The 72,089-nt window shown below is 35.5% G+C and overlaps 2 protein-coding genes and 1 pseudogene across 2 annotated transcripts; 2 read left to right on the top strand and 1 right to left on the bottom strand.

Annotated features, from left to right (window-relative positions):
• The first annotated feature begins 16,802 nt into the window (after positions 1-16,802).
• Positions 16,803-45,690, top strand: LOC132067094 (AT-hook motif nuclear-localized protein 10-like; annotated as a pseudogene).
• Positions 45,691-57,394: 11,704 nt separating this feature from the next.
• Positions 57,395-57,769, top strand: LOC132067086 (auxin-responsive protein SAUR77-like). The gene has a single exon (XM_059460222.1). The coding sequence runs from the start codon at positions 57,395-57,397 to the stop codon at positions 57,767-57,769; it is 375 nt and encodes a 124-aa protein (XP_059316205.1).
• Positions 57,770-66,153: 8,384 nt separating this feature from the next.
• Positions 66,154-69,135, bottom strand: LOC132058805 (AT-hook motif nuclear-localized protein 23-like). The gene is made up of 3 exons (XM_059451165.1): positions 68,697-69,135; positions 67,723-68,043; positions 66,154-66,921 (listed from the first exon to the last, which is right to left on the bottom strand). The coding sequence occupies exons 1-3, from the start codon at positions 68,848-68,850 to the stop codon at positions 66,584-66,586; spliced, it is 813 nt and encodes a 270-aa protein (XP_059307148.1). The 5' UTR covers positions 68,851-69,135; the 3' UTR covers positions 66,154-66,583.
• Positions 69,136-72,089: the final 2,954 nt, after the last annotated feature.

The raw sequence follows: 72,089 nt of genomic DNA, 5'->3' as shown, positions 1-72,089 counted from the left end.
TGCAGGACATAAAGCTCTTACAACAGAAACGGTGGAGGAAAATGTGAAACTCACCAAGCAGGAGGATCAAGTGACTCAGGTGGAGTCAACTAATGAAAAAGCTCATACAGTAGTACCTGAAGATGAACCATACAGTATAGCTACTAGAAGGGACAAATGAACTCCGACGCCTAATCCAAAAAATTATCCTCAGCCTTCGCAAGCTAATCTTGTGGCATATGCATTAGCTACTGCTGAGGAGGAAATAAAGGATCTGGAACCCTCAAGCTATACAGAAGCTACTATGTGTGGTGAAGCTGATCAATAGTGTTTAGCCATGACCGAAGAGATGGAGTCTCTGTACAAGAACCAGACATGGGATTTGGTGAGTCTACTTAAGGGGAAGAGAACTGTTGGTTGGAAATGGGTCTTCAAAAAAAAAAAAAAGGCATTCCGGGTGTAGAAATTGCTAGCTACAAAGCAAGATTGGTTGCTAAGGGCTTTTGTCAGAAGGACGGAATCGACTACAATGAGATTTTCTCACTGGTCGTGAAACATAGCTCAATTCGTTTGTTACTAGCTTTGGTTGTCCATTATGACTTGAAGCTTTATCAGCTTGATGTTAAGATTGCATTCTCACATGGTGAACTTGAAGAGGTGATCTTCATGAATCAGCCCGAGGGTTTCCTTATTGAAGGAAAAGAAGACCAGGTTTGTCAATTGAAGAAATCTTTGTATGGTTTGAAACAGTCACCACGACAGTGGTATAAGATATTTGATGTGTTCATGATTACTAAAGGTTTCTCGAAAAGTGCATTTGATAGCTGCGTGTATCACATAATGGTATCTGGTAATTCAAATATTTATTTACTGTTATATGTTGATGATATGCTTATTGCTGCTAATACTATGACAGAGATAAATGATTTGAAGAAACTGCTAAGTAAGGAGTTTATGAAACATTTAGGTGAAGCTAAGAAAATCCTTGGAATGGAGATTCACAGGAAGAACGGTGAGGTACATCTCTCACAGAAAAAGTATATTGAGAAGGTAGTTCAGAGTTTTGGCATGAATAAATGTAAACCCGTTACTTTACCGTTAGCACAACATTTCAGACTTTCTTCTTTGATGGCACTGCAATCAAAGGAAGAGGTGGAGTACATGTCAAAATTTTCTTATTCTAGTGCAGTTGGTAGCATTATGTATGCTATGTTTTGCACTCGGCCTGATATTGCTGAAGCAGTGAGTGTGGTAAGTCGATTAATGTCTAATCGGGGTAAGACACATTGGGAAGAAATTAAGTGGATATTGAGATATCTTAACGGTTCTTTGAATGTTGGTCTAACCTTTTGTAGGATGAGAAATGAAAGCTTCTCGGTCCTTGGTTATGTGGATTCTGATTTTGCAGGTGATCTTGATAGAAGGAGATGAACAACGGGCTATATCTTTACTCTTACTGCTAGTGCCATAAGTTGGAAGGCAACTCTCCAGTCTATAGTTGCTTTGTCCATAACAGAAGCTGAATATATGGCAGCAACAGAAGCAGTAAAGGAGGCTATGTGGTTGAAAGGTTTGGTGTCAGAATTGAGTAGGATTCAACATGAACCAACTCTAAAATGTGATAGCCAGAGTGCTATTCACTTGATAAAAAATCCAAGATTTCATGATCGCACCAAACACATTGATATAAGATTTTATTTTATTCGTGATGTTGTTGAACAAGGCACAGTTAAGGTCTTGAAAGTTGACACAAAGGAAAACGCAGCAGATATGTTGACCAAGGTGATTCCTCTTGTCAAGTTCAGTTATTGTATGAATTTGGCAGGAGTTCACATCAACTGATGTGTCAGGATGGAGAACGGCCGGGCAAGGTAGAGCTACTAGTATGTACAAGGTTTCGGTTAGTTTCTCTTGTTTCCTACATGGAGTTAGCTCACATAGGCTTAGAGACATTGGACTGAATGACGTTCATATGGAAGCTCGAAATTCATCTCAAGGTGGAGATTGTGAAGTTGAGAAGATATTCAAGTCAATTCCTACTCAAAAGCGGAAAGAAATAAAAGGAAACTTTTTTCTTTGTTGGTTTTCGAGTGTTATTGGGATTTAGATCCTTTCTAGAAAAGGATTAGATCTAGTAGTATAAATACATGCTAGCTAGGATTTAATAAGTAGGACAGAACATAGAACCTAAGAGTATTCAATCTTGTAACTTAATTTCTCCCTTGATATTAATAAAAGTGTCGGCCGTTCTCTATGCACTAGGATCACATTGATCCGAACCACGTTAATTATTGTGTTTTCATCGTTTCTGCGCTAACAGTATATAAGTTAAATCCTTCACAAATTAGAGGCTTTTACATAATTAAAGCAATAATAAAGATAGATATACCTAAAGCTTCTTGCTATTTCTTAATCTTTATGCTAAGAGTGTATAGAAGTCAAATCCTTCCCAAAGTAGAAGTTATATACACAAGTGAAGCAATAATGAAGACATATATACTTAAGGCTTCTAGTTGTTTCTTAGGGGTCGTTTGGTTGCTAGCTAGAGTAATGTAAGTATTAGTAATGCTTAGTTATTAACATAGATTCTCGCATAACTTATACGTGTATCAAATATAAACTGGTAGCCAAACAACATAAATAACTCACCTCCTAACCAGCAAACAAACGACCCCTTAACTATATAAGTTAAATTTTCCCCAAATTAGAAGCTAGATACATAATTAAAGGTAATAAAGAACACACACACACAAACATATACACACCTAAAGCTTCTTGCTGCTGCTTCTTTCCGGAGCCCGGGGACCTACGACAGGCCTTCTTAGAAGGGTTTTCCGACGAAGCACCATTATCACCACCAACAGTAGCAGAATCTATATGGCCCACAATTGAATAAATTTGAGTAAGTGGAGTAGCAGAAAGACCCAAAACAATATTACCATCATTAGCAGAATACTTTCTTGGCCAGCCTCTTTTTTTTTTTTTTTTATACATAATTAAGGCATTAACGAAGATATATATACCTTAAGCTTCTGGCTTCGTCTAAATTCTTTACATTATTTTTTTGGTGTCCTGTACACCTTAACCTCAACTAATTCCACGGGATACATGCTGCCTCCCACAGGTACCAATTAACTCAAAAATCACCCTGTTTTTGTCTCCCCATGGATTCTTAATTCTTCACATTGTTAGTGTATATAAATTAAGTTCTTTACTTTATCAATGTATATAAGTTATCCTTCTCAAATTAGAAGCTAGATACATTTTGAAGCAATAATGAAGACATATATATATATATACCTGAAGCTTCTTGTTGCTGCTTCTTTCCCGTGCCCGATGGCCTACCACGGCGCTTCTTCGACGGGTTTTGTGAAGAAGCAATACCATTATCACCAGCAGCACCAGCAACACCAGCACTAGCACCACCACTATCACTACCACCAACAGCGGAATCTGTATGACCCACAACTGAAGAAATTTGAATTAGTTGAGTTGGATTAAGGCCTAAACCAATGTATCGTCATTAGTAGAGTATTTTTTTTTAAGCTGGCTCAAGGCTTAATGGAGCAGATAAGCCAGAGTAATCAAGATTTGTTGGGTTTTGCCCAGATTGTGTTTGGCTAATCTTTTTTAAAAAGTGCTTTTGAGCATCAAATAACATAAAATGACAAGTATAAATGAACGTTTACTATTACCACTAGTTTGTAGAGATAAATTATTTAAACTATCTATTATGAATTTTTTTTTACTTTTATTTAATTATAATAAAAAATATACATTAAAATTTTCAATCAATTTAGTACATAGATAAATCAAAGAAAATATTAAATATTGATATAATATCAACACAGTGATTTAAATATACTAAAAAACAATAATCAAACACCTCAATTTTTTTTTTTTTTTTAAATAATCCCCCAAAAAAGTGTTTTTGGCAACAAAACCGCTTGGCCAAATAGGCTCTTATACATTCAGCTTTCTTTCCATCAACTTTTCTTTTCTTTCCCTTTTCACCGGTCGGGGGTGGAGGGGAAGGAAAAAATTTCTTCCTTTTTCTTTTTTTGGTTGATAAAGAGAATGGGAGAAATATATAAGTTCACCGGTTAAGAGTAAGGATTAGATCTCAAGAATCTAGAAAGAAAGAAAGAAACAGAGAACCATTCCATATAATTCTTTTCTTTCTTTCTTTCATAGAGGTTCTGTAAAATCATGAGATTTAAGACACGGGACTCATGTAAAACAACCTCAGGAAAAAAAATCAACTACAACCTAATTAAAATTGGATAGTCAGTACCTTCAGGATAAGACTTCGCTTTTCGAGCGCGGTTGGGCTTTACAGGAGATAAAGAAGGTGCCTCAAGGGCAAGTACCCATGTGCGATCGTTAATACTCTCTTCCATTACTTTTTTTTTTTCAACAAGGGCTGATTTATGTTTCAACAGGGTTGAATTATTTAAGATTCACCAAAAGAAAAGTGTTGTGACAGTATCGAGGCGTTATCGAGTGGAATGGATATATAAGAATTAAAAGCTTTCCGAATAATCTCTCTTTTTCCGTTCAAGCAAGAATAGTTTGGCTACAATTTAGTTGTTAAGATGCTTAGGAAAATCAACGCGAGTTTCTACAATTCGGGAAAAACATTGAAAAGTATTAAATGGTCCCACTTATGTTTGACCAATTATGGTCATTTATTTATTTATATATTTGACAAAGTAGGTAATAACTGGAGTTAACACGTGATACAAGAGATTATCAACATCCAAAAATAGAACTAATTACTTTTCAACTCCCATTGGCCAAATTAAGGATAGTAATTCATTCTTCATTCATCAGTCATTCAATTAACTTTGCCTCAATCACAAATTAGTTGAGATTATTTGTAAAGCTTTTAATTTACATGAAGAACTACTAAGTTTAGTCCAAATTTAAAATAAAAAAGTATCTGAGGAAGAATCATGAGTTTTCTATTTCCAATGTTCCTATAAATTGAAAGCAACTCGCATTACACTACATAAACGGGCGAAACGGAAAAGTAAAAACTAATAAAAAAAACCTTGACTTAATAATGAAATGTTATATTATCCTTTGTCTATTTTCCCATTATTTTGTTGGCAAGAACAGTGTGCAGATGATGGAGACGAATTTGCCTTAATTTTTTTTGTAGGTTGCTAAACAATTGCGTAAAATTTTAAAAATTGATCGTCTATACAATTAGGGAGAGAAAACGACATAAATGGTTCTTTATGTTTGAGGGTAGGTTCAAAATTGTCCCTTAAATATGCACTTAACAGTTTTGGTCTTTTAAGTTTGCCACACGTTAGCAAACCTAGTCCCTTAGAGAGTAGGTTCAAAGCAGTCCCTTAAGTATGCACTTAACAGTCTTGGTCTTTTAAGTTTGCCACACGTTAGCAAAAATGGTCCCATATGTTTGAGGGTAGGTTCAAAGTAGTCCTTTAAGTATGCACTTAACAGTTTTGGTTCTTTAAGTTTGCCAAAATTTAACACTTTTAGTCTCCGAAAAAATATTTATCAAACTCTATTTGCTAGATTAGAAGGGAACTATGAAGAAAAAAAAAAAAGGAAATTAGCGAGATCTCACATTTAAAGGTACGCACTACTAAGATACTGATAAGTTGGTATTTAAGCTTAGACATTTGCTATGTTTGATTGAGAAAATAGTGCATTTAATATGGTTTACTTTCATTTTACAGGTTTTATGTGATTTGAAAATGATCGAGAAGAAGCTAAGTGAAAATGAGGCAAAAAGGAGCCAAATTGAAGAAAATGACAAAAGTGGCTTGAGGCGCAAAATTGGCCAGATCTGCAATTTCGAATTTGTGTGGTTATTTTGGTCATATTTTGACATGGAAAAATTGGGATCTATAAGAGCAAGACTTGAGGAAAATATCTATCATCTTTGGCCATTCATACAAGTCTTGGAGAGCTAGGATTCTTACACTCATACTTGGGGAATGAAGATTTGAAGACTTTGATGAGAATTTCTTAATCCTTTACTCATTTCTTCTTTTCCCTGCTATGTTTTGAATATCTGAGTGTGTAGCATTTTATTCCATCACTTGAAACTTGTTTATAGAAATATACATTGTTAAAGTTTGGATTAGAACTCTTGTTATGCTTATGTATTGAATGATTTTTATTTCTAACGAAGTGGGTTTTAGTTTCTTTAATTAATCTTGTTCCTTAATGTTTCTTAAGGGATTAGCTAATCCTAGGACTCGCCCATTTACTTCGCTTTGAGCTCGGAAGAGAAAAATTGAGTTTGGGAAAGATTAATTAACAAAAAATTTGGGGCTTTAAACCTCATCTAATAACTTGAGCTAGGAACAGGAAAGTTAACTTGAGATTCAATTGGTAGTGCTTAATATCACACTCTAAAGCTTGAAAAAGTTTAGAGTGAAATTCATTGATTTGGTTGGAAGACTTTCAATGAGATTTTAGAAACCATTATCTATTAACATAAACTCGCTCTTAGTTGTAAAATCGTAAAATACATTGGATTGCTACTTGAGAGTAATTTCCCTTATATCCATGCTTGTGGTCATTGATCTTACTTGCTTTCTAAGTTAGTTTTATCTTTGTTAGTTTTTAAATAAAAAAAATCAAATATTGAACAAGTGTAGGCTTAGCTTAGTTGGTGATAAATCCTTTACTTTCTTAATCGCCTTTATACTTCTCTGTGGGATTCGACCCTGACTCATAGTTGGGTAAATTATATTGCGACGACCTTGTACACTTTCTATTTAAGGAGTGGATTTGGACGTTATCAGATACCTCGGGACAAAACGGACGGACTTATGGGAAAGAACCGAGGAAAAATCGACAGATTTGATAATGTTAGTAAAGAAATAGTGTCTCAGAACACAAAAATCGACAAACTCCATCGATTAAAACCGGGGGATTTCATCGGCTAGGTAAAGTACAAAAATCTTGATTTTTATTGTAAAATCAGTATGAAAATAATTACTTCCGTTGTAGTGAATTTTTTTTTTATAAAAAAGAAATAGTTTTCACGTATTTTTGCTCGAAAATAACTGATGGAAGTCCATGGTTTTCGTAAAAAAAAAATAATAATAATAACATAAGAAATTAAATAGAATCATTGGCTTCCGATAGTGTCCCTTGGTTTTCATCCATCAATTTTTTTGCTTGTTTTTAGTAGTGAATTTTTTTGTAATTTCTGCAATTTCTAAATTCTGGTGCAGCTTTTTGAGGTGTGATTTCTGTTCTTTTTTTTTTTTAATATCTTTTTAGTGTTTAGTGTAATTTTTTGTGTTACATATTTTAGAATTTGGTGGGATTTGGTGTTTATAATTAAATCATATTTTTCATAATTCCTGTCAAATCTAACGTACAAATTTTGTCGAATAAATGCGTTAACTTTCGGCAAACTTAAAGGACCAAAATGTTTAAATGCGTACTGAAGGACTATTTTGAACCTACCCTCAAACATAAGAGACCATTTATATTAATTTGTGACAAATTTAAAGGACCAAAACTATTAAGTACATACTTAAAGGAATTATTTTGAACCTACCCTCAAACATACGGAACCATTTATGTCGTTTCTTCAATTGAGGAACCTAACCAGTTATAACAATACACAAATGGAGAAAAAATAAACATGATCTCATTATTAAATTTAGATCTAAATGCAACTCATTTAGGTGGCGGACTCGTACCAACACTTCCAAATGTTGAAGAATTTGCAACTTATATCGCTCACTATAGAAAAATCATCAAGTAACAAAAATGAAGATACACATTTTTTTTAAAAAAAATTTCCTACTACCATAATATTATTTAAAAGACATCTGTGTATAAGCAATATCAATTAATTCGCATTCAACTAAGTCATGATGAGTATGTACATTAATTTTATTGTTTCATGGGAGTTTATGTGTATTAGCTTGGAATTAAGAAATAATAATAATACCTAAGAACCTCAACTACTGGCAGGGTCAGTACTCTCGCCGATGTTTTAGGCTTGGATATATGGATCAAAGAATTCACTTAGTCCTAAAACTTAAGAGAGAATTTGATTAAAATATCCATAATTTCCTTTTCTAGTCCTTCCTAATAAGCCTAACATCATTTCTTCCATTAAATGGAAATACTTTCCCTCTTCCTGCAGCTAATAATAACACTGCTTTGCAGAGCAAACTTGATTCGACATCTTACCAATAATGGGATTTGTTGCATTACACTTCAAGCTATTTTTTTGGTATTTCAAACTGCTATGCTTGTCCTATCTTATGATTTAATTTATCCAATGGTTTAACACACTTCAATAATACTAGTTTTAGGCTATGTACGTAGCACGTGTCAATAAATTAAGAATTTTATACAAAAAGAACAAAAAATATATATAATAGCAATGGACATTAAAATATATGCAAAATTCATTTAAATGACAAAATTATATTACTACATTGACTTAGTTGTTGAATTACGTGTGATAATTATTTTAATTTTCCTTCTCTTTGCTTTAAACATGTAATTTTGAATTATAATTTCCATTAATGATCTTACATATCTAAGAAATTTGTTTTAATTTTTAACTTTCAAGAAATTAATTTTTTATATTTATATATAAAACCTTTGTAGTTTCGGTCGAAATTCTTTGATTGTTTAGATATTTATAACACTTTTAAGAATCACGTTATTAAATAAATAAATTTAGATAAATATGCAATCATGTCAATATTGTAAGAAAAATAAATAACTTGAGATATAAAAAGAAGAAGTAAAAGCTCAATATTGTTAGCAGAAGAGGAAACGATTCTCCTTCAAAATAAACGATTTGCTGCTCTATTGTCGAACAAACACTTTGAAAATTTAACGTTTTATGACTTATTTTCCATTTATTTAGTCCAAACATCGAGGACCCTCATTTGGAGACCTGCCGTGTATATTAGCCTTTGAATTCTGCGAGTTCGGATGAGCCGGCTCTGTTTGCCCCAAAATTTCACCGGTCCGTACCAAACGGGCTGGGGACCTGTGCGGATGGCTTACACGGGCAGGGCGCGGCTTATTTTTCCATTTATTTAGTCCAAACATCGAAGACCCTCATTTGGAGACCCATCATGTGTATTAGCCTTTGAATTCTGCGAGTTCGGATGAGCCGGCTCTGTTTGCCCCAAAATTTCACCGGTCCGTACCAAACGGGCTGGGGACCTGTGCGGATGGCTTACACGGGTTGGGCGCGGCTTATTTTTCCATTTATTTAGTCCAAACATTATGAATTGTATATTCTTAATTCTTTCTCTTATGTATGTTTCTTAATTCATCTGCTAGCACACATAAATTTTGTTCTTTTAATATATATTAGTATATGCGTTAATATTAAGAAGAATTAATCATAGTAAATTATTATCTTATCATATGAGAACATTAAGTCTAACTGTTGAGCAAAAATTTAGCTTTCATTTTTGTTCTATATAATATATTTAAGAATAAATTTTTTGTAACGACCCGCTTGGTCATTATGCGTGTTTTGACCATTCTACCCTTGCTAGTACTTTTCCGAGGTTAGAAATGAGCGGACCTAAATAATTTGGTTGTGTTGTATGTTGTGTATTGTGACTTATAAGTAATTCTGTGATGTGTTCTTGACTTGGTTTGTTGTTGGCTTGTGTTCATAGGGCCTTAGAATGATTTTGAGAGACTAAGTATAAAAAGTTGTGAAATTCCGAGCTCACTAGTCAAAAAGGCCTCGACGATGATTCTTCGTTGCAGCGAGATCATTGCAGTGAGAAAGGGGTTCGGGCGTAACGAAGGGTGGGGTTTTCCCGAGTTCGTTGCAGCGAAGCGCCTACTCGTTGCAGCGAAAGCATGGTCGCTGCAACGAAGACTACTGAAGTTTAATGACGAGTTTAAGTAGTTATTTCTTGCCCACACTTCTCATAATCCCCAAAACAGTTCCCAAGAGCATATAGGCGACTTTCTAAGGCTAGGCACTATTCTCCATCAAAGGTAAGCCTTAATCACTAACTTTCTTCGCTTAATGTTCATATTAGATTCTTGTTTCAATCGAAAAACCCTTAATGAGAATTGAAAGGTAGAACACAAGTACCAAGAAAACCCTAGAATATTAATGGGTTATTGTTTATTGTTGTTTAATATTGTTTAATCATCTAAGAGTAGAGATTATCACTTCATAACATGAGAACTGGATATTCAATAATGGAAATTGCTTGTAGAGACCTAGGGTTCCAATAAAAATGGGAACTTTGGCTAAAATCAGATTTGTAGGGTTATAGAACCCATAAATTGAGCTAATACTCCATTACTTACTTAGTATTATGATTTCTAGACTTTGAACATTCCGAGGCATTGCGAAAGGGAAAGGCTGTTGCGAAGTGATTCCATTGCTCAAATCTGCTTTGAGGTAGGCTACGGTTTACTTGAGTTAGACTTTGATTAGTTGATTGTATATGTCGTAAAATTTATGGAGAAAGCATGTCTAGGTCTTCGGACTTGGAGTTTGGTGATCATTGTTAGTTGTATGATTTAATCGTGTGAAGTGATTCTGTATTGTTGAGGCTGATAAACTTGAATTGTATTCTTGAGACTATTGAAAGGGAGGTGTTCATATATACCTTTCAGAGATGAATTGAGATAGCTACATATTATATTATTATTGAGCAGATTAATTGTGAGTCTTATTGTAGCTTGGGTTATTTGATTATAATTCATTGGTGTTGACTTGACACGTGTATTTGAGCTATTCTCGTGATGTGATTATGAGGCATTTATTGATGATGATTGAGAGGGGACATATACATCTCTTACGACACATTTGACAGGGAGTGACGATGTAGCCTGATTATGAGCTCGAACGAGTAGTACATGGACATCATGGGTCCCCTACAGGTCATGGCTATTTGGAGAAAACATTACCATTTAGCGTGTGTGTACAGAGTTGGAAACTTTATTGTTCATTTTACTACTTTCGGCTTGAGCATTGGTGTTTTATTGTTGATAATTGGTGATTGATTCTGAAATAGGATTATTTGAGGATATTTATTGTGATTCATGTTTGTTGTGCCTGTCTGCCTATTCCACTGATTTTATGTGTGCATGCATGACACTAATCTTAGTCAGCCTATGATACCTACTAGTACGCGTTGTTTGTACTGACCTACACTTGCTGCACTTTTTTGTGAGTGCAGATTTTGAGCCAGAGACATCTTCCAGACCTCGCATCTAGTTGAGGTTATTCGTTACCAAGATCAGAGAGTGAGCTCTTATCCGTGTCATGCCGCCTGAAGATATTTCTTTATTTCAGATGTCTATCTTTCATCCCAGACATTATGTTTATTTCTAGATAGTATCTCTTCTCTCTAGACATCGTTGGTTAGAGTCCTTGAACGGTGACTTTCAGATTTTGGGGATGTAATAGCTAGATTTCCGCACTTGCTATTTATTTATTTATTTTGTTGCCCGATATTTTATTCCAGCAATGTTTTATAATTGGTTTAAGTAATTGAAATTGGCTTGATAATGGGTTAAGGGATTGGTTCGTCCACCATAGGACTAGTGTGGGTGCCACTCACGTCTGTTGGGACGTGACAATTTTATGATACAACGACTTGAATAACATGATTCAGAACAAATACCAATAAATTTTTATTTGATTTTAAATACCTAAATATTAGAAAAATTATTAATTTACTGTTTGCTCTATGGTTGCGTTTTCTTTCTCTTTTATCTTATTAGTTATTTTTAGTTATATACTCTATTATTGAATGTAATTTCTAAATATATAGTTATATCTATATTTACTTATATCATAATAAATTATACTCATAGCAGAGGAAGCAACATGGGAAGATTATCAATTTATAAAGTCACAGTTTCCAGGTTTTGATGATACTTGAAGACAAGGCTGATTTTTTAGAAGGATGGAATGTCACAAATGCAGTTGTGACTTGTTAATTAAAGAGTTCTAGAAAGTCTATTCTAGTCCCTTTTCATTTAAGTAGCAATTTTCGTTAATGTCAATTGGGCCCCAGAAGTTATCTTTTGTGTATTTAAATTTAAGTCCCTCAATCTGCTATGAGGAGGACACGTGTTTTGATCTTATTAGCTTGGCAGGTATTCATATACCCGTTGTATTGATTTCAGTGCAATAATGAAATTAAGAAAATATCTTGTCTTTTCTCTTCTTTCTTCTTCCTTTCTCCTCCTTCCTCTAATTTCTTCGGTAACAAGACAATGCCTTGTTACAAGTAAGGGTGGGCGTTTGGTTCTTCGGTTCGGTTTTATCAAACTTCGGTTTGGCTATTTCGGTTTCGGTTTCGATTTCTTAAAGGTGGACACCAAACACTGAACCAAACTAGTTCGGTTCGGTTCTTCCGGTTTCGGTTTTTTGAAGTTCGGTTCGGTTCAATTTCGGTTTTTTCAATTCGGATTTTTTGATATGATATTAGAAGCGATACCATTTACACTAATTCATATTCTCAAAAGCAATAAAACATAAAAACTGATAAATTGAAATCAAAATCAAACAAACAAGATATACAAGAACAAAAAACCATAACCATGATATAGGATTACTAGGTGTTATATACATACAGTAAGAATAACTAAGAAAACACATAAAGGACATACATTAATCCTAAAGACACATCCTAGTCACCTTCCTTTGTTAAGGATATTTGATTTTCTCAACTGAAGTGGAAAATTAGGGATACAAAAGCAAAAGAAGGCTTGTTACAATTGGGTTTTTTGGGGCTTAAACTTAATGAGCCTGGACTATTTTAATTTTTTTGGATAATGTATTAAATTTTGGTGGGCGTTCGGTTCTTCGGTGCGGTTTTATCAAACTTCGGTTCGGCTATATCGGTTTCGATTTTTTGAAGGTGGACACCGAACACCGAACCAAACTAGTTCGGTTCATTTTTTCGATTTCGGTTTCTTGAAGTTCGGTTCGGTTCGGTCCGGTTTTTCAGTTTTCGGTATTTATGCCCAGCCCTAGTTACAAGTGTCCCCGAACTTCGGCGATCAAATTAAAACTTTTCTTTCAAAATAGTTTCCTCTCAATTCAAGGAACTTAAATCCAGAAAACCCAGTCAAAAAGACACCAACTTGACCTTCAATTTCGTATTTTCTCAAAAATCCATCATAGGGTAAAAACTCCAATTTTCCAACACCTAACCACGAAATCAATTCTAAATAATATACGAAATTTATGGAGTACCATGAAATAAGGTTTAGATTCTTACCCCCAAAAAAATACGGGAAGAACACCTTGAAATCGCCTCAATCAGAGCTCTCAAACTTGTGAGAAAAGTCCTGAAACATATAACAAAAAACGCAGCAGCTGTCTGGCCCCAAATGAGAAATCCTTGCAAAATTCCAATAAATGATCACGAAGCTCACTTTCGACAATCCCAATAAAATCCTTGCAAAATTCCATCATAGATTGTCTTTTGAATCACCCAATTTGGCCTTAAAATGAGAAAGATTTGATGCTTTCAAGTTTTGAAGGAATGCTGAAATTTAAGGGTGAGCTTTAGGGACATAATTGGTATTTTAGGAATTGTTACACCAGAAAATTCAGAAATTACAAAATCTTAGTTTTAACGACCCGAAACTCATTCGGAACCTCCTGGACACAAACCATATATGCATTTCGATCATAAAACACGTTCCGGACCTACTCGCGCACTCTAAACACTGAAAAGAGGTCATCTTGACCCGATGTTTTCCGTGGTCAACTCCAAATTCTTAACTTAATTAGCTTCTCAATCAATGACTCAAATCACACCCGACTCCCTCGAGGCCCGAACCAATGACTCAACAAAGTCATAAATTACATTTCAAACCTAATATATAATGACCCGTTCGGTCGTTTTAGGTTTCTTACCCTGTTTTACCCATTTAATCTATTTGTACAAAAGCATAGCCATAGATCACACTAAAGAAATCCAAGATGAGAATTCTCAAAACGGAATATATAAACTTGCATACTACTCCCTTAGTTCCTCTGTCTCAATTTATGTGACACTCTTTCATTTTTAGTGAGTTCCAAAAAGAATGATACCTTTCTATATTTAATAACAATATAACTCTAAAATTCACTTTTTATGCTTAATGAGATCCTTTATAGCTGACCGTGATCTCTGTGTAGCCAAGGAAAGTAAGATTCTAATAGTCATGACCTTTACTTCGGTTGAAAGGGTCTCACCATAGTCTATTCCTTTGATTTGTGTGAATCCTCTTGCCACATTTCCAATCACATTTTTGCGGAATCCGAGCCGACTACAATAGGGCCACGGCTAAGATGGAGGAGATCCGGAATGGGAAACTCACTCACACAAATGTTTTTGGCTTATTTTGAACTTTAAAGTTTTCATTTCATTTTAAAACTCCGTGTCCAGACAAACGCCTTCACATAAATTGCGAAGGAGGGAGTATTAGTTATTGAAGTACTATTTTTATCGTGTTATCAATCATATAAAATCACTACTAATAATCATCTTAAAATAACCAACTAAAATCAATATTCAATGACAACTAAATATAAAACTTATACCTAATTGTATCAGAATTCTTTGACAATAACACACAAAACCTAAACTCATTTATGATTATCGTATAAGGTAACCTAATCATATTAATATTCTATAACACTTAATACCTAAACACATTTCTATCACCATCCCAACACAATCACAACAAAAACCAGACTGCATCTTTGATTCTTTTATGTCCTATGGATTCCCAAGAATCCCCACCAGTACACCACCCACCTACCAACTCCAATCTCTACCACCCCACTCCCACATAGCCACTCCACAATGGCACCACCACCACCCCCAACCCTACCACCCCATAACAAGAACAACAACCCTCAACATCCCCACAAACAACATATTCCAACAACAAAACCTTCAATTCCATTCAATTCAGTTTCTGGGCAAAACCCAAAACCCAATCTTGATTACTCTGACGGGTCATCTGCCCCATTAAGCATTGAGCCAGCTTTTTTTTTTTTTTTTAAAAAAAAAAAAAAAAAAAAAAGGCAGGCCAAGAAAGTATACTACTAATGATGGTAATACTGGTTTGGGCCTTTCTGCTAACTCAAACTTCTTCAGTTGTGGGCCATATAGACTCTGCTGCTACTGCTGGTAGTAGGACACCGGGCTCGGGAAAGAAGCAGCAGCAAGAAGCTTCAGGTATATATATGTCTTATTTATTGCTTCAATTATGTATCTAGATTTAGGTATATATGTGTTCATTATTGCTTTAATTATGTATCTAGCTTCTAATTTTGGAAAGGATTTAACTTATATACATTGATAACGTAAAGACTTTAACTTATATACACGGATAATGTAAAGAATTAAGAATCTCGGTGGAGACAAAAACACTAGTTGATTTCTCCCCGTCTGTCTAAGCCTCGGTGGACAGAGTTATCTGATACCTGATGCAGGTAGGAGATAGATAAAAAAAATAATGTAAAGAATTAAGCAAAAGAAGTGTATAACTTCATTATTTCTTTAATTATGTTTTCAGCTTCTACTTTGGAAAAGATTAAATTATGTACAGCAATAACGTAATGTACCTACACTAATAATGTAAAGAACTCCAAAAAAGGTAGAAGCTTTAGGTAGATATGTCTTCATTATTGTTTTAAGTATGTATCTAGCTTCTACTTTGGGAAGGATTTAAGTAATATACATTGATATCGTGAATGATTTACTTATTAACTTAATTATACACACGGGTAATGTAAAGAATTAAGTAACATCTAGAAGCTTTAGGTATATATATCTTCATTATTGCTTTAATTATGTATCTTGCTTCTAATTTGGGAAAGCATTTAACTTATATACATCAATAACATAAAGAGTTTTAATTTATGTACACCGATAATGTAACAACTGTTGGGTTTTGATATTGGTGAATGTGAAATGATGGGATGAAAATTAAAGTGAAGGGAATGTAAAAGGTCCTTTTTTGCTTTGGTTAAAGCATTTGTCCCACATAGGAAAAAGAGAGGAAAAGAGAGGTGTATATATTACATTACACCTTCTCTAGTTGCTAAAAGGGTTGAGGGGGCAAGGACCCCTCGCGCCGTCGTCGCTCGCTCGGCTTCGGCTTCGGCTTCGGCTTCGGCTTGATTGATTATCTTTTTGGACAAACTTTTCTTTAATTATTTATTTATTTATTTAATTAATTAATTATTTAATTAAATAGAAAATCCACCCTTACCCGCGACCCGCGACCGACCCGGTCCGTTTTTCTCTTCCCGGATTTTTTCAAATTTCCCTCCAAAAACCTGGTGACTGATCTGAATGGTTGCAAACATTCAGAATCAGTACCTCCAACTGCTATAAATTCCTTCATTTTTCCAGAATTCAGTACGAATTTTCTGCGCTTACAAATCTTTCTCTCCAAAACTCTCTCTTGTTTATTCTGTGTGATACACTACTGTTGAGTGGTTCGCCGCTACCAGAATTTGGAGTACTACTATTCTGGTAAGATAATCGTTCTATCCTGGGAGGGGATATTCCATCAACCTCGAGTACTGTGAGGGGAATAATTTCCTTAAGGACACACTTTGAACTAAGTGGGCTCGATTATATTCTGAAAATATTTTTTTTCTTCCAACACTGTTTCTGTTCATTTTCCAGTTTCTGTAGTTTACTGGTTTTAAATATTTTATACTGTGTAATCTGTTTTACTAAGTGTTTTACAGATTCTGTTGAAACTTTGTTTATACTTATACAGATTATTTTGACAACAACAACACACCCAGTGAAATCTCACAAGTGGGGTCGGGAGAGGGTAGGATGTATGCAAACCTTATCCCTACCCAGTGTAATCCCACAAGTGCAGTTGGATTTGGCTTTACACCGCATTTTATCACTGTGAACGCCCGGCAGGTAAAATATGTTTTGCTTATTGATCTTTGCTCCAATGCATGCATCTTTTCTATTTTACTAACGCACGAGTCTGCATATTTTGTGCTGTATATCTTTGTTTCTGCAATAGGCTCGAGTTTAAAATTTCTTAAGAGAGAAAAAGGAAGATATTAGTTTTTTTATGTGTTTATTTTTTTGTCGGTTTCCTTTCTTTAGGTTTATACACTAATAACGGATTGACGGACAAGTATTATAGGATGAAACAAAAGAACCAAGCTAAAATATTTGATGGAGTTTCTAACGGCGAAATAAATGTATGCTTTTGTTCAACTGTTCCAAGTTTCTGTACAGTGGTTTGGGAAGGCTGAGACATTTTTGGATCTTTTCTAAGTTAGAAATTGAAAAAATTTACTCTTTTTTTTTTTTTTTTGAGAAGTCAACTTTTTGGCTTTCATGAGCTAAATAAGGTAATGTTGTCAGTTTATGTCACACCTCAGACTTCAGAGTTTCATTTATGTGTTCTTTCCATTCATCATTATTCTTTTTCCTTTCATTTGTTTAGACCAGATCTAGTTCGTTCCATCTTAACGCCTCTTTTTAGTTGCAATTGATTTTTGTTCTTGCTTGGCTTCCTTATGTTTTAGGAAACCTATAGTAAAATTTGTCTTTCCCATAATCAAACTTCTTGTTTAAGGTTGACTTGAAATGAAGTCCCAGTCTTGTGAGTTTTATGGTTGACTTTTCCATATGATAACAAGACATAGCGTCAAAGATGATGACTTTTTCGCTGCAAAGACCACGGGCAGTTTGTATTCTCTCTGCAACTGGAGCCGTATGTAATGTTACCCTCCGACAACCTTGAATGGGTGGTGGGTACTGTGACTTATGAGGTTTGTATGAGTTTTATCTTAAAGACTTTTACCCTTTCTGTTGCCTTTATGTTGAGGCTTCTGTGGTAGCTTATGCTTAGTTATAGTTTGTTTGGTCAAGCTTCCAAAATTTGCTTATTTTTAAGAAGTATTTTTGGAGAGTAGCTGTTACGATCCAAAATGGCTTAGTCGTGCGGGCACCTACCATTTTGTAACGACCCGTTAGGTCATTTTGGTTGCTTTCGTGTTTCTACCTATTTTGCCCTTGTAAAATCGCCCCTTAGCTTGTTTTGGGAATTTGCTAAGTTAAGTAACCTTTAAGTGTTAGGTTGACTTTAGGCATCTTCGGGGGTAATTACATCTTTTGGGATTTTCGTTGGTTCTGTTAGCTTCGGGACATCGAATATAGGTTGTTGGAGTGTTTGGTTCAATTCCCTAGGGTCTTGGAGGCGTTTTGGTCATTTGGTTGGAAAGTTGGTTTTTGCTTGTTCGGGGTTGATTTGGTCAACCAGACTTCTTTTGGAAATTCCGAGTGCGCAAGTGAGTTCGTAGCGCATTTTTCCATGTGTATGCATATTTGGTTTATCTCGGGGAGGTTCCGGGAGAGTCTCGGGATTTCGGGTGTTGAGAGTCAAAAATCAGATGTTTCTTGGTTTTTGATGTCCGCGTAGGCGTGATAACGTCCAAATTCACTCCTCAAATGAGAAAGTGTACACGGTCGTATGCAATATAATTTACCCAACTATGAGTCGGGGTCGAATCCCATAGGGAACAATATACTAGGCGATCAAGAAAGTAAGGAATTATCACCAACTAAGCTAAGCCAAACACTTTTTCGATATTGATTTTTTTGATTAAAAATCTAACAAAGAAAAAACTAACCTAGAAAGCAAGTAAAATGACCAATGGCCACAAGCATGGATACAAGGAAAATTACTCTCAAGTAACGATCCAATGTATTGTACAATTTTACAACTAAGAGCGAGTCTATGTTAATAGATAATGATTTCTAAAATCTCAATGAAAGTCTTCCAACCAAATCAATGAATTTCAGTCTAAGCTTTTTCAAGCCTTAGAGTGTGATATTAAGCACAATCAATTTAACCTCAAGTTAACTATCCTCTTCCGAGCTCAAGTTCTTAGATGAGATTTAAAGCCCCGAATCCTTGCTATTTACTCTTTTCCTAACCCTGGACTCTCTTTTCCAAGCAAAGTAAGGGTGACTAGGCTAAAATTTATGTTTGCAACCTTTAAGAGACATGAAATCTTGAAGAATAAATAGAAAAACATTAACCCACTGCATTAGAAATAAAAATTGCTCAATACATAAGCAAAACAAGAGATTTAATTCAACACTTGATAATGGATATTCTCATAAACAAGATGCAAGTGAGAGAATAAAATACAACACACTTAAATATTTAATACATAACAAGGAATTGAAGGTTTGAGAAATTTATCATTAAAGTCCTCCAATCTTCTCCTCCAATGGTGTAGTTGATAAACCCTAGCTTCCAAGTCTTGTAAAAATGGCCAAAGATGATGATATTGTCTTCCAAGTGTTGCTTTTAAGGTTTCCAAAAATTTCCCAATAAAAAGTGACGAAAATAGCACCCAACTTTTCAGATTTTAGATTTACAAATCTGGCCACTTTTTACACTTCTAACCATTTTTTCCATTTTCTTCATTTTAGCTCCTTTTTGACTTGTTTTTACTTGGTTTCTTCCAATGCTCTTCTCAAACATAAAAAACCTGTAAAATGGAAGTAAATGACATTAAATGCACTATTTTCTCAATCAAAACATAACAAAAATCTAAGATCAAAGAAGAAATAAGTTGGTAAATACGAATTTATCAAGGCGCGAACGGGGTTCCGCCCCTGCGGATGTGCTTCGCGAGGGGAGGCCCGCAGGAGCGAAGGACCACTAGTTGACCCTATCCGCCACTGCGAAGGGATTCTCGCAGGTGAGAGTACGCAGCCGCGAGCTGGGGTCCGCCGCTGCGAGCTTGTGGCACTTTGGGGTAATGCACCGTGGCGAGGTCTCTTCCGCCGGTGCATGTTCACCTATGCGAACCTAGGTAAGCGGGTGAGCAGACCGCTGAACAGAATGTGATTCTTTTAGTGTCTTTTTCCGTAGTCTTTTCATTCAAAACCCCTAAGTTTGAGAGCATTTTTGGAGGAGAGTTGAAGGCAATTCAAGGAAGAATCATTGGGTAAGTCTCCTAACCTGGTTTTATGCCTATTTCCGTAATTTAGACCCATACCCCATGATTAGAATGTTGATTTTAAGAGGTTAATTTGAAGGGTTTTGGAACCCAACTTGAGAATTGGGGGGTTTTAGAAATTGAGCATGAATTAGTGATTATTATTGGATGAATTTCAGTTTATGGATTATTTTGAGTATGAGGATCATGATTCTAGGTTTAATTTACTGTTTTACCCTTTTGGGTTCGGAATCCTAATTTTAGGGCTAAATTTGGGGGTTTTGGATTAGGTAGCAATATGGGTATTGATAGAGTCGTATTCTAGCAAATAATCCTTATTTGACTAGACTTTGTTCGTTTGGAGACTATTCGGAGTAGCAAGAGGATGTCTTGACTCGAGTTTCGGCATTCCAGGCATATTGAGACCTTGAACTATTTCTTGAGTGTGTGTGTTGGCTAAAATGAACCTAATAAGAGGGAATTGGGGTGAATTAAGGGGGTTCCGATACTTGTGAGGTGACGAGCACTAGTATCGGATACCGGTCATCATGTTATAAGTATTTGTGCAATTTCAATTGTATAGTTGGTCCGAATGCCATGCTTTGGGCACTAGCTGACAGAATAGTACGATCCGTTGGGATCCGTGATTGGGGTCCGTTGCCCATACTTTATGTCTCTTATTATTATTGTCTATCTTGTTTGTTGTGCGTGCATATCACTCGTACATCCTCGTTGAATTGAAAGAAAGCAAATCCTTTATGATATTGAGAACATAAGAAGGGATTTCATGCTTTTGTACTTGTTCTTGAGTTGATACATGCCATATTCATGCTTTCCATGTATCCATGCATGCGATTTGAGGATATGATTGTGAGTCCAATGGGATCTTATTCCGGACGAGTGATGATGTTTTGGCACGTTCTATTGGTACTTGAGCTTGGTTGTTTATGAGACAAGTTATTGAGATATGATATGATTGAGGCCGTGATGCGAGAAAATTACCGGAGCGGTGATATATGGGCCTCATGAGCACCCATGGGTCACGATTTGTTATTATTTGAACGTATATATCGGGAAGTGGAAACAAAGGCCTTGCATTGCATTTGCTTATCATTCATCCATTTTTCTATATTGTTGTGGTGATTATTGGTACTATTTTGCCTTATCTTAAAAATATATTTGTTATGTGAGTTTAGCTGTTATTATGACTGTCTTGTATTTGGACTAATCGCGGACAAGTGTGGTTATGATGTCGAAGACCAACCCTCATCTCCATTCCGAAAAAGGATCGGTCAACGATGCATGCTGAGTATCTGTTGTTTATTGTACTCAAGCTACACTTGCTGCACCTTTTTTTTTTTTTGTGCAGACTCGATCTCTAGCACGAGTGGAGGCCGCGACTACTAGGTTCCCCGTTAGAGCGTTGCTTGAGAGACCGGGGTGAGCTTCTTGGATTCAGGATGACTCCGGATTCTTCTTATCCCTTATTTTCTGTCTTCTTCATTTTAGATAGTTTTCTTATGTATTCAGACTATTTATACTCTTAGTAGTCCTTGTATTAGGGTGACATCGGATTTTGGGGAAAGATTGTAATAATTACTTAAGTATTTCTATTTAATATTTTTAAGACTTGAAAATGACTTGTATGCTTATTTCTGCTTTTAATAATTTCGCTTATTTTGGGTTGTTAACGGTTGGTGTTGGCTTACTAGTACGGTGGGACTAGTGCCATCATGACTTGGTAAATTGGATCGTGGCACATTTCCCAAATTAATAGGCGAAGCCTTCCCTTACCCAACATACTAACTATAAATGTGGAAGAACAATGTAATTAATAATAAATCTCAGTTCCAACTAAAAGAGAATAAGTGCGGAATACATCTTCTACTCAAGGAATCTGGTCTAAGTAAGCACAAGAGCTACTAATAAACACATAGGTCTGAATATCTAATAAGAACTATCTGGATGTTGCCATACAAGGCTCATAACATCAAAGGAATATTGTCTGGAAGTATGCCTGTCAAGTGGACCGGGCCGGGCCGGGCCATATAAATGCGGGTCACATGGGGCCGGGCCGGGCCATAGTTAGTGGGCCGGGTTGGGGGAGGGAAAGGGGTGTCCGGCCCAGCCCCCTACCCGGGTAGGGGTACATAGTGGGCTAAGTGGGCCGGGCCGGGTTTTAGTTAGTGGGCCGGGCCGGATTTTAGTTAGTGGGCCGCGCCGGATTTTAATTATTTAAAAAAAAATTCTAATACTAAAATTTATTAAGTTTGATACTTTAAAATCTAGTTGTCGTCAACTTTATTTTAACTATCAAGTTCCTTAAGTTATACTTTGGCCCTATTTTCAATCTATAAATACCATTCATTCTTCTCCATATTATCTCACAATTCCCTATTCTCCTCTTTCTCTAAATTTCCTACTCATCTAAATCTCTCTCTCTCTCTCTCTCTCTCTCTCTTCCAACTTCCAAGTTCAAATTTCAAAATTTAAATTTAATGGATAATGATAATCCTCCACCCTTCCGTCCAGAAGATCAATTTCAAGTCGGTGTGGTTGCATTTTGAGTGAGTAGACGAGAAACATGTTAAATGTCAACATTATGGCCAAATATATCTCCATAAGTCCGAACCGGTTTTTGGGGGTACTGGTCCGTTACGTAGGCACTTGGACAAAAGGCACAAAATTGAACTTTGAAGTTTATCTCTTCTTTAAATTTCTCCATCGATGCTAGCGTTCTGAACTTTTCATTTGTAATAAGTTAACCGTTCAAGTTTGTATGTTTTGAATTTGCAATGTTATCAATTTAAGTTTGAAGTTTTATTTTAAATTACTTATGTAGTCTTGTATCACACTCTCAACTTTTTATAATTTTTACCACTTAAATAGCCGTTGGGAGTCTTCATTCCAACAACATATTCAAGATATACACAAATATACCATTAACATATACAAGATATACATAAATTAGGAACTTTTTTTTTTTTGGCTATAAATAAGCTAATCTTTTTAACCCCCCCCCCCCCCCCGAAAAAAAAGGTTGAAATGAAATCACGGTAACTAAATGGAAACAATGCACATGAGTTTTGATACTAAACCAAAGTTCTTAATTTAATTATCTCATCCGATCCTAAGTCCTAATGTCATGTGTGCGATTGTCACCTCTCCATCATCGGCGAGACATTTCAATACGCTAAAAAATATTTAATTATTATTATATATAAAATATTTGAAACTAATAAGATTTTATTAATATATTATTATATATATATAACTAATAGTTTATATTATTATATCTTTGTATAACCTATTGAAATATTTTTGAACTTGTGTAAGCCAACGGCAAGATAGTAACTTAAAAGGGTACTTGATTTATTTCACGCATCAGCAATTTCAGAGGCTTATCATTTCACTGATTTTGTTGGCCTATTATAATGTCTTGTTGCTTTTGGGCACTGATCAATGTTTGTCCCATATAGTGTTATTATATATATGTAAAAATGCTTATTTATGATTTTTTTTAAAAAAAAAAAAATTAATTTGAAGTGGGCCGGGCCCCCGATGGGCTAGAACCCGGGCTGTTGGTGGGCCGGGCTACGGGCTAAATGGCATGTCCGGCCTAGCCCCCTAATTTTTTCCACTAGCCCAGCTTACCAACCTCTTACCGGGTTGGGGGGCCGAGCCGGCTATGGGCCGGGTTAGGTGGGCCGGTCCCGGGCCGACCCGGCCTAATTGACAGGCTTATCTGGAAGTAGATGACAAGTATACGAGGAATGGAAACTCGGGCTACAGATCTGGTAGTAGCTCACTCTAAGTCACCAACAACACTGTCTCGGAAAAAATTCTCGAGGATCAGAAATAGAACTTGTCACACACTTTACACCCCGAAAAGGAGTGTAGCAAGGTAGCATCAGTACAAACAACACGTACTAAATAGGCATCATAGGTCGAAAACAGTTAGCTAACATATATAAAGGAAGAGACTGAAGAATAGACATGCTCACAATCAAGTATAAACACCACACAGTCCAAGAATAACAACTCAAGTATATAAAGATCAAATAGCTGAATCATAGCCTATAGTGAAGAACCTAAACACAAGTCTGCCAAGTTTCCTACGATTCCTCAGAATAAACACAAACACCAATACAACCAACAATAGTGCTCCGTAACTACAAGTCATAGCCTAGGAGAAAGTCTCTACTCCTCGAGTCCATCAATTCCAGGTATGTATTAATTAGGCACACGACGATCTCAAATCAGTAATCAACCAGGAAGTCAATGTCCACGCACACCGTACAATACAATAAATAACCATAACAAGAATCAGATGTATGAGTGAATGAAATATGAATGCACGAGCGATGCAATGCAATGCAATGATACGAACATGCTCCGGGCGGAATACCTTCACGTCTCGACAGTCATGACCCATGGGGGACCCACGAAGTCCATGTACCTGCTGCGGCGTACAGCCTGATCCAATATATGTTGCAGAACGTACAACTCGATCCAATATATGTTGCAGAACATACAACCCGGTCCAATATATGTTGCGGAACGTGCAACCCGGTCCAATAAATGTTGCGGAACGTGCAACCCAGTCCAATATATGTGTATGAATGCATGCATGATATCAATGCCAATGAGAGTATATCAATTACAATCGTGCCACACATGGACACATATCCCAATATCAATTCTTTCCTCTTTACAAGTCAATAACCAATAACTGAGAGATATGGGTTAACAACCATGAATAAGTCACTAAGTATCACGTCTAGTATCACACACGTGGCAACAAGCTAATAGATCACAACAAGGCAACAAGCCATAATCAACAACAATACCAAGCTCAGCTCATATCAGAGTATAATGAAAGATGAGAATGAGTACACTGCATAATATAAGAATGAGTACACTGCATAATATCAATGAATAATGACAACATATCAAATCAATCGTGCCACACATGGATGCATCTCTCGATATTAGTAACAAGTCAAGTTCTTTCCTCTATCCAAGATAATACCCAATAAGTGAAGGATAGCAATTTCACAATCATGTTAAGACGACTAAGCATCAAGTCTAATATCACAAACGTGGCAACAATCCAATAGATCACAATAAGGCAACAAGCCAAATAGATCACAACAAGGCAACAAGCCATAATCAAACAACAGTACCAACCTAGGTAATCCATTCCAACTTCATACCCGAAGGCGTAACATGCTGTCTCCAATAATCACTAACTTTGCATATGCTTTACTAACCAAAGTCGAACGATAAGGTAAGCCGTAACCTACCTGGTAGCCGAGCAGGGGCCACGAACAATCACACCTTTACCTTTCCCTTTCATAGCGCCTCCAAATACTCAAAGTCTATTCATAATCGAGTTCTGCGTTAGAAATAAGGAAGAGCAACACCCATATTGCTATACTTATCTAACGAATCAAATTCAACTATAGAGGAAGGGCAAACGGGCTCACAAGGGTAAAACGGGTATTTCGAAAGTGAAATATGCAATTCAATGTTCTAGGAGTTCAATCCTACTAATCAATTGCTAAAATAACTCAAGAATGGGTCAATTTCGTTAATCAAGTCAAAAACCCCACTTTGGGTATAAACCCTAACTTTCAAACCTTCAATTTCATCAACATAAATAGAAGATTCAAGCCTATTAGCTATTAAATCATCAACTTCTATGATTAGATTAGTCAAATCCACCAACAATTTCCATTTAGGAAGGTTAGAAGTCAAATAATAGGGAAAACATCAAACCCGTCTTACTTCTTAAGTTTTATAAAAAATTTATCACAGATTCATGCTTAAGGAATGTAAACAAAAGAATTCAAGCTTAGGGAACTTACCCTCAAGAGGAACCAGCCAAATTCGCCTCAAAAGTGCTTAGGAACAAGAAGTGAAGGAATGGGAAATAAAAGGGTTTCACTTAGCTTTTATTAGGTTTTGGTCCGCGTCGTCCGCTGCAGCGGTCACGAGTCCGCTACAGCGGGCTCGCGCCAGCGGTTCTAGGTTGGCCATCACGCATCCGCCACAGCGGAATCCGGTCCGTTGTGGCGCCCATCTTGAAAGTCATCATCCCGCTATAGCGGATCAAGACCTCGCTATAGCGTGTCCGTCCCCATGGGCCATCCGGTGATACGCGCGCCGGACACCGTACACCAAAATTTTCTAGTTTTTCACAAACCCAATCCCGAAATCCAACAATCACCCGAGACCTCCTAGATACAAACCAGACATGCATTCACATGTAAAAGCACACTACGAACTCACTCGCGATCTAGAAATTCCGAACGGGGGTCTATTTGACTGGGTCAACACCCAAGGGCCAAATACTACCTTTCCAACCAATAGCCCAAAATGCTCCCAATTGCCTTGGGAACCAAACCGAACATACCACCAAGTCACAATCGACCATCCGGACCTCTCGAAATCGACGGATTTTGGAAAAAGGTTCGTTTACCCAAAAAGTCAACTATTGGTCAAACATTTTTCACTTTAAGGCTCTATCTCACAAAAGTCATCATAAGTCTCGCTCGATCATCTCGGGAACCATACAACCCATCCCTGCAGGTCAAAAACGTACTAATAAGGCTCAAAAAAGGGTCAACGAGGGTAAATGGGTTGAAAGTGCAATAACAACCACACGGGTCGTTATAGTAGCAATGTGTTTGGCTAATCAATTTGAAAAGCACTTTTGCCAGTATTTTGCAGTAATTTGTGCTTGGCCAAGGTTTGAAAAGTGCTTTTGGCGACAAGCTACTTTTTTAACTTTGAAAATAACTTCTACTGCTATGCAAAAACACTTATTTTTTTCTCTAAAAGCTTGGCAAAATGTCACAATTTTATAAAATAAACATTTTTTGAAAGAAAAAAAAGCACTTTTTGCTTCCTAGAAACTTGGTCAAATAGGCCATTAGTCTATATGTATATGTTGCAGTCTTTTTAATGGACTTTTCTGGTTGTGTGACCTGGAAGTTTGATTTTTTTGGTGTTTATTCAGATGTATACTCACGTAACAGTTGCTTTTGACATTAGAGAAAAAATCAGTAGAGTATATCCTTTTAGATGTACTCCCTTAGCTTTGGCCCATTTGTGCCTATTATTCTTTAACTGAAAACTGAAATTGTGAGTTGATAGCTGAAGTTTAGTTATTTTACAAAAATAGCTTTTTGTCTTAAAAAAATTGCACATAGTGCCTCTACTTACGTGAGATCTAGTAACACACATCAAAGAGTGTCGATATATCTCTCCAACAAACAATAGCCCCTACGAGCGTGCAGTAGCTAACCCAGATCCTCATGGAACTCACTCAAGGGGAGGTCGACTATCTCTACCTTTTGAGTCTGGGCGTGATCATATTGCAAGCAATTGCACTTAACAAGTAGCAAGGCACGTGAACATATATATTGTTTCAAACTAACCCAGGTTGTCGCGACCCAACCAGAGGGCCATGACGGGTACCCGAAGCTAGCCTACCGAGCACCACCTAGCATACTTCTCCCCATCTATCTCAGTGGACCACATGTCTATGCTCTCAATTAACACCACATGAATGAATGTAAATTCTCAAAGTGAACTCATTACGTGATAACTATGAACTTCACCTCATATACATATACATATACGCACAAGCCCACAAGGTCACAAAATGATATACAAAATATACATTAGGGAGACCATGAAATCCTAACTATCCACATATGTCTACGAGCCTCTATCCGGAGTATCGGGAAATCATAAGGACGGGGCAGGGACCTAGCCATGCCCCAAATATATACACAAAAAGAAGTATGTAACAGACTGCAACTCCGAGCAGTGGAGTGCTCCGTACCTCCGCTGACAAGCTCCTAGGGGTCTGGAATGTCCCTCTGTCTACCTGCGGGTATGAACGCAACGTCCACAAAAGAAAGGACATCAGTACGAACAATGTACTGAGTATGTAAGGCGTGAATAATGACATTATAAAGAGATAAAAAAAACATGAGATAACCTATACATATGATTGCTTCTTAAGGCGGATACCATGCATGCTAACTTTTACTTTTAAAACAACATCATAATTATATATAAACTGCCCGACCATATAGGTACAGTGTTATCATCATTAGCTCGCATCCGGGGTAATCTAATCATCTCACGCCACCCACTAGTGGTGTCTGCCCGGCCATGAAGGCACGGTGTTATCATTATCCATAAGCCGCTCACCGTAGTGGTGTCTGCCCGGCCATGTAGGCACGGTGTAAGAAATTACATACATATAAATAAAGCATGCATGAGAGCCCAATTAAAAGCTACAACTCTATCGAAGTGAGGTTGGTGACCTCCGATTTACATTATGAAACAATCATCCTCGCTATATCTCACCTCGAAGAAACAAGTAACATAAGGTGAGATCAACAACAATGAGTGAAAGTAAGAAAAATCATGAAGTAAGCTCAATAATCTCATAATAGCATCAAACCATAAGTTTTGGAATCTCTAGAATAGAATCATCATCATCATCGTTATCATCATAGAGAACATCATCAACTATATTTTAGGAATCATGAAAGTTATGGGCTTCTAGTGTTTCTAGAAATAGGAATATTGGTAATGTCATGTAAAGGTTCACAATTTATGAAATCATGCCTTTAGAAGTGTAGTTAGCCTTACATACCTTTACGACTTCTATTTACTTAACGTTCTCCTCCAAAGTCCACGAAACTACATTCAAGAGGATTTACACTAAGGTTAGGTCTTGAAAACCTTAGCTAAGCTCAAAACTAACATAATTACGAACTAACGAAATTTGGGCAAAGACTTCCCCTATTTTATCGACTTCCACCATATTGCAAAACAGCCCCCAAACAATAATAACAACATCCATAATATCATAATCAAGAAGTTACATTCAAATTAGTCTCAAATTTAACCAAATCCACTTTTTCGAGTTCACTCATAGTCACCCTGTCACTACAACATTTACGCCTCCACTTTTAATTCTTTTCCTTTCTAAGGGGTATTAAACCTTTACATCAACTCAACCATACAAATAGGGTGAAGAACATACATCAACTCAACCATACAAATAGGGTGAAGAACATACCTTGTATTTGAAGAACTTCAACTCACACAACTTGTTTCAATGTCAAGTTCACCACAACACTAAGTGAAAGCAAGAACATCCAACTTCCATAAATTAACTAGGTTTTCAAGGTTGATCTTCTCTTAATTTGACTTGGAATGATTTGGTGTGTTTATGGGTGTTAAGGGGAGCTTAGAGAGACATTAGGGATTGATTTTGGGTGAAAAATGAGGCTTAAGTCGTGGGAATATCAATTTATAGGATTAGGAGAAAAATTTCACCGACTCAAATTCTGGAAATTTCGGGCAAAGTACGGGTTACTGTTCATCCTGTACTTCAAAATACGTGATACTGTTCATCCCGTACTTTCGAGGCAAAAATTTTCAACTTTCTGAAAATTTCGGTAAAGTACGCCTAAAAAGTACGGATGTACATTTTTGTACGGGTCGTACTTTCCTCCGTACTTCCCAGAAATGCGATCTGTCAATTGCATTGGAAAGAAGACTCGCTAAACTTCAATTTACATAGGCTATGGATTCCGTAACTCCTCATATTCTAGGAGATATGCCTCTTTGAAGTTGGACCAAAATATCCTATCAAAAATTCTGCTAAGTTTTTCCAAATTTTCAACGAACCTAATTTCTTCGATTTGCTTGATCCCGAAACCTTTAAATACTTGTCTAACACTTATTAAAAGTCTTCTTTAATCTTTTAGAGGTATCATAGCCTCTCTGTATTCACGTTAGTTTGCTTACGACGAAGCAAAAATTCACAAGGTGTAACACAGGTCACATAAAATTATCAGTGGTACTTAGCCTGTAAGAGTTTGCTTTCATTTTCTTGTATACAAATACAACCAATCATGTTCCTTCCGATTCTTTTAAAGTAGGGGTTTCAGATTTATTATTTATTTATTTTGTTTTAGTATTTTGGGGTATGCCCCGAGGGCATATGTTTTATCAAGACTCTTTGTCAGTATTCTTTTAGAGGCTCATGACTTAGCTTAGTAGGTGTTTATGAATTTCAATCTCAGTGTTAGTATTCAGACTTGAATAATTAAGTATTATTGATACATTTCCCTTTTTAATTAAATCAGACAATTCAGTCAAATAATGTTATAGTCAATTACATACAGGGGTTCGCTTGACAGTCAGTTAGTGTCATATGCCAATCACGTTCGGCCTCAATTTTGGGGCGTGACAAGTTGGTATTAGACAAATTTAGAGAATCGTGAGCAGTGTCTAGTAGAGTTTCAGTAAGGGGTATGTTGTGCACCATATTTATATCTGGGAGGCTACATGACATGTTAGGAATATATCCTTTCTTTGATTATTAAATCATGCGTTAAGGCTTAAAATGAGAATCTAGATCGCGCTCATGTCCATCCCACAAATGATTGCCATTCACGTTGTGTTCGGAGCGCAAGGCTCAATGCATGAGTAGTTACTTGTGAGATATAGTAAAAGAGGTATCAGTTAGACCTTGAAATGAAAACTAGATGAAACAGATGCGGCCATGAATAAGGCTACAATAACCCAAAATTTTCAGTTGAATGCTAAGGGCTTGTTGTAGAGAAAGATGAGGTGAAGATATCACATAACAGTATAAGAGCTATACTAGGACTCAAGAAGAGTTGATATTAGACAAACGACCATGGAAACATTAGAAAGTATGCCTTTGAGTTTCAGTCAAGTTATGTTTGAAACATTTAAGACACCCAATCGCTGTGCCGGCTAGTGGATGTGTATGAATCAATCCTGTTAGGATTCAGATCCAAACTCGAATGATTAAGTATACTAATTACATGGCCTTTTTAATTAAATTAGACAATTCAGTCAAATTACCTTACAGTCAGTTAGAAACAAAGATTCGCTTGACGTCTCACCCAAGTTTTGGGGTGTGAAAATCTTATTTACTTTTCCCATCTCCTAGTCTTTTTTTCTGTAGAAGCATTTAATTCATAAGTATGGTGAATGTACTTGAAGTGGGATTAAACCCAATAACACCTTCAACATTTCTTTTTGCTTTGTGCAGCCTAGTTATTCCACTTGAGATATCAATTAGTACTAGTTGGTTAATAAATTTTAGGTGTAATTGATCATTTTACTTTATGAAGGATTACCTTGTGGTTTTGCTATGTTGACATAGAAAAAATGAGCAATTACAATGGAAAACAAATGCTTTGGGTAGTTTTGAGTACTGAACTTAGCTGGAACGAGTCGTATAATGTGCGCAAGTAGTTGGATGTACGTCTATTGCAAAAGTTATGAAGTGTTTGTTGTATACTAATGCTTGAATTTTCTAAAGGTGATCATTGCGTGTATACTGATTGTCTAACTATTTGGCATTGGTCATGGAGCATGGTGTTATTCTTTATATGCAGGGTCGATTTGAAATCATCGCATTATCGGGTTCATTCTTGTTGTCAGAATGTAATGGTAGCAGAAAAGCTGGTCTAAGCATGTCAATGGCTGGGCCAGATGGAAATGTTTTGGGCAGCGGAGTTGCCGGAATGCTTATGGCTGCCACTCCAGTACAGGTGCTATTCTACCAAGGGTTTTTTCATAAATAGCACTATTTGCTCCAATGGCCCTAGCAAATTATGGCGATATTATTGAGTTTTTAAAACATAGCAACAACGTTTTCCAAAACATATCATCATACACACATACACTAGCGGTCATACATACATACATACACTGGCTGTTGACACCCAATTTTGTCCCGCCTTCCCTAAATATTTATTTACATTTATAGTAATTTTGGTAATTTTAAAAATGATTATTCATACTTTCATTATAATTATTGACTTTTACTAATACTGGCATTTTATTGTCCTGTTGTAGTCAGTATTGCTATTATCTGCGATTTTATTACCGTTACCACTATTATCACTATCATTATTATTATTATTATTATTATTATTATTATTATTATTATTATTATTATTATTATTATTATCATTATTATTATTATTATTATTGTTACTATTATTATTATATTATTATTATTATTACTATTATTATTATTATTATTTACTACCAGTATTATTATTATTCGCATTTTTATCCTTTCAGCATTTTTGCCATCTTATGCACACGCATCGCAATTATCTTTGCATAATTAAATAATAGCGTTTATTTACTATTGATTTTCAATATATTATCGCACGACTATTACGGCCTCATTTTATCCGAGCACGGATAATTACGTATTTCTTTATCTTTGTAACATTTAGCACACGTTAATGTATATAATTAATTGAAAAGGGGGGGCTTTTTATCCGAGCCCAATCAATTATTTCCAGACCAGCCTCATATTAATTCAGTCCATTTACAATCAACCCACATTTTAGCTGACCTAGCCCGCTATTCATTTACTCTACCTAGCCTATATTTTAATACCCAGCCCACATTTCTAATCCGCTCAGCCCACCACACCCAAACCGACCCGGCCCACCTCGTTTTCTAAAGGGAACAGCTTAGGGTTCCCTTTTATTTCCTCTCTTCTCCACCGCACCCCTCCTCACTCTTCCACGCTCTCTCTCTCTTCTTTATCCATCGACCAAATGGCAAGGCGACAGACGCGCTCACCTTCCCGCCTTGCATGGCCATTTCGGGAAGGCGATTAATGATCCGGTCGAGGTCAAAAGGTTTGGATCTTTGCTCTTTTCCTGGCTCGGTTTATGAAGATCTCTTAATGAATTTCGTTTGTTTGTGAAAAGAAAATCCCTTTTCTCATTAGTCTTTTTATTTTCCCACACAAGTTTTTTAATGGCGCTTGTCTTCTTCCACCTGGTGTCGGATCAACAACGAGAGGTTTTGAACGTTGTTGATTCAAAAATCCCGCCCAAAAATCTCAAATCCATTTATACCCCTATAAATATTCGCTTCCAATTTATTTTGTGTGTTTAATTTTGCAAAAATACCCTTTGTTTGTACAAGTTCTTTTAGCTTAAATCCCCTTAAAATATTAATCTTTCATCGCTCTCACTTTTTCTTGATATTGATCCAAAATACTAAACATTTTTTATTCTTTTTTTATTATGTTAAAATCCGAGGGACTACCTTCCGTATTCGGTGTTGGGCCAAGGCCCAACGAAGAATCATTTCTCCGTCCGGCCCATAAGTATATATTGAAGCTAAAGGGAATCGGGATCAAGAACTTATCCGCATCTTGAAGATTTGGGCCATTAATTCCAATATTATACCTATTCTATTTATCCTCTTGTGCATTTAATTTGCATTGCATGACTTATAGCTTAGATAAATTATAGGAAATTTAGTGGGTTGGGTTTTAATATAATGGGTAGTTAATTTAAGAAAAAACTTACCATTAGTCCTATAAGCTTCTTTTATGTTAAACTATTTATAGCCTATATAATATTTATTTTATTGAACAATTGATTTGCATATATTACATATATTTTGAATCAAAGGAATTATTTTATCTTTACTATCTTAAAAAATTTTCAAAACGTCATTAACACGCAAATATAAACTTAAGAATATTTTATAAATCATTTCTTCAAGATTTATCAAATCATGCATATTTTAGCCAAATACAACTAAATAAAGTTAAGAGGAAGAAACCCATTAATCCTTTTGCATTTTATTTAAATGTAAGTCTATATAATATAATTCATCTCAAGTTTAAATTCAAATTAGCCTTCTTTTTTATACAAGCTTCTAATTATATGAAAATTATCATATTTTGCAAGTTTCAATAACTTTTAAAGCATTAGCATACATTTATTTTATTTTAGATAGCAATATCTTTAAGTTTTAAAATAGCATTTAAAGCCTTTTTCTTTTATGTTACGCAAATCTTATTTTTAAAGTAACATTATTGTTTAAATAGCAATATTTATTTATTTTAAATAACATTTGAAGTCTCTTTTATAAGCATTATTCCTAAAGTCTTGATTAAAAATTTTTATTTAAAGCCTTAATACACTTTTAAGTCTTATTTTAAATAGCGCACTTTATATTTTCCTTTAAACTTTAGTAATATTATAAGTCATTTTCTTAAATTTAATCATTACTATTTTAATCTTAATTAATTAACCTAAGTTTGGTCGGTAACCGTAGTTAACGGATTCTAAAGGATGCCTAACCCCTTCCCTTTAGGATAATCTAGAACCCTTACCTAGAATTAAAATTAAGCAGACTATTAACGGAGGTTTAGTTAAGCTTTACCTTAGTTAATAATTAGGTGCCCTAATTCACCTTAAAATCAATTAGGTGGCGACTCCTTAAAATAAGCAAAATAGGAATCTCCAATATGTTGTACCTAATTTAACCCGTTTAAATGGGGTATAACAGCTTGGCGACTCCGCTGGGGACTTTAGGTTCTAAACCACAACAACTTAGGTTAATTAATAATTTGGTTGGATGTTTTGTTTGTTTTTCTTTATTTTGCCTTATATGCTTTTAAATGTTTTATTATTGTTTTGTACTTTATTTATTTTTGCTATGTAATATGTATATTTTGCTTTTATTAAATTGGCATTCCGCTCATATTTCTTCCACTCTGGAAAATTCACACAATTCACACACTTAAAGCGGTTTCGCGGTTCGCGGCCGTGCACTACTAAAACCCCTTTTTTAGTTGGATCGATCTTGTGGATTTAGTCGATCGGCGGTGCGATCGACGACCACGGACTTTCCACTCCCAAGTTGTCCGCTTGGGGGAACCTTGCGTCATAGGAAACCCGCTCCTAGTCAGCCTAAGATAGAGCTAAACCAAAACCCTCTTTAAGAGCATGCACGAGCCTAGGAGGCTTAATACCCAAGGTGTATTAAGTCCATTAGTTAAACCCGCCCAAATGTCCGAGTGGGTCCATGACCCCAAGCGACGATTATCATGTTATATGCATTGATTTGAAGGATAAACATGCGTGTTATGTGGACCATGTGCTATTTAGGTAGAACTAATCGCTTGTATACGCAGGCAGCCACGAGTCAGCACAATACGAGCAGCAGGCATTTAATTACGAGCAAAGCATGCAAGAATTAGATACAACTAGCGAGCAAGGGGACACTTACGTCGAAAAGGCACCAAACGGGAGGAGTTCTGGCCGTATCATGCATCGCCGAAAGATCGAGCAAATACGGGGCTCAAGAATAGCAAGGGCTTTCCTCATTGTAATTAGCTTATAAGAGTCAAGTAGTAATTGTAATAATTACTTTTGTGTTGAAAACATTGTATATCTTGGGGTTTTCAATTAATAGCACATTGGGATGACATATAATTGCATATTTTATCCTTCAAGTCCACGTTAGGCCTACCTCTGGCACAAAAGAGGTCCCGTGCATAATAGATCGCGTTATGTCTGCTATATCTCCCTCTTACTATTTGATTTGTTGCCGTGCAATTTGTGTTTTATTTGCAATGCAATATGTGTTTCTTTCAACATTGTTTGCTCAATGTTCGCATTATTTTCAGCAGCAATCATTCGCACTATACTAACGCAATTTTCTTCATTTTTTTTAGGTTTTTCTTTTATTTTGATTATTCCCCCAAAGGTTGATTCGTGTTGACTACAAGCTGGCCGACCACCCGTACTTTACAAGATCAAAGACACGAGCATCCAGCGATATGAATGATTCAGGGGCATCCGAACAGGATGGCTTGGGACTTGTCGCCCTTCCGAGAGACGAACCCGAAGCTTCGGGAGGAGGGAATGACGAACTCATTGCCCAACTGATGCAGCAAATAGCCAATATGCAAACTGAGATCGAGCGACTGCGAAACCTTACCAATCTATCCATCACCCTCAATACCCCTCACCACGAACAAAGAACAAATGCGACGCTTCCACCATCTTTTTCACCTGTTGACTCGCCCGCTCCTACAAACCCTCCGCTTTACACATGCCATCCAAATACTACCGATTCACAACAAACTAGCCAGCAACAAACCATCTCACAACAATCAAACCCACAACAAGCCATTCCACCACCAATCCGCCCGCAACAAACCATCCCGCCACAAACCACCCCGCAACAAACCAACATACAACAAACCATCCCGCAACCAAATGACCCGCAACAAGCCAACCCCCAGCCAATTAACTTCCAACAAACCAATCCGCCACCCTTCACCACTCCCTACATTCCTCAACCCACAGCTACCCAAAACTACCAAGCAGCTCAACACATACCATTGGCACACACCGCCAGCCATAATACCCAGTATATGCCACCGGTATATGTAGCAGAAGCTCAACCATTCACTACCCAGTTGCAGGCTGTGCAGCATCCAGAGCTTGACCCTTATGAGGAGATGGAAAGGGAAGCTAGGGCAAAAGCGGATGAGAATATGGCGAAAGAAATCCGCAGTCTGAAGGAGGCATTCAGAAGCATCCAAACCCACAAGGGATGCGAAGGACTTGAGTACGAGGATTTATGTATCCATCCTGACATCGAGTTACCCGCTGGATATAAGGTGCCGAAATTTGATATGTTCGACGGAAAAGGAAATCCTCGGGCCCACTTGAGATCGTATTGTGATAAGCTTGTTGGAGTGGGGAAAGATCAAGCTATCAGGATGAAGCTGTTCATAAGGAGTCTGACGGGAGAAGCTCTTGATTGGTACACATGCCAAGACCCTCAGAAATGGCGTAGTTGGGGAGAAATGGCGCAAGAATTCATGGATAGGTTCAGGTTTAACACTGAAACTGTCCCAGACAGATTCTATTTGATGAAGTTGGAAAGGAAGTCCACAGAAACTTTCAGAGAGTATGCTATGCGATGGAGGGCAGAAGCGCAAAGGTCCAGCCCCCCCGATGGCTGAAAGTGAGATGACGACGCTTTTCGTACAGTCTTTAAAAGATGCAACATATTATGAAAGGCTGATAAGCGTCATCGGACAAAAGTTTTCTGAAGTTATCAGGATGGGAGATTTTATAGAAGAAGGTATCAAGACAGGGAGAATCACAAATTTGGCAGCTTTGCAAGCAACAAGTAAGGCAATTCAATCAGATGCAATTAAGAAGAAGAAGGACGGAGTGTCCGCGGTCATGACCAGGAACGTAGACCAAACCAGATGTTAACCTACCAATACCCTTCATCCCAGCCCGCATATTACAGCCAATACACCCAAACCCCTCAGCCCTACTACCAGCCTCCACCCGCTCCCTATCCTGTTTACCACACCCAGCCAACATATTGTCCACCTCGAGCACCCGCCTATCAAAACCCATCACGATACCAACCAACCTACTCGCCTCAACCCCAATACCAACCACAAAATCGTCCACAAAATGCACCCAGACCTCGCCCAAACTTCGAAAGAAAACCCGCCAAAACTTATACACCATTAGCCGAACCTTTAGCCCAATTATATGAAAGGTTGAGAACCGCCGGGATACTCCAACCAATTCAAGGGAGAGTTCCTAACCCCCTTCCTGGATGGTATGATGGGACTAAGCATTGTGCGTATCACTCAGGGGTTGCTGGACACGATACAGAAAATTGCCTTACTCTTAAAGATAAAGTTGAGGCGTTGATCAAAGAAGGAGTCATCCAGCTCAAAGGGGCTCCCCCAAATATAAATGACAATCCTCTGCCCAATCATGGTGATGCAAATGTGAACATGATCACCATTGATGAAGACTGTAACCTGGAAGGGACTATTATACCAGTCAAAAAAGAGGAAAAGGTTGAATCATCAGCCTTTATCGCTCCTGTAATCACTGTTCAAGTGAGGGCACCAATTGAAGTGGAAGTACTCACTCCCCGTCCTAAGATCACAGCCTTAGTCGCTCAGGCCCCTTCTTTCAACACCAAAGCAGTTCCTTGGAATTACTCGACTGATGAAAGGAACAAGGGAAAGGCAAAACTGGTGGTAGAAACTATTGCTGCCGGGATGACAAGATCTGGGCGGTGTTATGCCCCTGAAGAGGTAGCACGAGGAGCACCAAGCAAAGAAAATGGCCAAAAGAAAGCTGTGACTGAGGCTGAGGTTGAAGAGTTTTGGAGGAAGATGCCAACCAAGGAATATTCTGTGGTGGAACAGTTGAAGAAAACTCCAGCCCAAATTTCTTTATTGTCGCTGTTGATGAGTTCTGAAACCCATAGGAACGCTTTGGTGAAGGTACTAACTGAAGCTTATGTTCCGGATGAGACCTCTAGCGAGAAATTCTCAGCTATGGTTGGAGAAATTCTCGAAGCTCACAAAGTCTCTTTTCATGAGGATGAGTTGCCACCCGAAGGTTTGGGGCACAACAAAGCGTTGAACATCACCGTCAGATGCAGGGACAAATTCATTTCTAAGGTGTTGATTGATGGGGGTTCAGCTGTTAACATATGTCCTATCGTTACTCTCCGAGCTTTGGGGATTGATGTCGGGAAGCTTCGCGACAGTCAGGTAAGAGTCAAAGGTTTCGATGGAGCCCAGAGAGGTGTCGTGGGAGAGATTGACTTAGCCTTGGAAATCGGACCTGTGGAGTTCATGGTGGAATTCCAAGTAATGGACATATCTGCTAGCTACAATTTGCTGATAGGAAGGCCATGGATTCACATGGCTGGTGCGGTTCCCTCTACCTTGCATCAAAGTTTGAAGTTTGTTTGGAACCATCAAGAAGTTGTGATCCATGGAGAGGGCAACAATTCGATCTATCCCGAGAATTCAATTCCTGTTATTGAAAGTGTAGAAAGGCTAGATGGATCTGTGTTCCATATTAAAGAAACCATGTGTACCACTCAAGCCGAAAGAGTAAAATTGCCGCGTGTGCTTATGATGGTGGCTTGGGAAATGTTGAAGAATGGTTTTAAGCCTGGTCGGGGTCTTGGAGTGAATTTGGATGGGATAATAGAGCCAATTCAGTTGCCCGGTCAGAATGATACTTTTGGTCTTGGATACGAGCCCACTCTTGAAGAAATGTCACTGGCTAATCTCAGAAGGAAAGGTGATATTCTCTTGCCAAAGCCTGTTCCGCTCCTGAATCAATCATTTTCCAAGGCATCCGCCACCCGAGCATCGAAGAAGAACCGAAGACAACCTCGTGGAAGATCTCAAGAATTTATTCATTGCCGAGGAAGAAGCTGAATGCAACGTGATTCTGGATGATTGCCCAGAAACTCCAACTATCTGGGATGCTGAGCCTGGATCTGCTTTAAACAATTGGACTTGTACCCCGCCCCCGGTTCTCCGGGAGTCTTGGTAGGGAAATTTATTGTGATAAAACAACACGATTCAAAATTGAGGCCGAATCGTGTTTATGCTTTTGTTACTTTTGCCTCCAAAACTTTTGAAAGCTCAAATGCCAAATCAAGCTATGCTTTTTATCTATTATTCTATCTTTACCTAATTAATCTTTATCTTTCAGCAATCAAACTAGTAACTATGCTAATACTGTGAATGTGACACGTAATGAAACAAGCGAACCCTTAGCAAATGCCGAACGAGACTCCGAAGAATACGAAGAGGACATGCAGCCTGGAGAATTAACTAAAGAAGTTGAACATTCTGAGAACAAGCCGAAACCAAATTTGGTTGAAACAGAAACTGTAAATTTGGGAGATTCAGAAATTGCGAGAGAAACAAGGATTAGCGTCCATTTGATTCTGTCACAAAGGGAGGAATTGATCAACCTTTTGAAACAATATATAGACGTGTTCGCATGGCATTACGATGATACGCCAGGTCTGAGCACAGAGCAGAATGGCTAGAGCTTTTAACAAGAAGAAACGGATGGCAAATTGTAGCTGAAAACTATCGATGCAGATGCCATCCAGAAATATCACATTTAGGAGCTATCTTTTGTTTTATATGTAATATTCTGCAATGTCTTTTTATGTAATGAATTACGTTCCCTCGGCGGGACACGTAAGAAACCTATATCAGGTTTGGTCTTTGAGATGAAATTGCTAAAACATTCCATTTTGCTTGTAATATGAACTACGCCTGACCTGATTCCCACGGTGGGATACGTAGGCGGCCTACACGGGCCTCGGTCACATTATTAGAAAATTTTAATTTTATTTTCCTTGTATGATATGAACTACGCCTGACCTGATTCCCGTGGGGGATACGTAGGCGGCCTACATAGGCCTCGGTCACATTATTAGAAAATTTTAATTTTATTTTCTTTTTATGTCTTGAACTACGCTTGGCCTGATTCCCGTGGTGGGATACGTAGGCAGCCTATATAAGGCTCGGTCTCGTCATTTGTAAAAGCTCAACATTCCCCTCTGCCATAGACTGGGGCAAATTTTAAGGGCGTCATTGTAAAAGTTCAGAATCCTCCTATGCCAGAAACTGGGACAAATTTTAAAGGCATCATCGCAAAACATATCATCAAGAGACAATTTTAAGGGCATCATTGAAAAGACATTGAAGAAATATGGTCAATTGAGCCATCGGACAAAGGAAAAACTTTGGAGAAAGGACGTTCGCTCTGTTTCACAGCGTGTCATGGTTCAAAGTTCGGCAGGAATTATTTTTTTCATTATATATATATTTACCATAAATTTGTACATATTTCCTTTTACAATAGTATGATTTTCTTTATTAAATGGTTTTATTAATTGGCCAAGACTTAGAAATAGGCGGAGGTTACAAGTCCATACAAAGTTGGAAGCACGAAGCATCAAGAGCTGGATCTTCAAAGTCAACACGAGTCAACCTCCCCCCAAAACTTACAAATTTTCTTTGAGCGCAGGTTCTCAAATTACGGAAGTTGGAAATCCATAATATTTACAGCCCTGCAAGGACTATGCATCGAACGGTTTAAGTTTTCTTATAATATTTAGAAGAATTATGCCCTTCAATTGTAATAATTATCAAAGTTTACTATAAATTAATGCTTAAGTTTTACAAAGATTTTCAAATGAATCGATGCACGAATATTTTTATTGCTTTCAAATGCTTTGCAAAATGCTTTCAAACGCACAAAGATATGCACCACTTTTTCGAAGGCTCCGCAAAATAATTTCAAACGCATGCACATGAATCACACTACTATTTAAACGCATTATCGCTTTCAAATGCTCTACGCAAATGCTTTCAAATACACCACATGCACGCACCACACCAATGCTTTTAATTTGCTCCGCACAAATGCTTTAAATACACTGCACACGCACTGCACAAATGCTTCCATTTGCTCCGCATAAATGCTTTTAAATGCACTGCACATGCACACGCACTGCACCAATGCTTTCATTTTCATAAATGCTTTAAATGCACTGCACATGCACATTGCACCCGCACCGCACAAATGCTTTCATTTGCTCCGCACAAATGCTTTTAAATGCCCTGCACATGCACATTGCACCCGCACTGCACAAATGCTTTCATCCGCTCCGCATAAACGCTTTCAAATGCACTGCACATGCACAACATAAATGCTTTAAATCGCTTCGCGCAAATGCTTTCAAACGCGCACGCACCGCACAAATGCTTTAAAATTCGCTGCATAAATGCTTTGCACCATGAGTCATACTGGTTTAAAAACCTCATTTTCATCAGTCATTGGGTTTTAAAGGAAAACCTCATTATGCGGGCTTAGCAAGCCTCATTTTCATAAATCATTTGGCTTAAATAGCCTCATCTCCATATCTGGTTTAGGGCCTCATTTCCATTAATCATCGCCAAAAGGCATCATTTTCATGAATCATCGGCCCAGAACCTCATTTGCATCAGCCTCAGCAAGGCTATCATTTTAATCATTGCAGCTCTGTTTGCGGATTTATTTTACATCGCTTTATTTTCGATATTTATTTTACTGACTATTTTTATCTAGTTTAAAGTTTCGCAGGAGCTTTAGCGCAACGTGGAACTATTTCTTCGGCAGCGAACTGGGGCAATTTGTTGGGGAGGAAATCAGACTTCCTGACAAGGGTCGAAGATCTACCTCGAACACTCGTCTCCAACTATTCCGCCTACATTCCAGCATATCCAATTTTCGAATTTTCAAGTCTCTACCATAATACCCAGTGTCTCCATAATTCGACACTGGGACAATATTTTGCGAAGATTCGCACCAATCGGGATTCGTCTTTCATAGGTGTCGTAGTTATCCCAGAACTACACGCGGCCTGATTCTCGTGCAGCCCGAGATATGTAGGCAACTCGGAGACCGGAGTTCGGCCATAATCCTCGTAATCCTTTCACATCTCTTACCCTTAGTCCTCCAAAATCCTTTAGCCGGGACAAAATAGGCTATTGAGTCAACGTCTTTGCCCGAAAATTCTTTCATCATTACCGGGCAAAGAGGGACAAGTTGTTGACACCCAATTTTGTCCCGCCTTCCCTAAATATTTATTTACATTTATAGTAATTTTGGTAATTTTAAAAATGATTATTCATACTTTCATTATAATTATTGACTTTTACTAATACGGCATTTTATTGTCTTGTTGTAGTCATTGTTATTTTATTATTTTATTACCGTTATATTATCACTATCATTATTATTATTATTATTATTATTATTATTATTATTATTATTATTATTATTATTATTATTATTATTATTATTATCATTATTATTATTATTATTATTGTTATATTATTATTATATTATTATTATTATTACTATTATTATTATTATTATTTACTAATAGTATTATTATTATTCGCATTTTATATATATATTTTACCATCTTATGCACACGCATTCTAATTATCTTTGCATAATTAAATAATAGCGTTTATTTACTATTGATTTTCAATATATTATCGCACACATTACGGCTATAATTTTATTTAAAATGGGTCGGATAATTACGTATTTCTTTATCTTTGTAACATTTAGCACACGTTAATGTATATAATTAATTGAAAAGGGGGGGCTTTTTATCCGAGCCCAATCAATTATTTCCAGACCAGCCTCATATTAATTCAGTCCATTTACAATCAACCCACATTTTAAAACAATTACCGGCCCGCTATTCATTTACTCTACCTAGCCTATATTTTAATACCCGGCCCACATTTCTAATCCGCTCGACCCACCACACCTCTCTCCCGACCCATCGTCTCTCTCCCTCTCTTTTCTAAAGGGAACAGCTTAGGGTTCCCTTTTATTTCCTCTCTTCTCCACCGCACCCCTTTCCCCCTTTTCTCTTCCACGCTCCTCTCTCTCTTCTCTGCTTCCATCGACCAAAATGGCAAGGCGACAGACGCCTTTCACCTTCCCCAGGCCTTGCATGGCCATTTCGGGGAAGGCGATTAATGATCGGTCAGAGGTCAACGTTTGAAGGTTTGGATCTTTGCTCTTTTCCCTCGGCCCTCTGCTGTCGATCTGAAGATCTCTTAATGAATTTCGTTTGTTTGTGAAAAGAAAATCCCTTTTCTCATTAGTCTTTTTATTTTCCGGGTACAAGTTTTTTAATGGCAGTTGTCTTCTTCCACTGGGTGTCGGATCAACAACAGAGGGTTTTGAACGTTGTTGATTCAAAAATCCCGCCCAAAAATCTCAAATCCCAGCCTAAAACCCTAACAGCCCCTATAAATATTCGCTTCCAATTTGAAAAAGAAGAGGTTCAGCCGCACAAAAAATACCCCTAAAAAATACAAGTTCTTTTAGCCGCCTCAATCCCCCTGAAAATATTAATCTTTCATCAGTCTCACTTTTTCTTGATATTGATCCAAAATACTAAACATTTTTTATTCTCTTTTTGCTCTGTTACTGTTTCGAATCCGAGGGACTCGTCTTCCGTATTCGGTGTTGGGCCAAGGCCCAACGAAGAATCATTTCTCCGCGTCCAGCCCACAGCAGCGACATATAAACTGACTGGGCCGAAGCCCAATAGCGGGCAGATCCGCAACAGCATTACTATTGGGCCGACCCATTCCAATATTCATCCCTCTATTCTATTTTCCTCTTGTGCATTTAATTTGCCTTATATGACTAACATTTTACTTTGTTTCATTTTCTTAGCTTAGATAAATTCTAGTAAATTTAGTGGGTTAGTTTTAATATAATGGGTAGAATTTAAGAAAGAAACTCACCATTAGTCCCATAAGCTTCTTTTTTATGTTAAACTATTTATAGCATATATAATATTTATTGATTTGCAGAATAACATTGACTATATATTTTAAGTAAAAGGAACCATATTTTATCCTTACCATCTTAATTACAAAACATCATTAATACGCAACTATGAATTCAAGTATATTCTATAAATCACTCACCAAGTTTTGAATCAATCACGCATATTTCTAGCCAAGTTAATAAAAATAACTTCCTTTTGAATCTTACTTATAATAGGCCTAGAGTTTTTCCACATTGATATATTCATATAACATAATTTAGCCAAAGTTCAAAATTGCTAAATCTCTTCTTAAAACTATTATTCATAGGCAAATTATTTTATTTTCCACAAAATTTTATTTCTGAATAGCATTACTATATTTTTTATTTAAGGCCTTAGCAATATCTTTAAGTTCTATTTAGTCTTTAAATTTTTCTTTTACGCAAGTTATCATATTTTCTACAAGTATTATTTTAAATAGCATTGTTATACTTTCATTAAAAATTTTAACATTTATAAGCATTATTTCAAAAGTATTTAAATTTTTTTTCCCTTCATGCAGATTACTATATTTTCTACGAGTTGGTTTAGATGGCATATTTATACTTTCCTTTAAAACTTTAGTAATATTATAAATCATTTTCTTAAATTTAAGCATCTTATCTAATCTTAATTAATTAACCTAAGTTTGGTCGGTAAAACCGTAGTTAGCGGATTCTAAAGGATGCCTAACCCCTTCCCTTTAGGATAACTAGAACCCTTACCTAGAATCACACTGATTAAGCAGACTATTAACAGAGGTTAGTCATTTTACCTTAGTTAATAATTAGGTGTCCTAATTCACCGTAAAATTAATTAGGTGGCGACTCCTTAAAATAAAGCAAAAAATAGGAATCACCAATATGTTGTACTCTAAATTAGCCCGTCTAAATGGGGTATTACACTGGCTGTTGTACACGTATGAATGCATACATACATACAGTAAAACTATGCTATAAAATGAAAAATCTAACCTTTTTTTTGTAATAATTTAAAAGTATAGCTAAAACGGGTAATTAGTGGCGTATGTCGTTATATCACGTAATATTTCCTTTTGTTTGTGGAGGTTGTTGTGTTACGACATGAATTTCACTTGGAGAAAAATGTTGATGCCATCAATTCACTTAAAAACGGTCCTTGTCCGTGAAGCAGGTTTAGAATTTAAACTTGACGAGTTCAACCTTTAAGTTCTTACCGTTGGACCTATTGAACTTTTGAAAGTAGGGGTTCAAATTTTAATATCTGTTGAAAGTTTAGTAATTACTAACATATCTATTTACGCTCCGTGGTAAATATACCGGGTTCAGTTGATCCTTGTAAACTATGCTGCTATATACCTCGGGTTTGCCCTCATGTTTGATACTTGCTAATGGTTTTTAGTTCACTACCAGGTTGTTGTGGGTAGCTTCATTGCATAAAAGGAAAAGTCTAAGTCTGAGGCACCATCTTCAATTCCGCCTCCCAATATGTTGAATTTTGGTGCTCCGATAACCTAGGCGAGCTCTCCTTCCCCGGGTACCTCAAGCGAGTCATCTGATGAGAATGGTGGTTGCCCTGTCAGCCATGAAGGGGGAACTTTTGGTAATGCTTCTCAATTGATGCACGGGATGACAGCAACGTACTAGGGCCAAGCAATGTGAAAATATTTGACTTCTTGATTCCCTGCGACTGAGTAGCTAGGCAGTTGATCGCAAATGCTAACGGGTAGATTTTAGGTGTTCTCGCGAGTTCTTGACTTAAGCTTGTTACCTTTTTTTTTGTCCTTACCTATTTGCTACCCTTGGTCTTAGTATATGTTTGGTGACCGTTGGTTGAATATTTTGTTTATTCTCAGATTACGAAACCAGTTTTATTTGTAACTTTCTTCTAGATTAGGTCTTAATGCAATTACCCTTTTCTGCCATAATAATGCTTTCTTTCTTGTTATGAGTTTGTCTTATTTTTATTCAGTTTTGTTAAATTATTGACTGAAATTCATGAACTCCAAGTTAGAACAAAACCTAGCTAATCAAGCATTGACTTTTTCTTTTGTGTAAAGTTTAGTCATGACTAGCCTAAGATGCTGTTACACCTTGTAGTTTTCTACATTAAGATTCATCGTACGTTAGTTGTCTTAATTTTGGACACCGGGATTTGGTTCAAGGATATATGAGGTTGGACATGTTTAACTTGTGTTTATGAGTGTTTAAATTCATGTTTGGTGAGTTATGGAAGGATTGGAGAATAAGTGAATCAAAGTGGGAGAGTTCGTCAAATGTTGTTTTTGGAAAATATGGTATATGGGTCGTATAAGTGAGATATGGTCCGTATTTTGAGATATGGACCGTATTTAAGGATTTAAAAATTTCCAAAGAAGGCAATTTTGGAGGTGATATTATACGGCCAACTATACGGACCGTGTAATTTTATACGGCTAGGATATTGGTCGTATAATGTTATACGACCAAGGATATGGACCGCATATATATTTACAATGTTTCATCTCAAAAATTCTCTCGTTGGTTGTGTCAGAGGTAAACTAGTGTAAGACGGAGAGGCCATGGAACCCTTATAAGGGTAAAGAATACCTTTAACAAGTGTTAAGCAAGTATCTAAAAGTTTTGAGATCAAGCGAATCGAAGAAATTAAGTTTGTTGAAATTTTGGAAAAACTTGGTAGGATTTTGGACAGAAATTTTGGTCCAACTTGAGAGAGGTATATCTCTATAATAGGATGAGTTATGGAATCTATAACCTATGTAAATTGAAGTTCAGAAAGTCTCCTTTCCAATGCAACTGACAGATTGCAAATGGGAGATATGAGGCCAAAGATACGGCCCGTATAATATTATACGACCAAGTTATACGAACCGTATTTTTATACGACCAACTTATACGAACCATATAAGTCAATGTCGGTGGAAATTTCCAAAATTTAAGTATGATGATCCCTTTTCATTTCAATCATTTTAAACACACTCCCAAGTCCTAGAGAGCTCTAGAAACCTCTTCAAAACATATTCAAACATATTTCCAAGCCTAAATCAAAGATCAAAGTGAAGATTAAAGTGGTTAGGGTTTCCAAATAAGGTCTACCCTTGTCTCCTCTTCTTGAAGATGTTTGGGTGTGTATGTTTAAGGTGGAGTAACCATGGAATTGAAGTGTTCTTGAATTTTGAGGTAAGATTTCATCTTAGTTTCATGTTTATGAGTTTGTTTGGTAATTATGTAAGGATTTGAGGAGAAGAAAATTGGAGGAAAAGTTCAAATATGCATTGGAGGATATTTTGAGTTGTGAATTAACTTGAGTTATAATTATTAGCATGTTTTGAGCATAATCTTGTTATGAGGGATAATAATGATGTTCAGGGATTGTTGTATACAAGTGTGTAAGGGGTTGTACGAAGTTGTTGTTATGGATTGATTATGAAAAGAAGTTTTGGGATTGAATTGAGTATAATTTGAATGTAATGTTTTGATTATGGAATTGTTGATGTTTTATTGTGGTTTTAGGAGTTGTTTTGAAGATTGGAGGAAGTAGAAGATATTGGGGAAATGCTGCCCAAATTTCGTTAGTTCGTTAATTGTACTAGTTTGAACTTAAGAATGTTTTCAAGACTTAACCTTAGTATGAATCCTCTTGAATGTAGATTTTCCGGACTTGGGAGGAGAACGTTAAGTAGTTAAGAGGACATAAAGGTATGTAAGGTTAACCCTTTCTTTCTTAAGGCCTGATTCCTTTGTTGTGGACCTATACATGATACCCTCAATATCCATATTCCTAGAAATGCTAGAAGATCATGATTCTCAAGGTTCTTATGATATTAATGATAAATGTTCTCCATGATGATGATGATCCCATTTCTAAAGATACCTGTTACACCTCAAAAATTTTCGCGTCGTTTGCGTTGTAAGTAAACTAACGTAAGCTCGGAGAGGTCATGGAACCCTTATAAGGTTAAGGAATACTCTTAACAAGTGTTAACCAAGTGTCTAAAGGTTCCGGGATCAATCAAATCGAAGAAAATAAGTTTGTTGAAAATTTGGAAAAAGTTGGCAGAATTTTGGATAGAAATGTTGGGTCAACTTTAGAGGGGTATATCTCCTAGTATATCATGAGTTTTGAAGTGAAACAAAAGAACCGACTTTCAAAGGGTATAAATACCCTATTATTCCCCTTTTTTCATCATTTACACTTCTTGGGAGTTATAGACATATCCATACACTTCTCTTAAACACTTCCTTAAATCAAGAATTCAACAAGATTACACCAAACTAGTTCATGAAAAGTGATTGTTCTTGTTTCTACTTAAGGTTGTGGTGAGTTTGGTCTTGAAGAAAGTTGGTGTGGATAAATTTCTTCAAGTATAAGGTATGTTCTTCATCCTATCTCTTATGTTGAGTTGATTTGAAGGTTTAGCAAGTTTTAAAAGTGAAAATAGTTATGAAGGAAAGGTCATAAAGTATTGTGTTGTAGTTGTTGAGTTTATGGACTGTTTTAAGCATGTTGTAGTCGTGTAGTTGGGATAATTTCCATGTACATGGATGGTAGCTAATGTTGTTGGTGTGTTGATGAGATTATGCTCCTTGATTGGGAAGAAAGGAAGTGTATATTGTTATTGTATGTTGATAAACATCGTGTGGGATGTTTTATGGAATATTTTGGTATTGATGATGATGCTGTTGGTGTTAGTGTTGTTGTTGTTGTGTTGATTGTTGGTATTGTGATTTCGGGCTAGGGATATAAATAAGGGAGATGCTGCCCGAATTTTGGCAGATTCTAAAGGGGTTTAATTTGAAGACTTAAGATAAGCATATGACGATAAGCCTAACAGTAATATGAATTCTCTTGAATGTAGATTTACGAGCATGGAAGGATAAGCGTTAAGTAGTAGGAGACCAAAAAGGTATGTTGAGGCTATTCCTTCTTTCATTTTGGCATGATCTATGACAAGTGCGAAACGTAACGATATTCATAATGAATCCACTCCTAGATGTAAGAGTTCACATTCTTATGATGGTATTGGTGTTGTTCTTGTCCAGAATGGGCATCCATAAGTTGTATGTTTCCATAATGGAGTCTAACCGAAGAGGGCATTCATAAGGTTCCTTTATTCATATGTATTTCATATTTGATTTTTAAGTCTCGAATGAGACAAATGAAAAGGGGAAGAAGTTCCCATTTTGAACTAAAAGTTGCTTCGAAGGGAGTCTTTTGATGTTTTACAAAGATTATCATGCATTTGCACACTTATATATATGTACAACATGATTTTAAGGGGAAGGGGAAGGGATATGGCGTTATATACGCAAACCACCTGATCAGCTGGTATATGATGATTATGATGCCGAAGGGGTCGCGATACGGGGCCATTATGCTATTATGCCCGGGCGGGCCGCGAGCAGGGCGAAGGTATGCATTATATATATATATATATTAAAAGTTCATATGCACATACATAATTATCAATATGGGTTACAGGTACATATTGAGTCTGTTACTCTTTTATCATTCGAGTCGAGATATATTGTTTAAATTCTGCCTTACATACTCGATGCATTATTCGTACTGACATCCCTTTGCATGGGGGCGCTGTGTTTCATGCCACACAGGTGCATACAGATGAGTAAAGGACACTTGCTATAGGATATTCCCAGGCTATCAGCTGGATTGGTGAGCTCCATTTCTGTTTGGAGTGTTACCGAGTCAGAGTACTTATGTATGTCCTTGAGTCAATGCATTACAAGTATGTTGGGGCTCTGTCCTAACTTATGTTATGGTATCTTGTTACATATTAGAGACTTTGCAGACAGTGTCCTGTGGATAGTGCGTCGAGATGTCGACAGTTGTGTAAAGAGGCCATGTAGGTCGATGTATTCATATCCATTGATTTAAAGATTTTATTGTGACTAAAGGTTTTCTTTGACTTAACGATAAGGGAGAAGTCCCGAACATGATGAAAGAGTTTTATTAAAAAGTTTTCATGTTTTACTTGACGGAAGCGTCATTTCATAATTTAAGAGTTCACAAAAGTTGTGACTTATGAATAGAATGGCAGTATGGCACTCAGCCGAGTAGGGTCTTGGGTGTCAGTCGCGGCCCTCCGGTTTGGGTCGTGACAATACCAAAGCTTATGGTTCTTGATGTTCTCATGATATTATTGAGTTTGTTGTATGATTGATTATATTCATTGATGTTGATCTCATCTTATGATTTTGTTCTTTCAAGGTGAGACATGTTCATGATGATAGTTCCATAATGATAATCGGAGGTTTATCGACCTTACGTCACTCCGATAGAACAACAATGTTTCCTTTGGGCTCTTATGCATGCTTTATATATATGTATGTATTTTCTCACACCGCGCCGCGCTATAGGAGGCTGGGCAGACACATAGATGTACACATCACTGTAGTGGGCAGCTTATGATATCATCCCGGACGCGGGATATATGGATCGGAATGCACGTTCCGCAGCAATATCTATATATGGATTGGGCTGCAAGTTTTGCAGCATTATATATAATGATGATATGATATATGGATCGGGCTGCACGTTCCGCAGCAATATATATACATGATGATAACACCGCGCCTATATGGCCGGGCAGTATACTATATATATATATATATATATATATATATATATGTATGTATGTATGAGATGGTTTATGTTTCTAAAGCTGAGCATGCATGACATCCGCCTTAAGAGGCATTCAAATGTACAGGTTATTTTTCTTATATCATGCTACTTTCCATATCTCCTATTATGTTGCAATTCATGCCTTACATACTCAGTACATTATTCGTACTGACGTCCTTTTTCTTATGGACGCTGCGTTCATGCCTCCCAGTAGCTGCAGCTGAACACCCTTCGATCCCGTAGACGCATCATCAGCGGAGTCTTAGGAGCGCTCCACTTATTTCGGAGCTCTAGTCTCGTGGTATTACTCTTTTATGAACATATTTGGGCATGGCGGGGTCTTGTCCCGTCCTTATGATTTCTTGTACTCTATATGAGACCGGGTAGGCAGATGTATAGTTAAGTCCCATAACTTACCGGTTCATAGTTTGTATATCATTTTTGTAGCCTTGTCGGCTTGTGTGTATATATACATATATATGGGCATAGTTGATGGTGATCATATGGATGAGCTATTATTTGAGAATTCATGCCCGTACAGATTATGACAACTGTGAGTTAGCCATGTGGTCCATTGAGATATGATTATAAGAAGCATGTTAGGTGGTGCTCGGTAGGTTAGCTCCGGTACCATGCCTCCGTTGGGTAGTGATAGATGCGCGCATGAGAAAATTTGATGTTTTAATTGGTATGTTTAGAACAAAATTTTTTATTTCGGAAAAAAAAGCCGATTTTGTTTGGAGGTTAGCAACAAAAATACTCCAGCCGTTTACCACTACAAGAAAATACAGAAATAGCAACAACTCGTTGGCAACAAAAAAAAAAAAATATTGGCAAAATTTAATATTTGGCAACAACTTAGTTTTACTATTGGCATATATGATGAAACTTTTAAAAATGAACATTTTTAGTTGCCAAACAATTTAATTTTGTTGCCATATATTGATTATTGTTGCAAAAGATTTTGGCAATAACAAAAAAGTTATTGTTGCACGCCTTTGCAATAACAGCCTATGGGAAAGGTTTATGCAACAACAAAAAATGTTATTGCCAAAAATACTTTTTACAACAATAGTCAATACTATGGCAACAAAAAGTTTTGTTGGTAAATGTCTTCTTTCTTGTAGTGGATATACCTTGTCCTCTCATATTTGCCTTATTTTCTAATTCAGAAAATGGAATTTAGTTGGCGTTAACCTTCATCCATTTGAGTTGACGTGTCGATAATACACGTAATTTAAGAGCATAAGTGGGAAAATAAAAAATAAAAATAAAAATTGAAAAACAAAAAGGAAAATAAGAAACAAGCATACATACAATCTCTTCTCTCTCTATCTCTCTAGACTAGACTCTTTTCCACCCCTGAGCTATTAAGTGAGGATAAACTTAGGTAATTTTAGTTAGGGGTGTTCGGCAGCTGGTTCAGTACACTTTTGAAAAATTTTGGTTTGATATTTTTGATATTCAATTTCTTAAATTACTAAATCCAAGTCAAATTTAATTAAATTAAGTACGATTATGTTTACTCTTTTCAATTTGTATAGTTTGAGTTGTGTTTGGTATGAATTTACACCGCAATACAAAGGGTCATAGACGACCAAATGAATGTCGTATTATCATTTAAAACCCGTCGTGAATACAAGTGTGATATTAAGTTGAATATCATCGCGTATAAGTCAGTATTAAACATGACGAATAAACGAGGAAATGAGATATTTTATCCTCTTACAAGTCAAATAGAAGAAAATTGTCTTCTCATATCCCTTATGTATTATTTTTTTCGTTTTCTTAAACGTAAAATATAAAGATCTATTATAAAAACGTTATAAAACTAAAACAAAAAAGTTTATAAAGGGTTACAACCAATAAAACCAGTTCTCCTGGATAAACGTCATCAGACTAGAATAGAATTTTGTGCATTTATCCTTTCAAAAAACCCACGTGGAAAGAACATTATACGAGTAGTGTGTGCTAAGTGGACATAAATAAAATGATGGGCACCTAATACACGGAAATGTCGAGGTTTTACAAATATACGATAATTTTTCCATCCGTCCCTTAATGTTTAGAAGAAGAAAAAAAAATCACATATATGAGGTAGATTTATCACTGATGACGATTATGTTAACCTCCTTTTGTTTTCTATTTAATTCGATCTCGATTTGTTCAATTTCAATTCGAAAACTCTGACTTTTACCAAATCATGAACACTCCTAATTTTAGGATAGAGTTAGAGCTTGACGTAGAAAAGAAACTTCCCATAAGTCACTAGTCAAGTTGGTTGGAAATTGATTATCTGCCAGTCAAACTTTGCTGTAATACAGCAACAAACACAAATGGTAATTAAGGTTGACTATGACAATGAAGAGGTCCTAGTTAATTAGATACGCACAATAGCCAGCATTAACCAGTTGGCCAAAAGTGCAATGCCAGCTGTGGATAACGAAATTTTATTAAATTTAAATTCACAAAAAATTCGGATTATATTCAAAATATATTAGTTCAAATAACAAAAAGGGAAAATGACATAGGGTACCTACTTAAGACTTTTTATTACAAAACATAACGATACTTTTCCTTATTTACAAAATATAACGGATCTTCATTTTTCATACTTTAAAAAAAAATTAAAAAAAAATTATTTTAAAAAATATATATTTAAAAAAATTTAGCTCAATGCTTAAAAAATTCAGTCAATTTTCTGTGTATAAAAACTATATGAAATGTATATATGTGTGCGAAATTTTTTAATATGGTTTTCATACACAAATTTTGAGCGAACTTTTTAAGCCTCGAGTGAGATATACACATTTCATACATTTTTCACAAATAAAATTTTGAGCGCTTTTTTTAAGCTTTAAATATTGTATGAATGTTGTATACAATGTTGTTGCAGTTGCATTAATTTTCTAGATACCTAACATGAATGTTATATACAAAAAATGTGAGTGATATTCTAAGCCTTGAGCGAGATATACATAATTCATACTATTTTTATACACAAAATGAGCGAAAGCTTTAAGCCTTGAACCATATATTCACATTTCATACATTTTTCATGCACAAAATTGTGAGCGAACTTTAAGCTTTGAGCAAGATATACACATTTCATACATTTTTCATACACAAAATTTTAAGCGATTTTTTAAACCTTTAAACCTTGAGCAGAAAAAAATTAATTATTTTTTTAAAAAAAATGTTTTTTTAAATAAATAAATTTAAAAAAAAAAAAAAAAAAAAACTTAAGCGAAAATTTCGTATATATTTTGTAAACTAAAAAGTTTCGTTATATTTCGTAAATACTTTTCTTATTATGTATATATAGGTCAATCTCCCATAAAAAAAATTATGAGCTAATATAATTGAATATTTAAGTCTAATAAATATGAATTTAATTAAAACGGTCCAAATTCATTGGGCTAGCTCATTTAATTGGGCTATAAATGATGAGCCCACTTTGTTAAGCCCAAGATGTGTTATCTTCTTAGAGGTTCAGTTTGGTGCCACATGTCAAATGACGTGACATGCCATGTCAAACGAAGGAGCCAATTGGATTATGCCACATGTCAAAATGACACAACATTTTTAGTCAAATCACAAGGCAATGAAAATGCATCACATGTACAAGTGACATGTTCGTATCAATTAAATTATCGCCATGTCAACTTCAATTTGATTGGTCAAAAGGAGTTCATCCTTATCACAATTCTTCCATATTACAACTATAAATAGGGGCCTCATAATTCAAAAAAAGGACCAGAAAATTCTAACAAGTAGAAAGAGCTCGTGGATCAAATGTCAGATTACTCTACAAGCTCCAAGTTTCAAACAAGCAAGTATTTCTCTACAAGTTCTCAAGATTAAGACCAACAAATTCAAAATTAAGCTTCAAGCCCTTGAATTCAAGTACAAGTCAAGATCAAATCCATCAAGTTCAAGATCAAGCTCAAAAGCCCTTGAATTTATTATCGAAAGGAAGAATCAGAGGATTCATAGAGATTGTAACACTCAAATTTGAAATCAAATTAATACTATGATTGTTGCTATATTTCCTATCTGGATTATTATTTTCTCACCGCGAATTTTATTATCTACACCGGCATTAGTGTTCTGGTCGCAGTATTGTCAAGATGAAATGAAATTTTATGATAATGTTTTAGATTTTGACATGCGGAATTAGAAGAAATTAAAAAATAATCATTTCTAGACAGTTAATTAAGGTTTGGCCAGCTTCTAAAATCTATTTAGTGCTTTAGCTACTTTTTAATGCTGAGATATCACAGTGACAAAAGTATCCCTAATTGAAACATGGAAGAACTTCAGAAAATTTTTATAGTAGTTTGAACATTTATATGTTTCAACTCCATAAATTGTTCCTAGGATTTGAACTCCATGAAACATTCGTGAAGTTTGAAACTTAGCAAATTTTCGGACCCCAATACAATATGTTAGGAGTTCCACTTGCCAAAGCTTCTAACTCCAATACTGCGCGTTGGAACTGTACCAAGTTTTAGCTACGGATATTTTTGTCCAAATTTTATTTTTAAACTAAATGTTGGGTGTGCGAACAAAGTACCACATTGATAGCCGAAAAGAAAAAGGAGCTACTTATAAGGTGTTGGATACTCTTAATGATGAGAGGTCTTTTGGGGAAAGCCGTGCAGGCTTGGCCCAAAGCGGACAATATCACATCATATTAAGAGTATACGTAGACGTTGCTTGAACAACTCCAGATCGAACCAATGGTTTGGCGAGACGAGTATGAAGATGGTTGAATCTGGCATGGGGCCCGGCTTAGTGCCTTTGCTTGTTTATGGGTTGGTTTACGACATTTACCCATAACTTTGAAGACGCATACACAGCCTTTGGGCTTCGGTGACCGTAAATACTTTGACGATGTGGATGACACAAAGACACATTAAATCTCTAACCCGTGATGAGTCATGTGGAACTTAGTTTGAGGGGAGATTATTGGGTGTACGAACAAAGTACCACATTGGTAGTTGAATAGAAAAAAGAGCTACTTATAAGGTGTTGGATACTCTTAATGATGTGAGGCCTTTTGGGGAAACCGCGCGGACTTGGTCCAAAGCAAACAACATCACATCATGTTAAGAGTATCTGTGGGCCGTTTTAGCCCAACAGAGGCTATTTTCAGTTATATTTAAAATTGTGGCTAAATATTGATTCAGGCTTCAATAACTAACTATTCCACCCAATTTTTAATGTAGAATTCAAACTCCATATAGTGGCCTGTATAATTCGAAACACCATGCTAGAAACTATTATTCAGTTATCGGAATTGAAAAGCGGTTATTTGTGAATTTTACCTGTAATTCACTAGTTGTAGAAAACTGCAACCTTGCCAGCATTAGTGTTTGATTGCCAGCATTAGTGTTTGATGGCTAAGTAATGTTTTAGCTAGTTCCTATTTGGTAATGTTTGATTTAGTTGAAACTCAACTATTTGCAGTTGCTAATTGGCCTAAAATTAGTTGGAGTATCAGAAAGAGAAACTGATGACAAAATTTATGAAACTTTACTGTCCAAAGTATATATCCACTTCTTTTAATCAAATTTAACCCATTTTCCACCATTTTATGGAAAAAGATACATTATTGGATAGTGAGAGAGGCTACTATATTACTTAAAATAGGTTGTAAAAAATTAATGCCGAAAATATAATTAAGTAAACGTATGTTATCTCTGTTAATTTAAACTTTTAGATAAAGATGGTCACGTAATTCAACGTGGCATTGTCTTCTGTTCAAATTTCATTGTCACTTATTATTGATAATAATTTATATAGACGCGAATTCAAAATTTGAAGTTTATGAGTTCCTAAAACGGTCTTAAGTCCACGGTCAAATATTTATGGATATTTAGTAGATTTCTTAATATATATATATATATATACACACAAGATCTGGGCAAAACAACAACATACCCAACGTATTCCGCAAGCGGTTTATGACAACGACGCAGATCTTACCTCAACCTCGATAGGTATGGAAGGTTGTTCCCACTTACCAAGTGACATGGAAGCAACATCAAAATAGCAAAAAAAACTAAAGCAGAAAGGACAACAAGTAGCAATAGAAAATTAAGAATAAGAGGTATGCGAATGCTAAAATAAAAATACCAGCAATTGACAGAAATAATACTGGTCCAGTAAGAGAAAGTACTACTAATCCTACTACTAGCCTTCTACCCTATCCTCCGTCATAGTGTTTACACGTGCTTGAATCATAAAAAAGACTCACGTCTGAATCGTTACACAATTGATTAAATAATTGATGCGACATTATGAGCCCCAAATTGCCTACCCCATTGGCCTCACCATTTGTCAAATTGTCTGGCACTTTCCAAATTCCTACCATCTTTTCACTCAAACGGTTCAATTTCCATCAAAATATACCATTGAAATTAATCTACATCAATTGTTATTCAAAATTAGTTCTTACCACCAATAGTATTTTACTTTAATTTATTTGCATATATATATATATATATATATATATATATCTCATTAGCCATTGGCTGGCCAATTCAATCCACACCCTCATTTAATAACTCTTTCATCATCAAACTACAAGTCAAATAACAACTATAACCAAATCCAACACCTTCAAGAATATCTCATATACAAAGTAGTTAGCTAAACACACAACTTCCTAGCTAGAACCTTTTGCAACTTCTTCGCCGTATAATGGATTGCATAATTCTTCCTGTATCAATCTTGAAAAGGCGTTGCTCGGGCCAGTTAGGTTACCAGCCACTCTCGAAAAATGGTTATGGAGATTCAGATACTGATCAGGTGACGGTCGTGGCGGGGAAAGAGAAGAGGGAATTCTTGGTGGAGGCATTTGTGTTGGAAGAAAGCCCTTTTAGGATTTTGATTGAAATGGTAACGAAGAAAGAAGATAGAAGGGAAGTGAATGAGAATAAGGAAAATAAAGTGATTTTTGTGGATGTGGATGTTATGTTGTTTGAGCACATGTTGTGGTTGATGCAAAATGATTGTTCTTCTTTGTTCAAGCTCAATCTCAAAGAGACCATTGACTTCTATGCCCAAGATTGTTGAAAAGCTATGTTGCTAAAATTCTTTAAAATAATCAACAGCTGCACGTTAAATCCTTCAACAGTAATGCATTTTTGGAGCATTCGATACGAGTACTGACGTATTTTTGGAGAGTTCGAATAACATATACAGATTAAAAGTGTATAGATTATGATTCGATATTACAAGTGGATTGAATTTCAGTTGATTGTTTATGATTTTATTGTGTGTACTAGAAATAGAAGTTTACATAGATTAACTAGAAGGTACTATGATTTTTCCCTCTAGTAACATGTTGTTGTTCAATGAAGATACTTGAAGTCATAGGCACATTTGGTTCTTTTGGAAAACAATGTATACTAATTGGCAAGTACTGGTATTTGACTGTTCCTACTTCCTACTATATATATTACTATCATCAAATTAATGGTGGTTCTTATTGTGTCCCATTTGATAGTTTTTTTTTTTTTTTTTTTTTAAACTTCCGAGATCAGTTAAAAGATTTCTATATGCATGTCATTTCTGAAACTTCACTTTCCTTGAAAAACAAGAGAAATAATTGGACTACAAAATTACCAAATAAATCATAGATAAGAGGGTCAGTTGCTCTTTTGGCCCTATTTTATGCTGGTCTTTAATTTTTGTCCCTCAACACAGACAACTTTTCCGCGGGCATAAGTTTATATTTTCGCATCATAATATATCTCATAAGTTGTGTCGAACACTCTTAAAGAACTTATTTCCCGATAGGCATAGGTTCGATTTTTGAAGGACAAAAATGAAAAATCAACCCATTTGAAGGCCAAAAATTAAATACCAGCCCATTTGAAGGACAAAAAGTAAAGACCAGCCCATTTGAAGGTCAAACCGTGCAATTTCTTCTACATATCAAGGTTGAAGAGGGGTGTTCATGGTTTGGTTAAAAATCGATCCAAACCGAAAACTGAACCAAACCGATTAAATAAATCGATACTTACTTTGGTTGGGTTTGGTTTGGTTTTAATTTTTTAAAAACCGATAATATTTAGTTTGGTTTTAGTTTTACTAAAAGCAAACCGAAGAAAAAATCGAACCGAACCGATATATTTTATACATAATTTTTATAATTATATATATGCAATACATTAATTTTTATAAATACTTTTAAATAATTTTTATACTTTTTAAGCACAATTTTATTTATCTCTAATAAGCTAATGAACTTTATACCTTAAGCCCATTTAAAAACGAAATCCATAAATTCAAACTCATTTATTTAAAGAAACAACTATAAGATTTACCTAGATTTATTTTTTGTATTTCTTATAAACTTTATTCACTTCATTAAAATTTATAAATCCTAAGACATTTTCTCCATAATGCAAGAAAACTATAACTACCACAATAAAAAGGTAATAACGAATTATAAGTTGGAAAAGCATAAAACATTCTCTCCTAATTGTAGGAAAAAAAAAAACATGAAAGAGAGAAATACTGTTAGTTTTCTTAAAAACCGAAAATCAACTCAAACTGAACCAAAGTGACTACAACCAAACCGATGGATATGTGTTATATTTGGTTTGGTTTGGTTTTAATAATTTTAAAAACCGATTAGATTGGTTTGGTTTTGATTTTAACCCAAACCGACCCATGAACACCCCTACTTGAAGTAATTGCACGGTTTGGCCTTCAAATGGACTGGTCTTTAATTTTTAGCCTTCAAATTAGTCTTTAATTTTTGTCCCTCAAAATCGAACTTAATCTTAGAGGGGAAGAGTTCTTTAAGGGAGTTGGCATAACTTGTGAATATTATGATGCGTAACTTATTCCCCTCTAGGCATAAAATAAGTTCTATTTTGAAGGACCAAAATTAAAGACCAGCACAAAATAGGGACAAAAGTGCAACTGAACCCAGCAAGGTTTCTTGATTTTGGCCACTAAAGTGTCATGATTGATATACTTCATTCCTTTATGTTATGGATCATTTGCCCGATTGTGCTTCAAAGGCACTGGTCTTTAATTTTTGTCCCTCAAATTGGTGATCTTTAATTTTTGTCTTTCGCTAAAAATTTCTTGGTTTCGAGTACGTACTCTCGCTCAGTCAAAAAATTTTAAAAAAAAAAAATCGCATGGTAGAATTAGATTCGCAAGACAGAGTTTTGCATGCAAAACTCTGCGTCATGCAGAGTTTCAAACTCTACCTTAAGAGAGAGAAAAGCCTTCAGGCAATTTTTTTTTCTTTTTAACTTAGTCAAAATTTTACAAACCTCTGCATTAAGGCCTAACTTTTGCCCAAATAGACTTAATTTTGGGCAAAAGTTAGGCCTTAAGGCAGAGGTTTGACTTAAGGCCTAGTTTTGGATAAAAGTTTGCCTTAAGGCAAACCTCTGCCTTAAAGCCTAACTTTTGGCCGAATAGGCCTAACTTTGCTACAAACTTTTGCCTTGCGAAATTCCTTTTTTCTTTTTATTGAGCTGGGTTCGAACCCAGAACCTCAGGGTATTAGGCGAAGGGTAAAAATTAAAGACTAGTGCCTTTGAAGGGTAACCGGCACAAAAAAATGTTATCGGATTGAGGGTCAATCAATAATTTGTTTTGGGCTCTTTGCCTTGGCAATTATTAAGTAGGTATATAGCCATTTTTAGCACACCTGCTATCGAATATTAGTCACTATTTTAAGAATTATATATAATATTTAGCCACTCTTTTGACACGAAAAAAGTTTTAGATAAGAAATACTCCAACTAAAACATGGAAACACCCTAGCAAACGTTGCTGGAATTCGAAGAATTAACAAGTGAAACCCAAGTAACGCTTTATGAGGTTTAAATTTTTGGTTGAGTTTCAAAACCAAGGAAGGATTCATGGGGTTCAAATCTTTATAATTTCAAAACCAAGTAATGATTCATCTGCTTCAAAAATTTGGCGGAGTTACAAAATCAATAAAGAATTTATGGGTTCCAAGCCTTTATAAGTTCAAAATCAAGAAACAGTCCATTGGGTTCAAAAAATTGCCGGAGTTTCAAAACTAAAGAAGAATTCATGGGATTCAAACCTGGCACAGACCTTTGTAAGTTATTCCGTATTTTAAGTAGTGGTATTTTTATCCGAATTTTGTTTTCAATTAAATTCTGGCTATTTCCTTACGACTTTTCATATGGTACCTAAAAACTCATAACATGCAGAAAAACTGCCTATTCCACCTATTTTTTTTTTAACTGAAAATGACACTAGGTAGTCGCTTGTACCACCCCTATACAAAACAGGAGAAATAGGCACTCGTTGGCAATATTCTCTAGCTTAGCTAGAGTTTTCCTTAGTCTGCTAATGGCATTAAGTGGAGGATACATTAATAAGAACTTTAGTGTTACTGTACAAAAGGTTTGGAGGATTAAAGGCTAGGTAAAGAACCTTTAGCTAGCTACAATACTCCCTTCGTCTCAAATTATTTGTCACTTTTTGTTTTACATGCCCCTTAAGAAATATTTTTTCCGAATAAAAAAGAGTGTTCACTTAGTCATTTGCACACCACTTAAGAAAATACTAACTCCTAGAAAAAAAAATAGGTAATTTGACTTAACTACCGCTCATTAAATAGGTATTGGATTTGATCACATAACACTTAAGAGGGGCAAATCTGAAAAAACAAGGTTAATTCTTTTTTGATTTGATAAGTGGACACTCTTTTTTGACCCAAGAAAAAAAGGTTAAGTGGACGCTCTTTTTAATCCGGAGGGACTATTAATTAGGAGAGGTATTTGACCAACTTTACCCTATTTAGGTCTAAGTGATAAGTCTCTCCATTAAATGTTTACTCCATTTCTGTATCAACTCCATTAATGACAAAATTCTATTAAGGGTAAAATAGAGAAAAAATAATTATTATGCATTGAACTCCTAAAACGACAAATAATTTGAGACGAAGGAAGTATTGTATATGCAAATATTGGGGGATCTAACGCCACTATTCATTGGCAAATATATACCTCGAAATTGATCAGTCAGTCGTTTCTTTTCTTATAAAATACATGAATAATGTAATAATCTTAATTAATGATTTATCATGATGCAATATGTATCTGAGTACTTACGAATGCTAAACTAAATAATTATGTGAAATTGACCAAAACATGGAAGAGATCTAGGTACACTATTAATGTTTACACATGTTGTCATCAGCTATTTTCTTATAACATAATTAAGAGTTTATGTTTTACATACGTACGATTGTAAGACTATATAAAATCATGTTACCGGAAAGATATTACAAGTTTTATTTAATAAGCATTCACTGGCTACCTATAATAGATAAAACGTAGTTGGCTTGAAATAAAAGGTTAATTACATCGTAAAAGTTTTTTATATCGTCAGTCTATGCATGATTAATGTTAATTGATTAGTCATTACCAAATATTTGTGCAGAAATGTCGTTGTAGTTGAGTAAGTTGTCATTAATCATTTCCTAATTATTTTTATTGGACATAAAACAGTTGTCATTAATTTGTTCCACTAAAAATCATACTAATTGAATAGCTTGTTGAGTAAACGGAGGGCTGAGCATAGAGGTTCAATTTAATTTAATTATAGATCACTATCAGACGTGTTTTTGGTCAGCTCTTTAGTTTATTTGTCTATTTGGGTTTTGAATTAACAAGTTGTTTGATAATTTAATAATAACCTAGAAAAGACAAAAATGATCTATTTAGCTTGAGATCAAGTCTTGCTTAAATAATTCATCCATTGTTTATTCGATTTTAGTTGGTAAGTTGAGATATCTATGTCCTAACAACTCATAATTTGGAAGTAAAGAAATACTAGTATCTCTCCTCCTCCCACCAAACACCAAATTATGTGGTGAATGTTTGTCACGCCCCCAAGCCCATAGTATTGTCCACTTTGATCCAACAGTCCTCATAGATTTGTCTCTTCGGTTGCGCTATCATCGAACCTAAAAATGCGCGTACCATGTGTCCTTGTATTATGTCTTATAAAATCCTTCGCTTTCTTTTAATGTGGGATTCGCCTAAGATATCAAGTGTACCCTTTCTTTAGAAGATTACCTACCTAGTAGCCTATTAGTCACCTACCTAGTAGCCAATTAGTCTCTCTTTGTAGCCTCCCTCATCAGCCCACCCTCCAACATAAGCGTAACAATATTGACGATTCAAGTTTGCTTTTTTGTAACTCATATATTTAGCTGACAAAAAGTTTTATGAGAATACTTAAAAATATTCTTGATCTACGATTTGTCATTCATGAACGTTCATAAGATCCATTCATTTAGCAGCACCTTACTATGACACAATGTCTTAAAAGTGAAGGGTGAGGTTCAAGTCAAGAAAGAAATACATGAATGAATAACTTCTACAGTTTGATCTATGATTTGTTGAATAACTTCTACAGTTTGATCTATGATTTGTTATTCACAGACACTCATAAGATCCATTCATTTGGCAGCACTTTTAGTGAAGGGTGAAGTTTAAACGAAGAAAGAATTACAGGAATGAGTATTTATGCTCTCAGAAATGAGGAAAAGGGCGCAGTAATCAATAAGATGATCCAAGGTGTTGAAAATAAACAAAACAATTAGTGAAAGTTAAATAAGGAAAAGATAAAGATCCCCTTAGATCTAGACCCAAATTTAGCCTAAATTGCTAAGGATTGCAGCATCTTCAAGTAGGGTTAGGCCAACAATTTTGACAATAATCAAAAAGGAAATAAAATAGAAAAGAAAAAGCAAAACGACCCCCCTATTTTAGGTTATATAGATCTTTTGTATTAGGAAAAGTTAAGCACGAATGTCCCTTTATTAAACTTCTAGTAAAGCCAATAAATTATTTCTATATAACAATCCTCCACAAGAACAAACTTTGTAAGTTCTCCATGCATACATTATAAGTTCTCCATGCTATCTTGCTATATCTTTTTTGAGGAAAAAAGATAGTGCTAGTAAATGTATAAATTATTTCTTAAAATAAAGCAGGTACCTTTCTATATATTTATCTGCTCTCATAAAATAACATAACTCTATGAATTTCTAAATATATGGGGATTTTAAGTTTTGTGCATCAACAGTCTAAAGTATTTGTCCATTTTCAGTTTAATTTAACTTATTATAACAAGTTATCACTTTGTTTTTTAACAAGTTATCACTTTGTTTTTTAGGTCCCCATATTAAAATTAATATGAATAGTTGCCTATTATTGTAGATCAATTTTACCTACATAGAGTCGCTGCACAAACTTAAACACTCTCTCTCTCTCTCTCTCTCTCTCTCTCTCTCTCTCTCTCTCTCTCTATATATATATATATATATATATATATATATATATATATATATATATATATATATATATGTGGCTTTAAGGAATCCTTTTTTTCCCATACAAATAGTCGTTATTCTTTACATTCACATATATAACTACTCATTAGTGGAGAATAAATTAAAGCAAGTTGAAATCGTAAAGTGCACTATTTAAGAGGAAATCTTTCTTTAATGGAAACATGGTAGACAAAATAGAACCATTCAGTTTAATAATAGTAAAAAGAACTGAGATTGCAGCATCAAGTAAGGGTGTGGTGAAGAATAATATTGGCATTTCAAAAATATAAAGTGCCCAATTTATTTCATAAAGAATGTTGTAAACTTGAAATTCCTTATCCTTGGAGAGGCTGAGTTCGAATTTTGAGTTTATTAGTTTTAAATTCTAAAAAAGTCAACTTGTTGAGTTCTGATAAACTTTTTATACATATTAAGTAATTTTTTAGCAAAAATATAAAGTGTAAACTAAAAGTACTGTGTTCTACCGAACTCATAAGCGAAATTATGGCTCCGTCCCCTGCCCCACATGAGAAGAGCATGTAAAGGCTTAATTATAGTAAACCATCTCCCAATTTTACTTCATAACACATCCATGTCATGCTGAAGCCTTACTTTTCTTTTCTTTATGGTTTTTACCCGATATTCAATATTTGTTTAATCCAGACGCTCGCCATGTAAGGCTTGTTAAAGTGAAAACACTCCTTATCAAAAGAGTTCCATTATCAAAACTCGAACCCGAGATTGGGCAGGCTCTGGAGCAAAATGTTTTCATCATGAGTATGAAATTAGAAAATCTTATTTTTCATGTGAGCAGATTTCCCATAAATTAATAAAAGCATGTTACCAGAGAGAAATTGAGAACTCAAGATCACTACTGAAAGTATTCTCCAAAGGTTTTTTTTTTTTTTTTTTTTTTTTTTTTTTTTTTTTTTTTTTTCTTCTTTTGAGATAAAATAAGCGGTAGATTTAATTGGTAGTACAAATATTTGAAAGACAAGTACTGAAAACTTGTCATGTCTCACAGATGAAAATGCCATTTTCCTAATGGTCAATAAGCTGAGAGAGAAGAAAAAAAAGCATTGTTTTCAGCAATTGACCGGTGGGATCAAATTCCCAAAAAAGTAGACTAGTAGTAGCAACATCAAGAAATTCAGCTCAAACATTAATGTAAGACATGTCATTAATAGAACCTCCACCACATGAACTTAATTTCATCAAACTAGAAGAATCCTAGTGTGGTAAAAACCCTTATTGGCATTATATTAATACATGCATTTAGTAGGCGTTTGGTCGTGAAAATAAAAAACTTTTTTATTTTTTTTGGAATTTTAGAGTTAGAGTTGTTTTTTGCCATAGTTTTTGCAAATAGATTTTTTTTTTTTTTTGTTGAAATGTACTTTTTCAACAAGATTTTGGTTGTGAAAAATAAGTTTTTCTTGTTTTTCAAATTCCAAATACATTTGGAATTTTCATGGCCAAACAATAATTTTTGAAAAAAGTGAAAAAAAAATTCCCGGAAAAAGTGAATAATTCTTATGGCCAGACGGGTCCTTAGTTTTAAGTGTTACACTGTATATAGTTACTTTCTCTGTATTAATTTATGTGATATTTTTCGCTTTTCAAGATTCAAATTATGTGAATTTTGACCAATACTTTAACATATATTTTTTCATTATGTTGACATGAGAACAATTATATTACATACGTAATTATATAATACCTTTTTTCGTATATTTTTTAAATATCTAAAATTTAATTTAAAATATTAAATTGATCTAATCCATTTTAGTTCCAAGATTAGCAATTTAACTCTTGAGAAGCAAAAGGTGTAATATAAATTGAGGTGGAGGGGGTACTATTCTTGAAAGCAATGCAAGGGGAGAAAAAAGTCTACCATCAACGATCTCCTTAGACTATTGGCAAATAGCTTTTTCTTTTATGTGTAATTACTATAGAGAAAAGAGAAAAAAACAAAAAACAAAAAACAAAAAAAAGAAGAGAAAAGAAGAGAAACGAAGAGAACCATACATCAAATAATAAGTTAAATTTAGCAGGTAGACTAGTCTTTCGAATTTTCTTCAGTGACAAAGGTGAACTAATCTGAGGATTGCATTCTCAAACCATTTCTTCTTTATAGAAAAGAGTTCCATAAAGAACATTAAGAGTAGAAGATCATCACTATTTTCAGATTCATAGAGTTACAAAACCAAGAAGAACAAAACAAGAAAACATAAAAATAAAAATTAAAAATTAAAAAAAAAAAAAAAAAAAAAAAGACCCCAGAAAAAGAAATGGAGAAAATCCAACATTCACTAGATCCATCACTATGACAAACGTGGTACATTAAAAATTTCCTGACTTTTGTATGATTCAAGAATCCCCTAATTTCTTCGTCGATTCGATCATTTCTCATACGATATCAACAACAACTCGACTTCAGCTTCTCAAAGATAATACTGTGATCGAACACCATGATGCACACACATTTACAGAAGTCATCACAACCAATTACTCTAATCTTCAAGAGTATGTAGCTATTAGACACCAAATGGTAGTTGACCATTAGGCATATTCAAAGGAAGATTAAAGAATGGAAATCCAGATGAAGGGTCAGGAAATTGGCTATTATTATTATTATTAACACCAGCACCACTATTAGGGCCATTATTGCCACTAGAGACTTGTGATACTTGTGGTTGCATTTGAAGTCCTCCTCCTTCATTATCATCCTCTAATGGCAGTCTCTCATAAGCAACATTTGTAAAAGATGAAGCTATAACAATAACTGGTCCAGAAGCAATCAATTCCCCTACTACACTTCCTCCAACAACTTGCCCTTGTCCGCCAGCCAAGAAAATCGTCAGACTCGTCGCACCTGTTGAAGACATAATTAGGTAAATAAGATTGTGTCTTAATTTCAGATGAGACGACACACCGTTAATTCATAGCACATGTTGGAACTGTAGAAGATATAATTAAGTAGCTAAAATAGTGTTTTCTCTAATAGCTTAAATTTTTATATGAAAAACCATCATATGGTTAAATCACAACAGCTGTTGAAGACATAATTAAGTAAATGAAACTGTAAATTTTACTGAACCAAGTTTCCTAATAAAAGGGATTCAAAGGAATGTTGTGGCATGTAGCATTCAACCTTGTGAGCTGGTACAACTTCCTTATGTCAAGGGTATTCAAAAACATAATAAAAAGAAAAGGTTACCCTATTGCTATAATATAATTTTTTGACCAAGGGGATTCAACTGAACCCCCTTCATTGCACTTAGCTCCTTCGCCAGCTTTCTTTTGAATAGGGAGATTCAAGAAAATATAAGAATGTTGTCACATGTAGGATTCTAACTTGAAATATAAGAATGTTGTCACATGTAGTATTCTAACTTGTAATATCATGTAACTTCCATATGTGAAGGAGATTCAAGAACATAAAGATATACTTACTTAATATTTTTTACCTTATTATGAAAGTATGACTTTTCGATGAAGGGGGATACAACTGAACCCCCTTCATCGCACTTAGCTCTGTCACAATTTACCCTACTACTACAGTATAACATTTCAATGAAGAGGATCAACTGAACCTCCTTCGTTGAACTTCCCCAGTACTGGTTTTTTCTTTAATTGTTTAAATTTTGAATGAGATGTTCACACAATCTCGTACCTGGTGGAGCTGGTGGAGGCAAGAATGAGCCAGAAAGTGAAAGAATCTCAAATCTTCCATGCAATGTTACTACAGAACCAGCTGCCGCAGGTTGTCTTATGCTAACATTTGTTACTGTCCCACTGCCACTTAATATACAGATTCCTCTTTGTCTTCTCCGAGCATAAGTTGAAACACACTCAAATACATCACATCCATTTCCAATCTCCAATATATGTGCTCTCAATGTGTTTGCACTTTCCCTAGTGATAATTACTGGTGGTTTTGGCTTGTTTTTCGACCCCGGCGGCCGTCCTCTAGGTCTCCGGCCAACGATATCACCTGTTATTGAAGACATAGTTAAGTAAATAAGCATATGCTCTCTCTAACAGTTCTAACTTTTAGATGAAATAATCTGTCAAATAATACAACATGCTACCAAAACAGGCAAAAGGTCTTGGATTCAAGTCTCGCCTCTGCACCTATCAGGTTGACCCCTGAGAGAGGGGTGTGTTGATTGAAGATATAACTAAGTAAATAAAATTGCACTCTCGTTCATCTTTTAAATTCTTTTATGAAATTGTCACATGATTCAACATAGTTTCAGACTGAAAAAAAGTCTTGTTGGATTTAAGTCTCACCACCAGGCACCACCTATATATTGTGTAAAATAAAAAAAATTATGTGTTTAGTTCATAGAGAAAAAAAAAAAAAAAAGAATCAACTGAGCACGGGTGAGAGGGCGTGTCGATCGAAGACATAATAAAGTGTGGTCTCTCTAATCGATTTAATTTTATTTGAGATGACCAGTCAAATAGTTCAATATGATATGAAAATAGATAGGAAGTCTTGGACTCAAGTCTCACTGCTCACCACCACCTATTTTCAAAATAAATTCCGAGTTTGATTCATGAAAAAAAAAATCAGTCAGCACGGTTGAGAGGGCGCGCTGATTGAAGAAATAAGTAAGTAAATAAAAGTGTGTTCTCTCTGACCTTGATTCTGGTGACCGTTATCCTCGTGGTGATGGTCATCGGAAAATTGGTTCTTGTTAGCTTCATCATCTGGCTGTCTTTGTAGATTGAAGTCAGCTGGATGGTGAAGTTGATGAACATAACGAGAAGCAGTGCTTAAATCCAAACCAGCCATGACTAAAACATCAAAAGTACAAGAAAACACAAGAGGCAAAAAAAAAACTATAAAAAACAATATCAAATGGAAATATTAAAAACTAGTACTATATGTTTGTTGTTTAATATAAGGCTTAAAAAATGGGATTATTTTCTTTTGTTTTGTGTAGATTTGAATATGAGATTTAGAAAACAAGAAGACGCTTGCTATGGAGATTTGGTTTTTGAGTGGAAAGAAAGGGAAAGGAAGAAGAAGGAGAGAGAGGGGGACAAAGACTCAAACAAACGCAGTCATTTCTTTCTCTCACCCTAAAGTTTATAAATATATAAGTATAAAAATAATAGGAGGATGGAAAATTATTTGTTTATTCAACTACTATAATATAGTAGGTTTTATTAGAAGAGAAAAATAATTGCGTTTAATTTCTATACACAGACGGGAGCGGAGACGGAGCAGATCTATAGTGTAAGCTATAGGTTCGACAATTCTTTAGTTTTGGCCTAAATCTGCCTGGTGTAGCGTAGGCGGATTTAGAATTGAGTTTATGAATTCTGAATTTCATAGAAGATAGCTTATGGGGTTCTAGTTAAATTATTAATATATATTCTGTAGATTTCATAACATAAATGTAAGAATTATGGCCAACGCTAGGGGGTTCTATCGAAGTCATAGCTAAGATTGTTGCTCCGCCTTTGATTATTAGCATTTGAAGTTGGTGTCCTAAAATATCGAACCCATAAAGTTTAAATATTGAATCCGCAACGGTTCACTAAAAGTGAGATTAGTGGCCTGCAAACAACTAATTATACTATAGGTAATAATGAAGAGGTTATCTGGGAAGGGGGTAAAGGGAAGGGAGAAGGGAGAGATATAGAGAAACAAAAAGAGATGGAAGGTGCAAATTGAGTGTATACTGTTTTTTTGTATCAAGTATAAATGTTGTTCCTGCAGAATGATCGAAGTGTTTAAGAAAAGTAGTTAAAGTTAACGGTGTTAATTTCAAGTTAGGTGTACGAATTAAAATCGCACACTTTATTTAATTAAAGATTAAATGTGCTTAGTGCATTAACACAAGGACTAAAATCATAATTAGACAATAACTCGGGGACTAAAACCGCTATTTGACCTAATTAATAAGTTAAGACACTAGTAATTTTGTTACGATATCAACTTATAATTCAAAAATTAGGTGTTAAATTAAGCTTCTTAATTACTTAGCGCGTGGAAAACAGCTGATTTATTGGTAAGAGTATGTTAGTTGAAAATTGATTCTTATAGTAACACACCTTGTAATTAAAGACCAACTATATATGTTGAAAGTACAGTAGTAATAATATTATTTGGTTTGAAAGTAATCGACGTTGACGATGAAATGTAAAAACAATAAAGACTCCTCAATGTTGACTCTGCATTTTGTCGAAAATAGTATTTCAAGTTTTGTGTAGCGGCACTACATAAATTTTTAATTACATCATTAGGTTAAATAGACATACTACAATAGAATTTTTTTGTAGCAAAAACTGATATGGGTATAACTTATAATTTAGAAAGTAGGGTATTAACAATACATGCTATAGTTTAGCCGATTAAACTGCATTGATATATAGTATAAAAACTTATTTACAATCTTAATGTATATGATACAGACTAATTAATTAACCCTTATCCTCAATTAGGTGAGAGACATGTAGATGTCTATCACAGAATTTAATTTTAGTCTTCTTTGGATCTTGAAAACTTTGTTCACTATCTTCTAGTTTGTCGTGGACATAATAAGGAATAATATCTAAAACATGATTTTTGGTATGTCCAGATTCTCCACAAAAACAAAAAACAAAAAGATTAAAATACACCCAAAATAAAATAAAAACCCAGGCACCCAAAATAAAAAGGGAGGAAATTGGTGGCTGATGACGGTAAACAGTTGAAAATCACTATAAAAGTTGCGTGAAATGAATGAGAATGTTTATTAGTATATATTATTTATATGAAGTCAAGATTTGGGAAACCAGAGCAAGTTGGATTATTAGAGGTGCGTATAAAGTCATGGTTTTCATGTTTTGCAAGTGTATTAATCTAATTAATTAACATATAATGAAGGCGCACTTTTCTTTAACTTTGCAATAAGTATTTGGAATTCAAAATTCATTGACTTAACAAATTCATGTTTTCGTCATCAGAAGTGGAGCCAGAATTTAAATTTTATGAGTTCGGGATTTTAGTCCTTTTAGGTTAGTTGGTTCTAAATAAAAAATTTATCCATATTCAATGGATTTTATAAGATAAATATAAGGTTTGGACTAAAGCTATTGAGTTTGGCTGAACCAATAAGTTATACTCTAGCTCTGTCCCTCTATGGTAGTCATGTAGACTCTTTAAGAGATATGGGTAAACTGCTTTCTACGAAAAAGTTCTTAATTCTCAAGGCCAAGCGCGAGACAGTTGGTTAAAAATGAGGGTCTCGACCATTTCATGACACTGTCGATGGTATGGACGAAACTAGAGGGAGGAAGGTGTTCATTTGAACTCATTTCGTCGGAAAATCACAATTTATATATATATAAATCAAAAAATACTTAATGTTTGTATAATAAATATTAAATTTTTCAATAAATATTTTGTTTCTGCCACTGTTAGATGGTCTTGGCATCTATTTTTTTAGCAGTTAATGAAACATTGATTGAATATTATGTGGGTAAGGTTAGATGTTGTTTGATTGATATGTGAAGTGTACAAAACTTAATCATGGCCAAGGACATCAAAGTTTTGACCAGATTTTAATTAAGGCTTACGCAGAGAAAAACGTGAAGATGAGAGAGAGTATATATGTTGTAAATAAAGTAATTGTAATATTTTAATAGTACTACTATATGCTAAAACAAATTTTATATTAGAAAAAAAAATTAGTGGATGGGGAAGAGTGGCCAAGTGGGTAGCGGCGAATGGATCCCACATTTGTCATCACCTCACCACCCTGGACGGCTTTCTTTGTAATAGGGCCATCTTGATTGACTTGCTTAATTTTTGGCATTTGTTGCCTAAGAACCCATGATTTGACCCCTAATCACCATCAAAGGTCGTGGTTAGGTGCTAAATATGTACTTCTTTATCTTTATTCAGAGATCCTTTATTCGTGCTTTGGGTAGGTAATCGTCTTTGATAGAAAACGCTTTACCCAAAATGTATACATGTTTAAAAGGTCGCCCTAGTACCGTCGCGACCCCACCCCATAGAGAGACCAGAGAGAGAGAGAGAGA

This window comes from Lycium ferocissimum, chromosome 1 (assembly GCF_029784015.1).
Source record: "Lycium ferocissimum isolate CSIRO_LF1 chromosome 1, AGI_CSIRO_Lferr_CH_V1, whole genome shotgun sequence".
Classification (NCBI taxonomy): Eukaryota; Viridiplantae; Streptophyta; class Magnoliopsida; order Solanales; family Solanaceae; genus Lycium; species Lycium ferocissimum.
This window is presented reverse-complemented; position numbering and strand designations above follow the sequence as displayed.

Excerpts from the sequence above, each read along its gene's own strand:
- LOC132067086 (XM_059460222.1), top strand. The coding sequence starts at position 57,395 with ATGGATTGCATAATTCTTCCTGTATCAATCTTGAAAAGGCGTTGCTCG.
- LOC132058805 (XM_059451165.1), bottom strand. The coding sequence starts at position 68,850 with ATGGCTGGTTTGGATTTAAGCACTGCTTCTCGTTATGTTCATCAACTT. Across the intron at positions 68,044-68,696 it reads TAACGGTCACCAGAATCAAG|GTGATATCGTTGGCCGGAGA; the intron begins GTCAGAGAGAAC and ends CTTCAATAACAG. Across the intron at positions 66,922-67,722 it reads GCCTCCACCAGCTCCACCAG|GTGCGACGAGTCTGACGATT; the intron begins GTACGAGATTGT and ends TGTCTTCAACAG.